This window comes from Sciurus vulgaris (assembly GCF_902686455.1).
Source record: "Sciurus vulgaris genome assembly, chromosome: 17".
NCBI lineage: Eukaryota > Metazoa > Chordata > Mammalia > Rodentia > Sciuridae > Sciurus > Sciurus vulgaris.
Window position 1 is genome coordinate 60,954,691 of NC_136478.1, and position 59,596 is coordinate 61,014,286.

General features: G+C 38.3%; 2 protein-coding genes and 1 pseudogene across 3 annotated transcripts; 1 reads left to right on the top strand and 2 right to left on the bottom strand.

The window, feature by feature from the left end:
* Window positions 1–5,618: 5,618 nt before the first annotated feature.
* Window positions 5,619–13,302, bottom strand: LOC306648518 (orphan sodium- and chloride-dependent neurotransmitter transporter NTT5-like). Its single transcript, XM_079118705.1, has 11 exons — window positions 12,678–13,302; window positions 12,093–12,250; window positions 11,744–11,897; window positions 11,404–11,630; window positions 11,088–11,198; window positions 10,662–10,903; window positions 9,120–9,387; window positions 8,572–8,773; window positions 8,291–8,450; window positions 6,952–7,114; window positions 5,619–6,834 (listed from the first exon to the last, which is right to left on the bottom strand). Exons 1-11 carry the CDS (start codon window positions 13,027–13,029, stop codon window positions 6,508–6,510), a joined length of 2,364 nt encoding a protein of 787 aa, XP_078974831.1. The 5' UTR covers window positions 13,030–13,302; the 3' UTR covers window positions 5,619–6,507.
* An 8,603-nt stretch (window positions 13,303–21,905) lies between these two features.
* On the bottom strand, window positions 21,906–59,357 carry SLC6A16 (solute carrier family 6 member 16). The gene is made up of 14 exons (XM_079118710.1): window positions 59,145–59,357; window positions 58,837–59,053; window positions 58,524–58,596; window positions 40,571–40,644; window positions 39,246–39,745; window positions 38,428–38,868; window positions 38,043–38,218; window positions 37,692–37,802; window positions 37,287–37,529; window positions 26,052–26,186; window positions 25,510–25,711; window positions 25,211–25,370; window positions 23,003–23,165; window positions 21,906–22,796 (listed from the first exon to the last, which is right to left on the bottom strand). Exons 4-14 carry the CDS (start codon window positions 40,591–40,593, stop codon window positions 22,554–22,556), a joined length of 2,397 nt encoding a protein of 798 aa, XP_078974836.1. The 5' UTR covers window positions 40,594–40,644; window positions 58,524–58,596; window positions 58,837–59,053; window positions 59,145–59,357; the 3' UTR covers window positions 21,906–22,553.
* LOC306648162 (eukaryotic translation initiation factor 5A-2-like) lies at window positions 39,912–43,863 on the top strand (annotated as a pseudogene). Its single transcript has one exon. The product of its transcript is annotated as a eukaryotic translation initiation factor 5A-2-like (transcript).
* Window positions 59,358–59,596: the final 239 nt, after the last annotated feature.

The window sequence follows — 59,596 nt, forward strand, 5'->3', positions numbered from 1 at the left end:
CCCTTTCCTTTCCACCCAATCATCCCTGACTCCTTGGAGCATCATCTCTTCACGCTTATCATTCGAGAAGGATCTTTGAGGTCACCAGTTACTAGGTAGATTAGGCCCTACTTCGAGCTGAGGTCACCAGTTACCAGGCAGACTTAGGCTGGCTGGCGGACTTTAAAGGGTGACTCTATGGTTTGACTTTCCCTCCACTCACAGCTGTGATAAATCCACCTGCTTCTGTGAGTCACACAGCTGTTGGGCTGTGGGCAGATGAGTGTGAGTGAGGTCTTGAGACTTCAGGAAGTCTTTGCAGAAGTTCTAGGAAAGACTGTTCTTTTCACCAGTACAATGACTCGGGGTGGGAGAGAAGGGGAACAGAGGCTTCCTGTGCGCTGGACGGTAGGCTCACTAGAGAGCTCTTTACCACTTAGGCTTCCTGTACAGTCAGATCTGAGCCTTATTTAGTTGCTAAAGAAAAAGTAAAGACGCGTAAGAAGTCCCTGTGGGAGGGCTGGAAAAATAGTACTGCTGAGAAGACAGACAATAAAAATAACAAAGAAAAACCAAAGGGCACTTCAAGGAGATTAAATCACAACACAAAAAGACCCTTTAAAAATAGAAAACACGTAGCCAAGAGGAAAGCCAGCCTCAGCAACTCAGCAAGACACTGTCCCAAAATAGAAAATAAAAAGGGCTGGGGATGTGGCTCAGTGGTTAGGTGCCCCTGGGTTCAATCCCTGGCACCCAAAATATAAACAAATAAATAAATAACACAAATTTAAAAATAAAAACAGAAAAGATGATATTTAAGCTTCAAAAGTCAACAGATAAAGAGAGGATAGTTACTTTTGAGATATATAGTAGTGGTCTGGAAGAATGAGTGGAAGAAATGTACTAAATCACAGAGAAATAAATTTGAGAAAAAAATAGAACAGTGAAAATACTTGAAAGACACCTTGAAAAGCATGTATAATAGGATTCCAAAGGAAGAAAAGAGAATGGATGGAGAGGAGACAATAAACTAGAAGACGATGATGTCTCCCAATAAAAGAAAAACTTTTTTTGTGTGTGTGTGGTGCTGGGGATTGAACCCAGGGCCTTGTGCTTGCAAGGTAAGCACTCTACCAACTGAGCTATATCCCCAGCCCAAGAAAAACATTTTTTAAGTTGAAAGGCTTTACTGAGTTCAATGCAGTTCTAATGAGGAAAGATTTTAAGATATGTGGGCCTATCCTAAAATCTGAACTCCAAGGATTTAGAGAAAACTGTAGAGCTATCTAGACAAAAGTACAAATAACAGTGGCTGGAGTCGTAGCTCAGTGGTAGAGCGCTTGCCTAGCACATGTGAGGCACTGAGTTCAGTCCTCAGCACTACATAAAAATAAAGGTATTGCGTCCATCTTATAACTAAAACATACTTTTTAAAATTTAAATAACCTACTAGGGAAAAAGGAGCTGGCTGAAATTGGGCTTCTTATCTCCAGCAATGGAAGGCAGAAAAAAATAAAAGAAACTGAGACCTTGAATTCTTTACCTGGTTAGTTATCATTCTAGTTATCATTAATTGCCAGGGCAAAAAAAAAAAAAAAAAAAAAAAAAAAAAAAAGCACTTGATGATACGCAAGGATATCAAGGATATAGACCCAGCTAACCCCTCTGAGGAAAATTCTTTAGAAAGGACTTCAGCTAAAAAAAATAAGCACAAGGGGATATAGCTTGGTTGGTAGAGTGCTTGCCTCACATGCACAAGGGCCTGGGTTCAATCCCCAGCACCACCAAAAGGACTCAGAAGGAGAATGAGAAGAAATGTGGTAAACAATGACCACTGACTCCTGTTGTGTACATAAATACATAAATGTGAAAAGGTATACAAATGTGTGTGTATTGATATATTAGATAATGATAAACTCTCTGGGAATGTTGGACTTGGAATGTCCCTTAAAGCCCCATGCATTGGGTCCCCCATGCATTGGGTCCCCAATGAAGCAATGTTGAGAGGTGGGACTTCCTGGAAGTGATTGGATCATGAGTGCTATAATCAATTCATTTATGGATCCTTAGCTGAATGGAGAAAGATGGAACCTAGTTGAAGGGATTAGGTCACTGGGTGCATGCCTTTGAAGGGTATATTTTGTTCCTGGACACGTCCTGCTTTTTCTCTCTGCTATTGGCTACTACGAGGTAAGTGGCTCTGCTCCACCATACCCTGCCCACCACGATGCTCTACCTCATCTGAGGACCATAGCAATCAAGCTGGCCAACCAAGGACTGAAACCATGTGCCAAAATAAATCATTCCTTTTTTAAGACATTTCTCTTAGGTATTTTGTTACAGTAACAGAAAGTTGGCTAACACAAATGTATCAAATATTCCAAACAGAAGGATTTTTTTGTACTTAATAGGGATCTTTAACTCCCAGGAATCTTTAATAAAAGTTTCAAAGTTTTAGTTCCTATCTCAGCAAAAATCTAGAAATCATATATTTCTAATAGGGTAGAAAAAAAATAAGGACATAGAGAAACCGTAATGGAAGCAACAAATACAATTTAATAGACAAATAATAATGTTAGAAATAAATCATTTTAACAGGGAGAAAGTATCTTAATTACTTGGATAATCTTAGATAAAATTGGCACTGAATGGGAAATTGCAAATTTCTAAGTAGCATAAAAGGAAGAATATATCACATTATCAGAACCTTTGAAATATAGCAAAAATTATATATGTTAGTTTTCTAAAACTGTGACAAAATGCCTGAGATAATGAACTTAAAAGGAGGAAAGGTCTGTTTTTGCTCACGATTTCAGAGGTTTCAGTCCATGTTTCCTTGGCCTTGTTGCTTTGGGTCTGTGACAGCACAACAAATGTAGGGACATTTGATGGAGAAGGCTAGAACATCTCATGGTGGGGAAGCAAAGACATAAAAAGGAAGAGATCAGAGTCTCACAATGCTCTTCAAGGGTACTCCCCAGTGACCTAATCTTTCTCTAGGCTCCACGTCTTAAAGGCTTTCATCTTCCAACAGGGCAAGTTGAGGACCAAGTTTTTAACACATGAACCTTTGGGAGACATTACAGGTCCAAATTATAGGATTACACTTAAGAAAATGTAGATCTTAAAGTGACTTTATTATCAAAGATTAAAGATGAGTAAACCAAAGAACCTGATACTTCCCTTAAGAAATCAGAATGGCAAAGTAGAAATAATAAAAGATGACATTAAAAGACAAAAAGGTAAATAAATTCAAATGCTGCTTGAGAGCATAATTAAGGAAACATGAGAAAAATAAAAGGAACACAACATGAAGGAGGAGAAAAGAGATATAGTCATCAAATTTATTTTTTATTTTTATTTTTTGGTACCAGGGATTGTACCAAAAGATTGAACCACTGAGTCACACCTCCAGCCCTTTTTTATTTTTAACTTTGAAACAGGGTATCACTAGGTTACTTACAGCCTCTCTAAGTTGCTGAGACTGGCTTCAAACCTGCTATCCTCCTGCCTCAGCCTCCCAAGCTGCTAGAATTACATTTGTGCACCACCACACCTGGCATAGTCATCAAATTTAGAGAGAATTTTAAGGAAATCCTATGTGAAATTCTAAGTCAAAAATAGCAAATGTAGATTAGTAAAAGTGAGCCAAGAATTTTGGGGAAAATTAATGTAAAAGATTATCTATCATTGAAAGGGGAACCTGGAACCAGATAAGTTTAGAGAAGAATTCTCTTTAACCTTTAAAAAAGCAGATGGCTTTAATGTCAGTTAAAGTATGTTACCTAAAGTGTGGTCCATGAATCATCAGCATCACCTGGGAGTGTGATACAAATGTAACCTAATGAACCCTAATCCAGAACCACTGAAACAGAAGTATGAGGGTATGGGGAGGGTCTAAGGACCTTCTTTATATTTCAATCTATAATTATTAAGAAATATTATTATTTTTTGCAGTATTGGGGATTGGACCCAGAGCCTCATGCATGCTGGTCAAAAGCCCTACATCCCTAACCCATGAATCCCTTCATGGGTAATAAGCTTTCTGTGATTGTTAGCATACTGAAGTTTGAGAAGTACTGGCATAACTAAAAAAAAAAAAATGGAGAGCTCTTCAATTTACTTTATGAAGCTAACATGACTTTAATGCTACCATCTAAAAAAAGTATAGAGAAAAATTCACCTACAATGATTGGATATACAAACTAAATAAATATTAGCAAATAGAACCCAATATATCAAAAGAATAATACAGTACAACTAATTAGGATTGATTCTACAAGGATGTTTCAATATCAAAACATGTATAAACAAATATACTGAACACCAAAAAGACAAAATTCAGCAGCTCTATCAATATACTAAAACCATTGAACTAATCCAAAGTATGTTAGACTTTCTCATACTATCCTTCATGTCTCTTAATCTTTTTCATATTTTTGATCCTACTTTTTCTGTGCCACATTGTTAGATTTGTCTTTCAATTCACTAATTTTCTCTACATAATTTTCTAATCAGTTGCTTAATCTATTGTTGAGATTTTTCATTTCAATGATTACAATTTCTCATTTGTTTTCTACACATAACTTTATCAATCATTTCTCAGGCTTTTGGCTAAGATCAAGTGTAATTGTAAAATACCCTAATCATTTTTGAGAATCTATTGCTTCTCACTCTTAATTTTTTTGTCTTTAAATATATTAAGCATACTTATTTTTATACTATCTGGTAATCTTGACATGTTACAAGTTGAAGGACCTGATATGTGTAGTTTTTTCCTGGTCCTGGGCATTGAATCCAGAGCCTGGACCATGCTAACCACATTCTCTACCATTGTGCTTCATCCACAGCCTATTTTGTTTTTATTTTATTATTATTATATTATTTTTTGTGTTGCACTGAAACTTGAATGTAGGGGTTCTCTTACACTTATCTACATCTCCATCCCTTTTCATTTTTAAATTTTGAGACAGGGTCTCACTAAGTCGCTGAGCCTCTTGCTTTAGCCTCCAGAGTTGCTGCAAGGATTACAGTTGTACATGACTGTACCTTTAAGGGTCTGATTTTGCTACCTGTTCTGATAATCCTCCAGGAGAGTGCCTTGTTTTCTGTGTGCCTTGTAATATTTTTCTGTGACCTTCATTAAAAGCTTATTATTTCTGGAAATTAGATGAGGCCTGACAGAGGTTGTGTTTCTCCCAAAGATTATTTATATTTTCTTATGACAGAGACTGGGGGAAGGGTGTCATTCACCAGGTATGTTTTATATAACTCTCAAGGTGAGTTTTTCATACTATGCAAATTGTATGAATTTGAATACAAAATCCCTGTGAAAGAAGGTTTGGGGTTACCAATTTTTAAAAAAGAATACTTCCCTCCTCTCAGAGACAGGACCAAAACATATATATTTTATTGCTATTTCATGCTTCCACAAAGAGTATGGTCCTTCAGCTTTCTCTCTCTCTCCTGTGTGTGTGTGTGTGTGTGTGTGTGTGTGTGTGTGTGTGTGTGTGTGTGTATCCCTGTCTTGTTTGGCCCCAAAGCTTTGTCTTTGCCTCATTTTTAAAACCAAGTCTCTCTTACAAGATAGTGGCAATTGCCCCAAAGCACTTGCTTCCCAATCTGAATTCAAGCTTGGGTCTTGAAGATTTCCCTTTATTTCTTCTTAGCTCATCTATGCATTTAAGAATATTACTGAAATATATTTCATATTATATTAAGGGATCTTCTTATTAAAGGGTCTTATTTGTCCTATCTTGTCCTCGCTGGGTCTTCTTCAGTCTATCCAGTTTGTTCCCCTTATTCCCTGCCAAAGACCCTTCCTCCAGGGTCTTATACCACCTTAGTAAAAACAGATGATGTTAAGATTTTAGTTCACTTGGTAAAAGTAACAAACTACTTCAAGTATTTAAGTGATATGTGAGGAGGTCACCAATTATCAGGTCATTAATCACTCTCCTATAATCAAAGAATCTGTTGTTTTCTGAGAAAATTCTCTCGACCTGGTTTAATCTATTTACAGAAAGCAAGAGGCAGCAAGGACCAGGGATTCCAGTATTTAAATTCAACAGAGCTAATAGCAAACACAACTCAAAGTTGGATACTTTTTTACTAACAAAAGTAAGGTTCCACTGGACTGGCTATTTACCAGCACTATTTTTTCCCTAGTTTCATATGGATCCATGCAGACCAATTACCAGAGAAATGTAGCTCAGGAGAAGCAGGGTCACTATTCACCAAATCCTGAAAATTAAAGAATGTGATTATTATGGTTCAGGTGAGGACAAGTATGGGAGGAGGAGGGAATAATGTTATATTAGTCCTCAGCAGACAAAAAAAGAAAGTTTCCAGTCTAATAAAAGATTGTTAGATCCAGTTATGTTAACAGTTGCCAAGTTTACTTCTTCTAGTGTCAAGTTGCTCACCAGAATTCTACTTTGAAAAAGAAGTGATATTATGCCAATTGAACCAACTCTTTATTTCCAAGAGGAATTACTCTTACACATGGTAGAAAGATTTTCCCCCCGGTTATTTATTCCTCATTTTCTTTGGGTTTTGCCTCTTCTGAAGCAGTGAAAGGGAATTCTGTGAGGCTTCTGAAGATTCATGCTTGAAGACAGGTTCCTCCCTATTGTGAATCCTGGTGCCTGCAACAGCTACCTGAATGAAGGTGTGCATGCTGTAGGCAGGGATGGGCAAGACGGTCACAAAGATGAAACCTATGAGCAGGACGTTAGCCCATGATGGGTAGGATCGGATCACTTCTTTTGACTGTGGAGAAAGGGGAGGAAAGTTTAAATTCTCTGAAATGAAAGATGGCAAAGACAGGGGTAGGAGATGAGCCAGGTCAAGAGACTAGACAACCGAATCCCAAGGGAATCAGGGAATGATATGACTTGGTCCTACAGGCAATAGTGTACGGAGAGGTCTGGTCCCCATTCTTCAGGAGTTCTGGTGGGGAGGGAGGCTCACAGTACTTGAGTCCCATGCCAGGTAGGTCGTAGTCCTCATAGAAAGATTAATCACAGTAGACAAAAACAGGATTAGCAGCACAACTGGAGACACAATGCACCACAGCCAACGATACATGGGGGAGATGTGGCGGCCCAACATGATCATCAGGTCTGCAAGGAACCTAGAGGAAGGGCAAGAATTTTAGAAGACCCACATTGGGCCTACCAATCTTGAAGGGAGAGATCAACTCAAATCTAGCCTAGGAAAGAGCCTTTCTGTTCACCTCCACAACCCTTCTTTGACTACTCTTCTCACTTCAATTCATCCTCTTTCAGTCTGCCCCAGCTCCAGGATTTTTAAGCAACTGATGTTCTACTGGCTGAACTAGCTGGATACTCCTTGCCCAAGCATTTAAAACAATTCTCTCCCCCATCAACTTCAGGATAAAGGCTAAGTTCTTAAATGAAGTTTCTTCCAGTGCATACATCCAGCTTTCTTTGGTATATCTTCCTTATCTCAACACAAACGCAAGTTGGGTTCATTCTCTTTTTCTCCCTTGACAAATGCCTCATCTTTCCAGATACTGCTTAAGTATCCCCTCCTCTAAGATGCATTACCCAACTCTTCATCCTTCTTCAGATAATCATCTGCAGTTCCAGATTGCCCTCTGTTACATCTCTCATAGATTAATCACACTGCACAGGATCTGCTTACATATGTCTTTGTCTTTGGACTCTGCACTGTGGGCTCAGAGAAGAAGCTAAATATAATTCATCCAATTAATTGCCAGTATTTACTATAAGGCTTGTCTGGCACACAGCAGACCCTGAGAAATATGTGAGAATGAGTGAATGTATGAAAGAACAAACTGATGCCAAGAACCACCACCTCCTGGAAACATTGCTGTCCTTGGTTACATGGTATTTCTCATATGTTAGTGCATACAAATCACCTGGGGATCTGGTTAAAGTGCAGATACAGATTTGAAGGCTTGGGGTGGAGCCCAAGAGTCTGCATTTCTAATAAGCTTCCAAATGATACCAATGCTGCTACCCGACAGACCACATTTTGAGAAGCAAGGGATTACGCATTTCAGATATCCATATTACCTTGGTTAAAAGTAAGGTTCAGAAGCCCATTGTGCTTGGTATGAGCTGCTCACCACTTCCCTATTTCACAATTCTTCATCGAGGACCCAGTCCATGCTGTTCTTCTTCCCACCCTCCTGGGGCTTCCCCTAAGCCCTGAGATCAGAGAACTGGTGGTGAGAGAGGAGGGATGAAGGAAAGGACCAAAGTTCCCTAGGACCCTGGCTGTATGGGTGCATGACATGAGACTTCTGGGCTTGGGATATCACCTCCTGGCCCCATAGATCCAGGCCATAGCCACGTTCTCCAAGATGATAATTAAGAAGATGGGCAGAGAAATCCAGTAATCATCCAGAAGATTCACGAAGTAGCTGCCTGAAGGCCTTGCAAAAATGAGGCTGCCCAGGAACATTGGCACACAGACACCCACTGGAGGAAAACATTAGGTTTGGGTCAAGGTCAAAATTTAAGCTGGGCTGCTGCATAAGAATACCAGTTGGGTTAAGCTAGATAATGGCTATGGGGGGGGTGAGGTCATAGGTCAGAGTACCTGTAAGCAAGTTTGTATGTCTCCTGAAGGAAGAGAAAACATCCTGGAGAGGGGTAATGATGCCCTGCATGATTCCTATCAAGGAGCTCATTCCCAGTGTCACCAGCAACAAGAAAATGATGATGGCCCAGAAGTTGGGTCCAGAAAACACAGAGATGATGTCGGTAAATATCACAAAGGCCACACCTGGACCCTCCATAATCTATGAATGAAGGGAGGAATGGTGAAGACTCAGAGCTCAGAATGAACCCCAGTTCCATTCCCATACTACACTCTGGCCTTGAAGCAGGGGGTATTCCTCCAACAAGAATCGGGCCTGGTAACTCTCGGAGTACAGTAAGTGGGTTCATGTTAACTGTAGTGCTGGGTGCTAGAGAGGATACCATTGTCTTATCACAAAAGGGTACCATAAACCTTGGTCTCAATTGTCCAGGATGCTGCTGAGAATTGCCTTTCTGAATTCTACAGACACACTAAGGAAAGATGAATTTTCTGATATACTGGAACCTTTGGGGAATTTGAGGGCCCCACCTCCAACCCTTACCTACCTCTCTCAATTGTTCAGTTTTGTTGCAGGTAGACAAATATTGTATAATTTCTTTTTTTAGTTGTGTAGGTAAGCTGTTCATCCACTTTGTGTAGGCAGAGCTTGGATTATGATACAGACTATCTGGGGGCAGGACCAGGGCAGGAAGCACTCCAGTAGTTACTAGATGGATCACTATGTCAACATTCCTGGAGACAGGAGAACTGTATAAAATTATTTGGTCCTTTAAGATAACCGTCCCTCCCTTATCCTCTAGGTGAGAAGGTAGTCTCTAACCTAGAGTTTTTATTTGGTTAAGGTGGAGCCTGAACTGACATTGAGTTTTCAGGATCCTAGTATACACTGCCTGATGCTTACTTTCATGATTGCAAAACTGTCTGTGTGAAACTAGAGAATTTCTGACCTAAATGGTCCCCTGGGGGGGTCTTTCCTACAGTACTAAGGCTTTAGGACTCTTACCTCCTGCTAGGTAACACTAAAATATCTCTGCTTCTTGATCTGCAGGACTCTCCAAACACTGACTTTCTTCACAATTCTCTTCAACTCCTATTCTTCAGCTATTATACCTTCAACTGTTACAACTTCCTTAATTTGCAATACTCTCTCTCATCTCAGCATCTTTGGTACATGATGTTCTTTCTGCTTAGAATTTTCTTCCTGAACCCAGTACCCATTCTCCACATGGCTAATTCACTGAGCTCACTGAACTCAAATTACTGCCATGAAAAAATTATTCGAGATCTATTTTTGTAAGGGTAACTATACAAACTGCTGCAAAGTATCATGGTATTACCTAATTTTTGAAGGGTATTTATATTTGTATATAGGTCTACGAATGGGAAATATTGAAAAAATACTAGCAGCAGTTATTGTCAGAAGACAAACACAGCTCAGGTTTGAGTGTCTCATTAGGGAAGTCTGAGACAGCCCCAGGCAGTTAGTGCCTCTCTCCTGTCTCTGCATCACCAGACTACCACTACCAGTTCCTAACTAGTTGTGATAATCTGTTTAGTATCTTGATTTCTCAATACTGTGATTTTACTGAGGGCAGGGGTGGTGGTCTGACTCACCACTGGCTGTTTCTAGAACTCAATACAGGGGTTCTTAGATAGGAGATGTTTTATAAATACTTGATGAATACTTTTGAAACAAAGGTCACAAGAGAAGAAAATGGGGACTGACTAGGCTATGGAGACTCTAGTGTTGTATCAGAGAAAGTGTGGTTATGGGTCTAATGGTTGAGCTGAAGATATCCCCTAATTTTTCCATGGCAGTCTTGCTAAGAATGAGATGAACACACCTTTGAAAACCTCTGAATCTGGGCTCTCCTAGTTTCAAAAAGAAGTTCTAAAAGAGAGTTGGAGAGATTCAGGTGTTTCTAAGGATTAGGACACTCCACTGTGAAGGCCTATATTGACTAGTCAACATCCCTAAGGGATGGGGGGTCTAGACCAGAGTTCTGTGGGTTTTCTCCAAGATTTTCTTTGTGATGATCTTTCTAAGATTTTCTTTGTGATGACCTTCATATGAAAATTGGGCTCACTTCTGGTAGCAGTTTTCAGTGGTCATCGTAGCCAAGTGGCCCATCATGGAAAATACAACCAACGTGGCAATCACTGAGGCAGCCAAGTTGAGAAGAGCCACAGCAAAGGCATCACTGACACAATCGTTGGACCGAGGGATGTACGAGCTGATTGCAGTAAAGCTGCCAAAGCCGGGGCCAATGGACAAAAATAGCTGGTTACCTGTCCGGCGCCAAGCTTCCATAGAGTACAGGGTTGTTACCTGAGGGGAAGAAGTACCATGCAAATAGGGATGTAAAAGAGGGAGAAGTAAACCATGATGGAGATGAAAAAAAAGATAGAGGGGATGAAAGAGGGAGCTAGGAGGGCCTCTATCAGACTAATAACCACACTGTCTCTGATACCACCCATGTGGATTAGAAAATAAAGGATGGAGGACACCTCACCTTGGCAGCCAACAGAGTCTTGAGACCAAAAAATGCACCGTCTAGCAGCAGACTCCAAATAAGAAGACAGAAAAGCATGATGTAGGGAAGAACTACTGAGGCATACAGCGTCTGAGTAGAAAGTATGATTCAGAAATTGAGTTCAGCAAAGGCAGAAGTTGGGGATAGTAAAATCAAAGGCTAATCAGAATCAGAGGTCCTATTAAAAGGAATGAGATTTTGGAGACCTAAACTACAGATATCATAGTTAGGAGAATTTTAGGGACTAGCAGATGGAAGAGAGTCCAACAGATAAGTAACTTAGAGGGTTGCTCACCTTCCCAGTTGACCTGAGCCCTTTGATCATGGAAATGCAAGTAATTGACCATGTCACAAAAAGACACGCACTGAGATGCAAGACTGGTATCCCACTGATCTCCATTTCATCTGCAGTATTCAATATTTTCCGATACCAGAAGTATGTTGTAGGTCTTGTCCTTTTGCATTCAGGATCTGAGGTGAATTGGCCATGGAGAAACTGCAAGACCAGGGTACCTCCCCCTTCTTCACATCACCCCCTTCCTCCAATCCCATTTCATCATCTTCCAGCTCATCCCTCTTCTCTCAGTGATCCTTCTTCCTTCATCCTTCCCCAGTCTTTTTCTCAGCCCTCCCACTTACCCTTTTCTTCCCTCTCTTCTCACCAAGATCACTGGAGTTCCTTAGTGAGGGGCACAATGTCCAAGGCAATGGGGACTGGAAAGACTGAACCAAATAGAAGAGATTCCAGCTAATGAGCATACTGAAGTACAATCCCACGATGATACACACCTAGAGACCATGAAGATTTCTGGAGACAGGGGAAGAAAGGTAGGCCAGAGGAAGAGACAGAATTTGACTTGACAGTTAAGGAACAAAAGGGACTTGACTCACGGAAGTGAAATCATGTCATGGGACCCATTCCAGGATGAAGGTTAATATGGGAGTAGGGTCTGAAAATTGTCCCGGACAGCCAGGGCTCCTCACCGTGAAGCTGGAATATCCCACACCACCAATCCATGGGCTGATGACCTTCCAAACACCAATGCCGCCCTGACGCATCCTCTGGCCAAGTGCCATCTCCAGGAAGACGATAGGAATCCCTACTAAGAACAGCATGAGGATGTAGGTAATGATGAAACTTCCTGCAAGAAGGATTCAGAAGGGGCTCTGAGAACCATCTGGCCTTTCAGTGCTTGGCCTTCTTCAGGGGTCCAGGGAGATATGCTCATCAACCTCTCTCAGGGCCACAGGCATCAGCACCCACTTGTTTTCATGTCTCTCAAAGTCCTAAGTATCTAGTTCCTTGTCTCCCAATTTCTAGAAGACCCAGATACCTAGTTCCTACCCCTACCCCTGACCCAGGTCTCTAGCCCCACCATCCTCATAAACATAAGTATTCAGTTACCCTCCTCTACCCTCCCAAGGTCCTGAGTTCAGGTACCTTATTCCTGCTCCAAACAGGACCCCAAATCCTCCATCTCTACATATCTTGAGACTCCAGAGGAGCCAGGACAGGCCTCTGGCTCCTCACCCCCTCATGGGTCCATGTGTCCTGGTACCCAGGCTTACCACCTCCATTGTGAAAACACAAATAAGGAAAGCGCCAGACGGAACTCAGCCCCAAAGAGAAGCCCACCTGGGCCAGGAGGTACTCAATTTTATTGGCCCAGGATGGTCGGTCAGTGGGGACTTCATCCATGGACTGATTATTGATTGTGGACTCCAAAGTCCCTTCACTGTCTTCATCAGACCAAATGTATGAGGACAGAACATCAAACTCTTTTCTCTCCCCACCAGACTCATCAGGAGGCAGAATCTCAGACTGCAAGGAGAGGGATTTCCAGGTGTTCTCATGCGAGGAATACGAAGATTCAGGTAACTGGGGTTTCACATCCTGGTTCTCCATAATTTCACCATTCATATCATCCAGGGTAGATTCCAATTTGTAATTCTGTAGGGATCAGTTATATTGACTGCAGGCTAAAGGAGTGAGTGATACTGACTGCAGATTTTAGGTATACAAGCTGAAAAAAAGACAAGGCTAATCATAAAAGAACCCCTGAGACCTTCCCAACCCAACCATATATGGATAAGAAAATGGAATCTCCACCCTGGAAAAAAGTACTAAGAATATGCCTACCTCTAGAAAATAAGAATTTAATATTTTTTCAGTGCTGGGGATAGAACCTGAGGACTTGCATATGCCAGGCAAGTGCTCTATCACTGACCACATTACCAGCCCTCTAGAAAATTAGAATTTAAAAATAATACCATCAAAGATAATACCAAACAACATAAAATGCCTAGGAATTATTCTTAAGAAAAATGAGTAAGACCTTTATACACAAACTTTAAAAAGTTAAAACTTTAAAAATTAATACCTATAAACCAAATTAAACTATAAACATATATTAAGAGGTAATAAGGAAGTCCTAGATAAATGAAGGGATTAAAAATGTTTGTGATTTAGAAGCCTCAATAATCAGTTTGCCCTAAATTGATCTATAGATTCAGTGTAATTCCTATTGAAATCATAACAGGATTTTTGTGGAAATTGATAAGCTAGTTCTAATATTTACATGGAAATCAAAAGGCCTAGAATGGTTAACGTACATTTTGTAGAGAAGAACAAAACATAAGGACGAATTATAGAGTTACAGTAATGAAGAGAGCACCAAATTGGCACAAGGATCAAGTAGATCAATGGGGCAATATGCTGTACTGTCCAATATGTAGTTACTAACCACATGTGACTATAAATTTAAATTAATTACAATTAAAGAACATCAAAAACTAAGTTCCTCAGTCACATTAGCCACATACCAGGTACTCAGTGGTCACAAGATACCACACTGGAAAGACAGCTATAGAGAACATTTCCATCATCACAGACAGCTCTACTGAATACCTCTGGGGGAATTTAGAAACATACTCACATATATATATGAATACCTGATTTACAACAAAGATGGCACTGCAGAGTTGTGGAGAAAGGACATTCTTTTCAATAAATGACTGTCAGGGTAATTAGATATCTATATAGAAATAAAAGAACATGGCCTCCCCAAAATTCACATATTAAAAGCTACTCAGAGTAGATTGTAAGCCTAAAGGTGAAAGACAAAGCAATAAAAAATTTTTAAATGTATTAACACTTATTAATTATACATATTAATAGGGTTTGGTGTTATATTGCCATATATGCATGTAGTGTGTACTTATCAAACCCAACTACCCTTTTCCCACCCTTCCCTCACAATAAAATTTTTATATGAAAAAAAACCTAAGAAAATATCTGCATGACTTGGGGTAGGCAAAGATTTCTTAAATAGGATACAAAAATTTTCAATGGTAAAGGAAAAGTTTGACATATTGGCCTAAATTAAAAATAGAAATCTGTGTCTGTCAATAAAAAGTTACCATTAATTAACAGACAAGTCACAGAGTAGTGGAAAATATGTGTAACATATATATGGACAGAACAATGGCCATTCCCCACTAAGTCCACACCCTAATCTCCAGAAGCTGTGAGTATGTGGCTCTGCAATGTGGTTGAATTATGGTCTTAAAATGAGAAGACTTTCCTGGATTATCTGGATGGGCTCAATGTAGTTTCAGGGCCCTCATAGGAGAAATAAGGACATAGAAAAGTTAAGAGTCAGAAAAGGAGATAAGATGGCAGAAGAGGTTGGAATGACATGCTTTGAACATGCAGGAAAGGCCATGATTTAAGGAAAGAGATGGCCTAAATAAGCCAAAGGGCTAGGAACTGGATTTTTCCTTAGATGCTACATATGGAGGTCAAACCAACCAACACCTTAATTTTAGCCCAGTGAAACTGATTTCAGACTTTTGACCTCCAGAACTGTTAAATAATTAATTAATGTTGCTTTAAGCCATTTAGTGTATGGTCATTTGTTTCAGCAGCAATAGGAACTAATAAAATATATAACCAAAAAAGGGGCTGTTTCCAAAACTACATTTTAAAACAGAAACAACTACAAATAAAATGAAAAAGGACACAAACTAAAAAGTAGAAGAGTGGGAACAGAAAACTTGAACAGGTACATTTCTAAACACACACAAATGGTCAATAAACATCTGAAAAGAAGCTCAACTTCATGAAATGATTGTTATTTCTGCATTAAGTACATGCAGAAATATCTTCATGTTTGTGAGAAAAATACTTAATACTCTAAAGACGAAATTTTTTTCCCAGGTTGATTTATATAGTCAATACAATTTCACTTAAAATCTCAACAGGATTATTAATGAAAGTTGACAGAATTTTATAATTTACATAAAAGAATAAACTGCCAAGAATAATGCACTAGACTTCTGTTGCTGGGCAAGATGAAATAAGTGAAATACATGTAGAGTAGTTCTCCCACTGAATACTGTTCATCTCTGAATAGAAGACCAAAATCAATGATCTGAGGTCTCTGAAAAGTAAACAATGGTAGTCAGAATGAAGATTTAAGTCAAAACCTGACTAGTGACTTGTAATGGGATGAGTTTCACATCTTTTTCCTCCTTTGTCTTCCAAAACAAGAATAAGCCAACTCATGGGACTGTGAAACAAGCACCTAAAGCAGAATCTCCAGGAGAAACTCCCTTTTAAGAGCCACGAAAGCAGGAGAAGAAGCTTGTATGCACCAAGAGTGTGCAAGGAATCCTGATTCTTTCTTCTCATTTCTGAGGCTCTTCTTTGAACTACACATACATGGAACAAATGCAAAGAAGCACATCAAAGATTTTGAAAACCAAACTATGATATAAAATGGCCCAAGTCACAGACTAAAACCAGGGCAGCATGTGCCAACCCGAACAGCACAGCATAGGCTTTAAAAATTGAATTAATATCATAACCAACACCCATGGAAAACAACAAAATTCGCCACTTGAATCTGATCAGCTTGAATGACTATTAAACAGCCAGGCACCATGGTGCATACCTATAATCCCAGCATCTTGGGAGGCTAAGGCAAGAGGATCTCAAGTTTAAAGCCAGTCTCAGCAATTTAGCAAGTCCCTAAGCAACTTAGTGGAGACCCTGTCTCTAAATTAAAAAAAAAAAAAAAAAAAAAAACTTTATGTGTGTGTGTGTGTGTATGTGTGTGTGCTGGGGATGTGGCTCAGTGGTTAAGCACTCTTGGGTTCAATCCTCAGGAACCAAACAACAAAAACAAAAACAAAAAATAAACAAAAAGTCAACATTCTCCAGAGGATATTAACGGATTCCAAATCTCACAATATAATGTTCAAAATTCTCAGATTACAATCTAAAGTTACACCTCACTTTAAATAAACACACACACACACACACACACACACACACACAAATATGACCAATTCCCAATGTAAAGCTAATCAATAGATGTCAACCCTGAGATGACTCAGATGATGAAATTATTAGACAAAGGCTTTAAAGTAACTATCATGACCATCTTCCAAGAATCAAAAGTGAAAATTCTTGAATTTATTGGAACAATAAAAATTTTCTGCAGAGAAAGAAGAGCTATTAAAAAATAACTTAATGCACATTTTAGAGTTAAGAAATACAATATTATAAATAAAAAATGCATTAGATAAAACTTGAATAGATCATTAGAAATGATCCAATCTGAACAGCAGAGAAAAAAAGATTAAAAATTAAAGCAGAACTTAAGGGACCTACGGGATGGTATCAAAAGCTCATGAATGAACAAGGAGAGACTGGTGAAGAAAAATAATTAAATACCCCAAACTCCACAAATTTGGTAAAAGATAAAAATTTATAGATTTAAGAAGCTCATCAAGTGCTAAGCTGGATAACTTTAAAAAAAAATGCTCAGACCTATCATACTGCTGAATAGCAGAAGAAAAGGTAGCTTAAATAATTAGTGCATATTGAACTGTACACTTAAAACAGATGAATTTTGTGGCATGTGAATTATATCTCACAAAGTTATTTAAATGACTAAAGTATTGCTGGGCATGGTGGTGTACCCCTGTAATCCGAGGAACTTAAAAGGCTGAGGCAGGATGATCCCAAGTTCAAGGCCAGCCTCTGCAACTCCACGAGACTCTTGTCTCACATTAATTTATACATTTATACATTTTGTGCTCTGGATCTGAAATCAGGTATTTAAAAAATTTAGAGACAGGGTCTCACTAAAAAATAAACAGATAAGTAAAAAGGGTACTCTCCCAACACACACACATAAAGGCTAAAGTATAGAAAGATATATCCCATGCAAATGTCAAAAGAAATCTAGATGGTTTCATTAATTTCATACAAGGCATATTTCCAAATAAGAAAAATTTCCAGGGATAAAGAGGGATGTAAAATGGATTATTAATTCACCAGGAAGACATAATAATTCTGAATGAGTTAAACCCTAGCAACTTAAAACAGATAGTGGGTAATATTTGGGTTATAATTTCTGTTTATAAAATCTAAATAAATATGGAGATTTAGAGAAAAATTATATAGTCTCAGCACACTAAAACTATATCGGTTCTTTTATCTTGGGATGATTCCCTTGGGATTATCAATTTAACTTTCCTAGCAAATCTATGAAATTGTTTCCCCATGTCTATGTGTAGACACAAACTAAGGCTAAGAAGAGAGTGATTAGCAGAGTGTCACAGGACAACCTAAAATAAGGAAATCAATACACTAGTCAAACACATATTAGTTTTTCTCTAAGTGCTTTGTTCTCCCACTAGGCCACAAAAGCCCCTCAAGACAGAGATTACAAGTCAGTAAGTGGGTAGATCGGAAATTAATCATAGTAGCCCAGGGACCCCTGATCAGTAAGAGTACCTGTGGGTACTTCCCCTTTAGATCTCCACAAATCCAACCACAAACAGTCCTAAAGCTGAAATCTTTGCCTCAATTTTCCTGCCGAGGTTCTAGGTCCACCAAATTAAAACTCTTGCCCTCACTTTAAGTGAAAACGCAGATGAACATGCAGGTTTGGAGATAAAGATAGAATGATAAGTTCAGTTTTGGATGATGAAAGTGAAGGCTATGGGCACTAACTTCTAGCTGAAATATGAGAAGTCCAAACCACCAGAGAAAAATATACATAAAAGTAAGATTGAAGAGACTAAATAAAACCTCGTAGTTCAGAACTTGAAACTAAAAAGTATAAATTTATGATACATTGTATTTTAGGGGAAAAAGTATTATCTAGCTTTATTGAAAAGGCTTAGAAACAGTGATCAACATAGTAGCAATGAATACCTCAGGCACACAACTGTGTTCTCCCAGTTACCACTTCCCACTAAAAGGAACCAGGTGTCCTTGGAAAAATAATTTCAGATCTGGCGTACAAAATGTATAAATTAATCCTGGAACATACAGTTATGTCAGAAAATAGAGAAATTATTAAAGACTACTGGAAACTTGTCAAAAGGACTCAGGAATCAATGCGAAGAGACTCCCATAGGCAAGAGATGAGATGACTTGAGCATCAACAGAACACCTGCAATGGACCAAAACACACCAAATATGTTTAAATCTCTGAGCTCATAAAGATCCTAAAAAAAGGGAAATCTTACTAATCATATTTGGATGGTATCAGGCAACAAACCTAGTTTTTTAAACTGGTAACTAAAGGAAAAGAATCAACATTTCATGCCTTTCCTGTGCAGGCTGCATGCCAGGGTAACAAATGTTTAATGAGAAGTTTCTCTTCTCTAAGTATTCCAACCAGTAATATAAAACAAGGAATGAAAAACTTAAGAGTACCACCACTATATCATCTCTAGTAAACACATTGGGCTAGACAATGATCAGTGGCTGCCAATATCAGAGACAGAGACAGTCAGACATTTTTTGCCTTCTGTTAAAATACATAAAACCAGGGGGCACAGTGGCACACACCTATAATTCCAGCAGCTCGGGAGGCTGAGGCAGGAGGATCACAAGTTCAAAGCCAGCCTCAGCAAAAGCAAGGTGCTAAACAAATCAGTGAGACCTTGTCTCTAAATTAAATACAAAATAGGGCAGGGGATGTGGCTCAGTGGTTGAATGCCCCTGAGTTCAATCCACGGTACAAAAAAAAAGTACATAAAACCAATCAGGAAATATTCTTGTCAGAACACTAGACATAAGACTAATCAACTTCTGGATTTAACTACTAATTTATAAAAAATACAACAAGGGACAGAAGAATATGCTAAATGCCTCACACAGAGAAGATAAGCAAAACCTAGATGGTTGGAAATTCTAAAGAACAAATAATCCAGTTTTAGCAACCAATATATTACAAGGGGGAAAAAAAGAGGGGGGTACCTATAGATAAAAAGGGTCTTAAAAGATATAGAACCACATGAACTTTATTTGGATGCTGATTCAAACAGACTTTTTAAAAATGAGATACTTCTTCAAACAGTTAAAAAAAAAAAAGAGCTGCCACATGATCCAGCAATTCCACTCCTAAGTATATACCCCAAAGAAATAATATGTCCACACAAAAACTCTTACATGAACATACATAGCAATGTTATTCATTATAGCTGAAAAGAGAAATAACACAAAATATCCATTAATTTATAAAAGGATAAGTAATATGGCATACCCATATAGTGGAATTCAGCAATAAAAGGAAATGAAGCACTGATACATGCTACAATACAAATAAACTGAAAATACTGTGCTAAGGGAAAGAAGCCAGTCACAAAGGACTAAATATTATATATATTAATTTACATGAAATATCCTGATAAGTTAGGTAAATCTATGTAGAGATAGAAATTAGTGATTGCCTAAAGTTGGGGCAGGGAAAAGAAGCTGAAGAAGTATGGGAGGGTAATAGCTAAAAGATGTAGTTTATTTTGGGGGTAATGAAAATGTATTAACATTGGCTGTAGTTCTGAATGCACAACTCTCAATGAATACACTGAAAGCTATAGGACTGTATACTTTAATGGGTAGTGTGATGTGTGAATTATCTTAATAAGGCTGTTAAAAAAATAGTTTAACCAGAAAAAAATTATGAGACAGGAAAACCCAAATACTGCTGAGGTAATATTTGACAACATTAAATAATTGCTGTTATTTTGGGTGTGATAATAGTTTTGTGGATTTTTAAAAATGTTCTTAATTTTTAGATACATACTGAAATATCTATAGACAAAATGATTAATTTGGAATTTGCTTCAAAATAATGGGGAGACATACAGTGGATAGAGGAAAGATGAAAACAGATTGGTAATGAGTTGTTTATTATTGAAGCTGGGTGATGAGAACGTAGAAATTTGTTGTTATTCTTTTTCATGTAATGGAAATTTTCAAAATAAAAAGGGAAGACAGAATATACCAATTCTTGTCAGGCTCTATCCCTGACTCACTGTGTGTGACCCCCCTCTTTCTGCTAGGGCCCCTAATGAAAATTAAGGATGATAATACCAGTGTGTGAATAAAGTGAAGACGTGTAATAACACCCAACCAAAGGCTTTGGCTCCATCTTGCTTAACAAGGCTAGAGATTCCATGTGATCCCAAAGAAAATCCTCTAATCAACTCAGGGTACAAGAAACCAACTGTAGACAATGTGGATCCCCAGAGCTATACAGAGAGGTACCTGTGGTGGAAATCTGCCTTCCTATCACTCAATCAGTATGCCCTATAGCAATGTGGGATATTCCCAGACAGCCTGTGGTTAGGTGCCAAAAGACAATGAACACATGCTTTGAGGAAAGAAAAATTCAGTGGAAGAGACACTTACATCGAGGTCTTCATTCTACACTGATTGTTTTATCCGGTAAACCCCTACTTTTTAATACCGCTCCTAAAGGTTCCATCCCCAAAGCTGGAAATGGATATGGGTGGGGCAGAAAAGGGGAGGAGTGCCTAGTTTCCCAAAAGGAAGGACGCTGAAGGCCCAGAGTATGTGACTAGGAGGTCACCACTGCCTTCTCTGTCCCATCCCCACCTTACCCGACTCAATAGCACGAGTCTCCAAGCACACAGGACGTTTGGATTCAAGGGGGAGGGGATGAAATGGGGGAGGGGATGAAATGGGGGCGGGGCTACAAGCTATAGGAACCTACGGATGGGGACGCAGAAGTTCACATACCCTCCAGCCCTCCCATCTTCAACTTGACATTGAAACTTAAGAGATCTAGAGACTTCTAATACCCTCTCCTTGTACATACTGGGCCCACACTAGAGTCCCACCGGACAATGGTTGGAGCTGTCTTCGTTTCCTTCAGAAACTTACCTGTGGATCCTGAGCAACCCAAAATCATGGGATCTTTAAGCATTTGAGGGAAATCTACTTCCTGGATCTCTGGGAATCCCAGTTACCTCTACCCATAGCTCCCATCCCCAGTCTCTGGTTCAGTCTCCTTTTGGAAGTACTTTAGCTACAGAGTCCCTCGCACAAGTTCCAGTAGACCCACCCAGTTATCATCTGCTAGGCAAATTCATCTGACTTATCCCCATGGTAAAACCATCAGTGATGACTCTTATTAAGTAACTATGAGATCCTTGGTGGGCTCAGCAATACAACTTAGTCGTTCCCCAAAGCGTGCACTGACTTACAGATGCACCTAGATACAACAGTGTTGGAACCCCTGGTACAAACTTTTTAAAAATAAGTTTTAGGGTAGGCACAGTGGGACACACCTATAATCCCAGCAGCTTGGGAGGCTTAGGCAGAAGGATCACAAGTTCAAGACCAGCCTCAGCAACTTAGCAAGGCCCTAAACAATTTAGTGAAACATGTCTCAAAATAAAAAATCGACTGGGGATGTGGCTCAGTGTTTAAGCACCCTGAGTTCAATCCCTGGTGCTAATAAACAAATAAATGAGTTTCAGAACTGTGATAGGATTGCCATTCTCAGTAGCAAGAGTATTAATACCTTTCCCATCTTTGTTGAAGCCATTACTTCCCAGGTTTTCCTTGACTAAAGACAAGACACTGGATAAGGCAAGTTTTGTAATCTAGCAGCTGGATTTGCCAGGGAAAGGGGAGGGCAGGAATGTGGGGCTAAACATTTAGCTCTAGAAAGAATGGAGGCGTTATGAAGGGAAGACCGAACACCTGAAACATCTATAGAAAAACAAAATCTCACACTCAGCACTTGGGAGTTCCAATGGACTTATTTATTGACCAACAGTACTACTCTTCCATCTTCATTCCCGAGACCAGCAAACCAGAAGCAGCAGGTTTAGCAGGCAAAGCCAATAGTGTATATGAATTATGCATGGGTGTGTGTGTGTGTGTCGAAGAAGGGGCTGGGAAAAACACAATGACAGTGGTAACCAGAGAAGATGGGACCCAGAAGAGGAGCTACAAAGCCAGGCCACATTTGCCTCTCAAATAATGCCCCTCCCCCATGGACATTGACAGTAGCAAAATGTCATGAAGAGTTGCCTGTAATTATCTATTTTGAAAGACATGTGATGCCAGGCTAAATGAACACAGGAAGTGAGAAGATGAGTTGATCATCACTTTGTTTCACCATCTTGTAGAATTTCCTCCTTTTGTACCTTTTCACTGGGCATTGGTTTGTCACTTAGGGGTGGAGATTTGGAGAATACCACAAGCCTGTCCTTACTCTTGTACTTGAAGGGAATCCCACTGGTGAGACAGTATACAAAGTATGTAGGGACTGGGAGGATGACAATGAGAAAAAGGATGATGACCAAGAATAGTCCCCATGATGGGTATTGTCGAAGCACTTCTTTTGACTGTGGAGAGATAGGAAAGGGGTTTAGGATATCAAAGTTCCCAGAAGTGAAAAGAAATGTGGCGGGGAAAGGTGGAAAGGGAACCAAGGCAGAAGACTAATGAGTCCTCAGGGAGTAGAATGTGATGACCAGGTCCTTCAGTCAAGAGGGGACTAAAAATCTGGCCCCACTCCCTGGGGCTCCTGGGTCTGGGGAGGGAGGCTCACACCAACTGAGTCCCAGGCCATGTAGGTCATAGACTTCATACTGAGGTCAACCAGGGTGGTCACAAACAGGATTAGCAGCACAACTGGAGAAACATAGCACCACAGCCTACCGCAGATGGAGGGAATGGGGAAGCCCAACAGGACAGCCATGTCTGCAAGGAACCTGTGGAAGAACAAAAAAGAAAAAAAGGGTGGTGGCCCAGTCAGGCCTTCCTCCACCATGGGGGCAAGGCCAGCCCAACTTTAGCGTATTTCAAATATTCTATCCCACTTCTAATCCCCTGCTTATTTCAAATCTCATCCTCTTTTGTCCTCTAAGAAGTATCTGTCCTCCATCCCAAACCAAGAACTTTTCAAACACCCCTCTACTGTTCAAGCAACTTCCATGTCCTACCAGGATAAAAGCCACATCCCTTTCATTTACCCCACAAATATGTGCCAGAAAATCTTCTAGATGCTGGATACCCAGAAATGAACAACACAAACAAAAAAAAAAAAAAAAAAAAAAAAAAAAAAAAAAAATTAATGAAACAATTGGCCCTTAAGAGAACTTACCCTAGTTTCTTCTAGTAACAAAGCTAGCCTCCTTTAGTATATACTCTCAATCTCAATAAATATACAGGTAAGGCCCTTTGGCCTAGAATGCCAATCTTCCTTTCTCTGCCTATTCATCTATTCAGACTCTGCTCAAGCATCCTCCCTTCTAGAACACCTTTCCTAAGTCTCCAGTTTTCCTTAAGACTTAAAACCACCTACACTCTTTAAAGAGTGCTTCCAGTTACCTCCACTGTGGACTTAACAACTCCTACTGGAATTGTCTGTTTATATCCCCTTTGGTCTCTGTGCTCTTTGAGAAGAGGAGCTCAACCTCATTCATTTATATCCTGGTACAATGCTTTTCTGTCTCAAGGAATATTTGTTGAATGAGTTAATAAGTGAGTGAACTAACTCCAAGAATTACTATCATCGGCAAATGTCATTCCCAAACCTTGCACTTCAAGGTTCCACGTGTCAGCCTCAGGAGTCCCTTGTACTTTGTTTCGACTGTTCTTCTCTTCCATCCCATAGTTATGTCTTCTAGGCCCCAGTCCCTGATTATCTTGTCCCCTTTCCCTGTAGCTTTACCTTCCAAAATCAGACCACTTCTCTCAAACTATACCTTTAGCACCCTAACCCAGCCATTGTTAGTTCTTACTTGGACTATTACATAGCTCCCAGTTCTTTTCCTTGTTTTCACTTGATTATTCAGTCTATCCTCCTCCACACATTATAGATATCATTTTATTTACTTTTAGTTTTTAAGTTTTGGTACCAGGGATTAAACCCAGAGGCAATTAACCACTGAGTCACATTCTCAGTTCTTTTTATTTATTTATTTTGAGACAGGATCTTCCTAAGTTGCTTAGGACCTCACTAAGTTGCTGAGGTTGGTCTTGAACTTTGCAATCTTCCTGCCTCAGCCTCCCAAGTTGCTGGGATTATAGGTGTATACCACCACACCCAGTCATAGATCTCTTTTTAAAAAATAAATCTAATAATGTTAGTGCCCTACTCAACGCCTTCCAATGCTTCATATTTTATTCTGCATAAAATGGCAAGTCCTGTCATAGCTTACAAGGTCCTCATGATCTTGCTCCTGTTACCTCGCTGGTCTCATCTCTTAACATTCTATTCTAGCCTCTCTGACCTCCTTTTCCACAAAAACTTGAAGCATGATGCTTCCTCAGGCCTTGGTATTTATTGTTTCCCTGCCTGGAATACTCTTTCTCAAAACCTTGTCATGGTTCCTACCCTCATTTCACTCAGGAGTCTACTCACATGTCATCTTACATTGCAGGAAAGGGAAAGGTGTTCCCTGCAGTCCTATCTGAATTTGTGCTCACATGCATTCCTACTCTGGATCATCTTACCTTATCCTTTGATTATCCTTTGATTATCTAGATAATACTAGATAGCACTAGAATGTAAGTTCTGTGAGGACAGGGAAGTTTGTTTTATTCAATGTGTATCCCTGGTAACTAAAACAGTGTCTGATGCACATGAAGGACTCAAAAGATATGTTAAATGAAAAAATGAACAATTTCTCAGAAGACCCTGAAATTAAGGATCCCTATGTCACTCTAGTTGGGTGAGAGCAAAGGCAACCAGAAGGGGGTCCACCTTCCCTACAGACCCACACTATATAGGAGTCTAGGGCTAGGACATCACCTGGTGGCCTCATAAGCCCAGGCTACAGTAATGTTTTCACATATGACGATGAAGAAGATGGGGAGAACTGTCCAGTATTCACTCAGCAGTCTCATGAAGTAGATGCCTGGAGGTCGAGTGAAGAAGAGGCCACACAGGTACAGGAGCATAGAGATACCCACTGGAGGAAACATGGGGTCTAAATCAAGATCAAAGGTCTTGCTAGATGACAAGGGCTAAAAGGTGGTCATAGACCAGGACTGGATAAGTCTCAATGGAGTCAGGGTCATGGGTGGGAATAGGAACATAGGTCAGAGTACCTGTGAGCAGTGTTGTATGTTTTCTGAGGGAAGAAAAGGTGTCCTGGAGTGGGATAATGATGCCCTGCATGAATCCTACCATGACACCCAGCTCCCGAAACAGCAAGAACAGGAAGAAGAGGAGAGACCAAAAGGCAGACCAGGGAAGAAATGATGTGTATTCAGCAAAGGCCACAAACGCAAAGTTCTGGTTCTCATTAATCTGCAAGGAGAAAAAGGGCAGAAGTTAGTGTCCTTGAACTTAACAGTGACCATAAAAATAGAGAAAGATATGTTCTGCCTTTTCTGGAAAACTGCCTGAAATCCCTGAATCACTGAGAAAATCAGATCTCCAAGCTAACCCTCTAACATGGAAAACCAATCCACCTAGCATTACCGATAGACAAGTGTTTGTGAGCCATAGTTCTTTGCATTAACAGGGCTGCAGGTTATCTTGGTGCTTCTGGGTTTTTTTTTTTTTTCTGGTGTTAATAAAAGCTGAAATTCTGCTGTGCAGAAGGCTTTGAAGAACATATGCCATGCCTTCAAATATCTCTACTGACCTGCAAAAACTGATCCTTGATGTTGCACTCAGGTACATAGCTGAGGACCATGTTCTTGACATCCTGGGGAAGGCTGTTGAGCCAGGTGTTATAGATGGAGGCTGGGTTATCCCGCAGATCAGCAGGGGGAGAAGCCTCAGGAGGCAATTTCCCCAGTTTTATCAGCTTTATGAGTGTTTCCACATTCCTAAGGATAGGGGATTGAATCAAATAGAATCCTTTGGCCCCTTAGGAGATGGAACTTCCCTTTTCCCTTGTCCTCCAGATGAGAAAGGTATTCACTAGCCTAGCATTACTGATCTAGGCAAGGTAGAGTCTGGGGTGAAACCAAAAGGCACCCAACTTCACAGCCATGAATTAGTTTGTGTGAGTCTGAAGAATTTTGACCAGAGTACATCCCAGGCTGTGAGGCAGTAGGCTCTCAAGTTCAAGTCTAACCTCAGTGACTTAGTGAGATTCTGTCTCAAAATAAAAAAAAATAAAGGGCTGGGAATGTGACTCAGTGGTAAAGTGCCCCTGGTTTGAACCTTCAGTATACCCCAAAAGGAAGGATGCAAAATATTTTTAATCTTCTTAAAATAATAAAAGAAAATGTTGACAGCCAGATGTGTTGGCACGTGCCTGTAAATCCCAGCAGCTCAGAAGGATAGATAGGAGGATCTCAAATTCAAAGTAATCCTCAGCAACTTAGAAAGGCCCTAAGAACTTAAAGAGACCCAGTATCAAAATAAAAAATAAAAGAAGGGCTGGGGGTGTGGCTCAGTGGTAAGTGCCCCTAGGTTCAATCCCAGGTACCAAAAAAAAATTTTTTTTGACAGGATAATAAGAAATTGTCAGATAAAAACTGAAGTACAGAAAAGAGCAGAAGGACTTCCAAAGACATTTTCAGACATTTTATCCTGAAGGCATATGCTAAATACATGAAACTGTACCTGCATTTTCCACTTTCATGACCTTTTAGATATAAAAGGGGGGCATAGAAACCAGATATCAAATGCCAGAGCCTGCCCAAATCAGAAAATCCCTCTTAAATCCAAAGGGTTACACCTTCAGTATAAAAATGACCTAGGAGCTTGCAGCCAGTCCTTCCACACAACAGGGAATGCAAGGAAAGTTGTTTCAGAAATGAGCAAAACAAGGGGAAATTTTTAGTTTCTGAATTGTTAAATTTGAAGCCCAATGTTTGCCTTGATTATCACCAAAGCTAAACCCAAGAACTGAGTTTCAAGCAGTCCCTTTCCAATGCCCCTACACACATCAAGTAGAAGGAAAAATCTTTCTGGAAGAATATGACTCGATCCTAGGCCTTTAAAAATTTCTACAGTGGTCCTCCAAGATAAACAAATAAGAAGAACACAGTCCAAGACAACCAGATACAGAAAAACAAAACACTTTGAGCAATAACCACCAGGAACAAGGCAGTAAAGATAAGATCTATGATAACTTCCAAATGTTAGAATTATCAAGGATTATATTAAAACTATATTAACAAATAGAAAATCTTTTTAGAAAATAAGAAACTATAAATTTATCATGAAGATTTTTAAAAACTAAACAGAACCTCTTGAAATAAAATAACTGTAATGCAAAATTCAGTGGTTATCATTACTTTCAGTCACAATGGAGTAACAGGGACCTGATTTACCCTACCATTGTAAACAACTCAACAGTTAAACAAAAATAACTATTTATAGATCTCAGATAACAGACACATAGCAGGACTTTGATTCCTGAAATAAAAAAGCAATTGACTGACATGTGTCATACAATTACCCTAGTTTTCTGCCTGATGGCACATTCTAGTCAGATTCTAGTCAGATGGCAGAACAGGAAGCAAGATTGCAAGGAAAAAGCTGCAACTGTGGCTCAGTGGTAGAGCGCTTGCCTAGCATGTGTGAGGTACTGGGTTTGATTCTCAGCACCACATATAAATAAATGAATAAAATAAAGGTCTATCTACATCTAAAAAAGCAATTTTTAAAAAGATTGCAAGAAAAGCACGGTGGTCTCAGTGAGAAGACAATGATGGTGTACAGGGAGGCCAAACCAGCTGGAAGGTGCAGGCAAGAATTCTGGAGGAGATATAGCTATGAGGAAATATTTCAGAAATTTTCAAAGACGTCTTCTTGAGTCTTTGCTGAATATTAAGATGTATGTGTATAGGGTGAACATCCCCAAGGGCATGTAAAGAGTAAATGGAGAACATCCAAGTTCTAAGTGAGTTATTCTGTAGAAATCCCAGAAGGGCCAAGTCTTAGCAGTAGAACTGAGCTACCTGGGGGGGAAAAAAGTCATCTCTAGATCCACTTTAATGAAACTTAAAAACCAGCCTCAAAAGGATCATTCAGGCATGGTGATATGCACCCGTAGTTCCAACTACTATAGAGGCTGAGGTGGGAGGAGTGCTTCAGTCCAGAAGTTTGAGGTCAGCCTGGATAACACAGGGTAACTCTATCTCAAAAAAAAAAAAAAAAAAAAAATCAAAATGTATCTTAAGTAATGTTACCTGCTAGAACAAAGTTCAACACTCATTAAAGGAAGGTGATAAAAATCAGACACTCATAAATGTAAAATTCACAAAGTTCATTCTTCAGGCAAAAGTTAATAAACAAATTAAGAAGGAAGAAAATGTAATTCATTATCAAGAGAAAAAAATCAGTGAATAACAGACTAATAAATGAGAGATGATGGCATCAGCAGTCAAGGATATTAAAACTATGTTAAGGCATTTAAAGAAGAACATCAAACTAATAAGTAAAGAAACTGAAGATATGAGAACCTATATAAGTTCTATAAACTAAAATACAATATCTGAAATGCAAAATTCTCCAGATGAGATTAACAGATTAGATACCAAAGAAGAAAAGGATCAATGAACTCGAAGAAATAGTAACAGCAACTTAGCAAGGCCCTAATCAATTTAGTGAGACCTTGTCTCAAAATACAAAAAAGAGCTGGGATGTGTCTCTGGGTTAAGTGCCTCTGGGTTCAATCCATGGTACCAAAAAAAAGAAAAAAATAATAGTAGAAATGGTCCAAAAGGCAATATGGAGATCAAAAAATAATGAAAAAAAGAGGACAGATACCTGTGTAAAAATCACAAGCATTCTAAAATAAGTTTAGCTGGATTCCCAGAAAAGGATAGGATAAAAATATTTGGAAAAAAAAATACTGATTTGAAATTTCCTAAATTGATGAAGACTGTAAATCCCCAGTTTACAAGAAGCTCAATAAATCCCAAGCAGGATAAACAGAAAGAAAAATGAAACAAGACATATGATAGTAAAATTTCTGAAAAACAGTACAAAAAAAAGAGTCTTAATAGCAGCCTGAGAATGTTTACCTTAGAGTACAACAAAGAAGGGAATGTCTAAAGGAAAGCATTCGGAAACAAAGCACTAAGACAAGAAATTATATCTATCATTACAGTGATGAAATGGAAAAACTGTCAAACCAAAATTCTACACTGAAATAGTCTTTCATAACTGAATACTTCAAATATTCATAAGATTGTATTTTTTAAGCTCAGCATAATGGTACACACCTGTAAACCCAGCAGCTCCAGAGGTTAAGAAGAGGATCAAAAGTTCAAGACCAGCCTGAGCAACTTGGCAAGACCCTGTCTCAAAAAGAAGAAAAAAAAAAAAGTTGAGGATGTGGCTCAGTGATTAAACACCTCTGGGTTAAATTTCCAGTCCCCCCCCCCCCCAACAAAAGAAAAAAACAGAAAAAAAGAATATATTTTTATAACTGAAAACAAAGTAAAGACTTTCAGATACTTTTCAGATACACTCAAGTTGAGAGTTCACTGTCAGTAGACCTTCACTACAGAAAGTCTTAAAGTTCTTAGAAAGGAAGATACAGATGGAAACTTGAATCTACACAAAGAAATGAATACTGCCATAAATGGTAAATATTTGGGTAAATATGAGACATTTTTCTCATTTAAAATTTTTATTTAAAATACATTATTTAAAGCAAAAATAATGCATTATATTTATAATGTTCTGAGAAGAAAAATGTACAGCAACGATAATAGAAAGTACGAGAGGGAGTGAATGTATATTGTCATAATCATCTTAAATTCTATATGAAATTACCTTAAATAAGTCTCTGATGTGTTAAAGAAGTGTACTGCAAACTCTATAGCAACCACTAAACACATAAAACAAAGAGGTGTAGTAAATAAACCAAGAACAAATATTAAAAGGAATCTGAAAGTTAAAATAAGGACTGGGAACATAGGTCAGTGGTAGAACAATTGCCTAGTCTAGCATGCATGAGGCGCTAGACTCAAGTGCTGCAAAAAAGAAAGAAAAAAGAAACAAAAATCCTCAATCTATTTAGGAAACGAAGAATAACGTAACAAAGGAGAGATGGGACAAAAGAAAAGTAGCAGCAAGAGGGGAAGCATATAACCAATCTTACTGATAATTAAAATAAATAAAAATTACCTAAGCATTCAATTATCATACTGATTTTTAAAAGTAAGAAACAGGGCTGGGGAGATAGCTCAGTTGATAGAGTGCTTGTCTCACAAGCACAAGGCCCTGGGTTCAAGCCCCAGCACCGCAAAAAAAAAAAAGTAAGAAACAACTATGCTGGCTGTAAGAACACATTCTAACTATGGATGGATGGATTAAAAGCAAATGGAATGGAAGGCTGGGGATGTAGTTCAGTGGTAAAGCACTTGCCTGGCATGTATGAGGCCCTAGGTTCCATCCCCAGGATAAACAGAAAGAAAAATGAAACAAGACATATGATAGTAAAATTTCTGAAAAACAGTACAGAAGAAAGAGTCTTAATAGCAGCCTGAGAATGTTACCAGCACTGCCAAAAAAATAAAAAATAAAAAAAAGTAAATGGAATGGAAAATATATGCCACACAAACACAAATCACAAGTAATCACAAATAAGTGGTTATATTCAGACAAAGTAGACTTCAAACAATAAACACCAAGGATGAAGAGAGAGATATTCCATAAGCAAAAACAGGACAAAACAGGTCAATCATCTGTCATAAAGATATAACAATTCCAATGTGTATATAACAGTAACGGAGATTCAAATCAGTAAAGCAAAAATGGACAGAACAGAGAAAGAAAAAAAAGAGACAAATCCACATTGATAGTTGGGTGTCGACACTCTTCTTTCAGTAACTGAAAGGACAAGTAGACAAAATATTCCATACATGGACTTAAACAACAAACATCAAAAATATTGATCTAACTGGCATTTATAGGACACTCCATCCAACAATTGCAGGATGTATGTTCTTCTAAAGTACTCATGGAATATTCCCCAAGATAGACAATACACTGAGTCATAAAGTAAAATAAAGGAATTGTAACTATTTTCTGTAATAACATCAATATGATGATGATGATGATGAAGAACAACAACAACTGGAGTTGAACTCGGGTGCTTTACCACTTAGCTACATTCCCTAGTCTTTTATCTTATAATATTTTATCTTATCTTACTTTGAGACAGGGTCTCACCAGGTTGCTTAGGGCCTCACTAAGTTGGTGAGGCTGGCCTTAAACTTGTTATTCTGTCTTAGCCCCAAGTGGCTGGGATTACAGGTATGCACCATCATACCCAGTAATAATGGCACTGAATTTTAAATCATTTATAACAACAAAAGAGTTAAAACCCAAATACTGGGAAAAATTTTAAAATACTTCTAAATAACCAAAGGGCAAAGAAGAAATTAGAAGAAAAAAGTACTTATTTTGCTTATTTTTGTGTGTGTGGTTCCATGGACTGAACTCAGGGGCACTTGACCACTAAGCCACATTCCCAGCCCTATTTTGTATTTTATTTAGAAACAGGGTCTCACTGAGTTGCTTAGGACCTCACTAAGTTGCTGAGGCTGGCTTTGAACTTGCAATCCTCCTGCCTCAGCCTCCAGAGCCACTGGGTGTGTGCCACTGCATCCAGCTAATACTTATTTTGTATCAAAATTTATGGGATGTACTTAAGGTGATAAGAATATTATGGTGATAGATATCTAAACAAGAAAATCATGGTTGGATATACAATCGTTTCAATAATTATGTAATAAAAATGTAACCAAATCTCAGCACAGATTCATAAAAATTCACAGAAAACTAGGAACAGAATGGAAGTTCTTCAACCTGATAAAAGATACCTAGGGGGAATTTCAACAATACACGTACAGGTACTTCCCTCTGAGAATAGCAAAATGCAAACATATCCTACTCCTACTCTTATCTAACAGACTTGGAGATTATAGCCAATCCTATAAAGCAAAATTTAATTTAAATAATTTTTAAAAGATTAGAAAGAAGTTTTTTTTTCTTTTGCCAAGCATGATCATGTATGTATGAAAACTTCAAGTTACAAGAATCAATAAATGAGTCTAGCAAGATCCGTACACACAAATCTATTGTACTTCAATATACTAAAATTAGCAGAAAGAAACAAGTTTAAACCACTGTGGCACATGCCTGAAATCCCAGCAAATGGGGAGGTTGAAGCAGAACTACAAATTTGAGGCCAGCCTCTGCAACTTAACAAGGCCCTGTCTCGAAATAAAAAATAAAAAGGACTGGGGATATAGCTCAGTGATAAAGTGCCCCTGGGTTCAATCCCCAGAACTCTCTCCCCAAAAGGAACAAACTTCTAAAACATTCAGTAATATAGATAAAAAAGAAATGAAACACTGTGCTAAGTAAAAGTCAGATATAAGAATGCATAGAAGTCGTCCGGGACCCCAGTTTCATAAGGTTGAGTTTCTGGAAAACTAGGCTAAACACACTAAGAAGGTTGGAATCTCAGTAAATAAGGGGCCTGCTCTGGTGCCTCCCTCGGGAAGATGGTGAAGAAAACTGAAATCAGCCAGCATGCCAAGTACACTTGCTCCTTCTGTGGCAAAACCAAGATAAAGAGACGGGCTGTGGGGATCTGGCACTGTGGTTCCTGCATGAAAACACTGGCTGGTGGTGCCTGGACCTACACCACCACTTCTGCCATCACAGTCAAGCCTGCAGTCAGAAGGCTGAGGGAACTGGCACTTTCTACCATTTGAGACATCCCTGGCCTATAATAAATGAGTTAATTTATATGACGACAACAACAAAAAAAAGAATGCATACAGCAGAGCGTGGTGGCACATGCCTGTAATCCTAGCAGCTCAGGAGGCTGAGGCAGGAGGATCACGAGTTCAAAATCTTTTGGAATACTTTGTTCAGCCTCAGCAAAAGCAAGGTGCTAAGCAACTCAGTGAGAACCTGTCTCTAAATAAAATACAAAACAGGGGTGGGGATGAGGCTCACTGGTCAAGTGCCCCTGAGTTCAATCCCCAGTACTGGGGGGGAAAAAAAAGAATGCATAGAATATGGGACTGGGGCTGTTGCTCAGTGGTAGAGCAGGGTACTGGGTTTGATCTTCAGAACAACATAAAAATAAATAAGATATTCTGTCCATCTACAACTAAAAAATATTTTAAAAGAGGATGCATAGAATAGAATATGATTCCATTTACTGTATTAATGACATATCTAATCTATAGTATTAGAAAACATTAGTGATTGACTAGGGTTAGAGGTAAGGGAAACAGAAAATAGTGCCAGTTTATGAGACCTGGTGTGTATGGTGAACAGGTCTAATAAATAACATGAGAGAACTAATGAGACAGAAGCAATAATGTAAACAAATAATGGCTAAGAATTTCTGAAGCAAATGAAAAACAGTAATCTACAAATACAAGAAGCCAAAAGGAACTCAAGAAAATAAAAAGAATTCTCCCTTATATACATTATAATGAAATTATAGAAAGTCAAATGAACAATCTTAAAAGGTAAAAATACAGGTTACCTTCCTTCCAACTGACAGCTAAATCCTCAACAACCACAATTAAAGCTCTCAGAGAGTGGTCTCTCTTCAATATGTTGGGGTAAAAATGCCCTGTCACACTAGCAATCTATAGGTAGATACAACAGATTTCAAAACAGTGAAACAAAGATATTTTATTTTCAAAAGAGAAAAACAGGAAATTCTCATGAGCAGACCCTCACTGAAAAATCTGAAAGGATATTCTTCAAGTAGAAGGAAGTCATAAATGGAGGGCCTGGGTTACAAGAGAGACTAAAAAGAAAATAGTAAAATAGGAGGTAGGAAATCTAATCAAACTCTGCATAATAAAACAATGTAAGTTCCAGAAAAAAATATGAAATTAAAATACATGATAAAAAAGTTCACATGTAAGTTGAGAATGACTATAAATGTATATAAAGAGTTTTAGGGGCCTGGGGTTATGGCTCAATGGTAGAGCACTTGCCTAGCTTGTGTGAGGCACTGGGTAGGATTCTCAGCACCACATATAAAATAAATGGATACAATAAAGGTCTATCAACATCTAAAAGAATATTCTAAGAAAAAGATTTTTATGTCCCTTGTTTTAGAAAAGGGTACAGTACTGATTTCCTTTAGACATTGATAAATCAATAATGCCTACTGTAAATTCTAGGGTTGTTGTTTAATCGATGAGAGAACAGAAAAAAAGAGACTGAAGTCTATTGAAGCCTTGGGTTCAATACCCAGCACCAAAATGATATAAAATAAAATAATGAGAGTGCCTACTTTCTCATCAGAATGGGTTGTCAAGCTTTTAAACTTTTGTGCCTTGATAAATGAAAAACAGTATTTTAAGTTGTTGAGTGAATTTGAATTTTACTAAGCAGTAATACTCAGCTTTCCCTTCCCCCAACTTCTGGCAACCTCTAATCTACTTTTTCTGTCTACTATATTCATCTATTCTAAATATTTCATGGACATACAATATTTATCTTTTTTTGGTCTGGCTTATTTCACTTAGAATGTTTTCAAGATTCATTCAAGTTACAACATATCAGAATGTAATTCCTTTTTATGGGTGAGTAACCCATTGTGTATATGTACTGCATTTTGTTTATCCATTCATTTTTTGATGAAAATTTGGGTTGTTTTCACCTTTGGCTATTATAAACAATGCTGCTATAAACATTCACATATCTCTTTGATATGTGATAAAGAATTTCTTTCAACAAGTATCTGTTCAAGTTACTTTTTAATTCTTAGGAATGGAATTGCTGGGTCAACAAAGTATTTAACTTTTTGAGGACTGCTAAACTGCACAGTAGTTTTACCATTTCATACCACAACCAGCAATATACAAGGATTCCAATTTCTCCATTTTCACCAAAACTTTTCTTTTTTAAAAAAAACTATAGCCAACCTAGTAGATGTGAAGTGGTATCTCACTGTGGCTCTGATTTGCATTTCTCTAATAACTAATGATATTGAACATGTTTTCATGTGTTTACAGTTCATTTGTGTATATTCTTTGAAGAACAGTCTTTTTGAATACTTTGTTCATTTTAAAGATCGGATTGTCTTTATATATATCCCAGATCTTGTCAAATGTATGATTTGCAAATATTTTCTCCCATACTTTAGGTTGTCTTTTTACTCTCTTCATAGTGTTGTTTGATGAATCCAATTTATCTATTTTTCTTTTGTTTGCCTGTGCTTTTAGTGTTTGTTTGCTTTTGGAGTGCTGGGGATTGAGCCCAAGGCCACCTCTATCACAGAGCTACATTTCCCTGCCCTTTTTAAGTTTTATTTTGAGACAGGGTTTTGCTACTTGCCCAGACTGACCCCAAACTTGTAGTCCTGCCCATCTTGAAAAAGAAGAAAACTTGAAGGCTCACACATCCTAATTTCAAAATTTATTACAAAATAACCGTAATAAAAACAGTATGGTACTGGTTTGAGGACATCACATAAACCAATGAAACAGAATAAAGAGCCAGAAATAAACCCTCATGTCTGTGGCCAGTTAATTTTCAAGGAGGATGCCAAGACCACTGAATTGGGAAAAAAAAAGTTTCAACAAAAGGTGCTAAGATAACTAGCTTTCTACCCACAAAAGAATGAATTTTAACCCTTAAATTGCACCCCATGCAAAAAAGGAATTCAAAATTCATCAAAAGGCTAAATTTAAGAGCTGAAACTATTTTTCAACTCAGAAGGGCACATAGGGGCAAATATTCAGGACCATTGATTTGGCAATGGTTTCAAAAACATGACACAAAACTAGGCACAATGACACACACCTATAATCTCATCTCGTCTCTGGAAGGCCTTATCTGACTGCTGAGACAGAAATTAATGGCTCTGTCCTCTGTAGTGATTTTCTACCACTATTACTACCAGTTATCACAGTGTGACTGTCTTAGCATCTACTTCCTTTCTCTTTCTCCTTCTCCCTCCAAAACTGAAACCTAAATGAAAACAAGAAATGTTGGCTGATTCAAGTCTCTGTGGTATACAGAATGCTTTTATAGTAGGGAAAAATGTCAGTGGGTATACAATTATTATTAAGAAGAATAAGTTCTGATGTTCTATTGCACAGTAAGGTGATTACAATTACCAATGTTGTATTATTTCAAAGTAACTAGAAGAAGGGATTTTGAATGGTCTCACCACAAGAAATGACAAATGTTTGAGTATGGTAAATACCCTAATTTTATCATTACATTATATATATGTACATTAAAACATCACTATGTTCCATAAATATGTACAATTAGTATATGTCAATTTAAAACAAGGGCTAGGAATGTAGCTCAGTGATAGAGCACCTGCCCAGCATATGAGGCCCTATGTTCAATTCCCAATACTTTTAAAATAAATAAATAAATTAGAATACATAAATCCCTGGTGGATGTTTTTAGAATTAAAGCCTAAGAATAATATTAGAATATTAGAAGTTATCAGGCAATAAAGGTTCTGGTACTGAGAATCCTTTTAAATTTAATATGCTAGATGAACAGAAATTGCTCAATTTAGGAGTCCACAGTTAAGAATTCAGGAAATGGAGGGCCCTGGAAGGTTCTCTGTATAGGTGTGGTCTTAAACATAATTTTGTGTATGTGGGAACAGAGTAATTTGAATATTTATCATTTTTATTAATCTCTGTTAGCATATCCACTCTGAGGTAGATAGGTAGCAACCTCTAAGTCTCACTATTTCTAGAGCTAGAAAAGGGTTCTGAAAATATGACAGACAATTCCACTGTGTGTTTCCACTATGGGGGAAAGTAACAATTTGCAATTACATCTCAGGTGGAGATGTGTAAGTATGGGTCTTTGTAGCATTTTTAGGATTAAGGTCTCTGAGTTCTGAAGTTCCCTGGGGCTGGGACCCGCAATTAAGGAGCTGGTCTTACTTCTCACTGCAGCGGTATGTGATGCTTGTAGCCCAGAAGCCCAGCACTGAGAGGATGAAAGCTGTAATAAGCAATAAGGTGACCACGTTGACCACAGCCATGATGAAGGTGTCAATGAGACAGTTGTTGGACTGGGGCATGTGCGAGGCTAAGGAGACAATGGGGCCAAAGCCTAGGCCCAGCTGAAACAAAACTTGGCTCCCTGCTAGGGACCACACATGTATGTTGTACAAAGCTGACACCTAAAAGGGAAAAGACAAGTATAAGGAGGATTTAAAGGAGAGAACAACTATGGGGAAAGGTGGGGGAGGCACAGAATGAGATGACAGGAAAAGAAAGCCTTAAAAACAGGCCGCCACGATATCTTTTGAGGCCTGATGAGGACTGAGGAAGAGATAACTCACCTTGGAAACCAGCAAATGTTGAAGGCCATATATTGCCCCTTCCAGCAGTAGACTCCGGATGAGGAAACAGAAGAGGATGAAATAGGGAAGTAGTACCAAGATATACATTACCTGAATTGAGAGTAGGAAGTATCAGTAATCATGTGCCAGTAGGAGTCAAACAACAGTCAGCAGGGATCAAAAGTTTTGAGTCAGGAATTAGTAGGAGTTTTTAAAAAAGCTTTCAGCAGGAGTCAGGGGCTAGTGGGAGTAAGAGTCCAGAAGGAGTGAAAAATTAGATCAACATGTAACGAAGTGAGGAGTGGGTTAGAGCCTCTGAGAATATCAAGGAATACAAAAATGGCAGCTCACCTTCCCAATGGACTTGAGCCCATTGGTGATAAAAGCACCAATGAGACACCAGGACACAAATAAGGGAAGGCTCAGATTTAAGACTGGTGGCCCACCGTCCTCAATCTTGTCTGAGGCCTTCAAGGTCTGCCGGTACCAGAAGTAGATGGAGGGTGTCGACCGTGCACAGTCCGGATCTGGAGGGACCTGGCTTTGGGCATGCCTGCTCGACAGGGTAACCCCTCCCCTCTTCTTTATTCCCACTCACTACCCTCCTCCTCAACCCTCCCAATTATTTTTCCTTCTGTCTTCCTCTTCCTTGTCCCTCCTTCCTTGCTCCTTTCTCCTCTTCCAAATTCCCTTCCACTTGTTTTCCCCTTCTCTTCCTCTTTCACTTCCTTCTCACCAAAGTCACTGGCATTCTTCAATAAGGGACAGTTCTCCCATGGAACAGGGAACTGGAAGGAGTGGCTCAAGTAGAAGAGGATCCAAGAACTGAACACATTTGTGTACATGCTGGTGATGAAGCACACCTGGGGACCAGGGAGGAGGTGGCTGGGGAGGAAGAGTAGGGATGGGAAAAAGGAGGGGATCTGACAGAGCACTGAGGGACTGAAGGGACTTGACCCATGGGAGCTGGGATGAGAGTGGGGTATTAAGGTAGGCCTGGGGAACCTGGTGCTCCTCACCATGAAGCTGGTGTACCCCACTCCACCAGCCCAGGGGCCAATGATCTTCCACAAATCCATGCTACCCTGCTGCAGCATCTGACCAACAGTCATCTCCAGGAAAAGGAGAGGAATCCCAGCAAAGACCAGAATGAGGATATAGATCATGAAGAAGCTGCCTGTGAAAAGGATTTAGGAGGGGTTCTGAGAACCATCTGGGCTTTCAGTACCCAGACTTATTTGCAGGTCCAGGAAGACACAATCACCACCAGCAATCTGTCAACATCAGGGCTCATCTTTTTCCACATACCTCATAGTCCCACATCTAGTCCTCTGAGTCTTAATTTCTGGAGATCCAGATGCCTAATTTCAATTCCACCCATTACCAGGTCTCCAGCCCTATCATCATCCTGCACCTCTACCCTTCTCATGCCCCTAAGTATTCAGGCACCTCATACCAGAGTACCAAATCTCCAACATCTACGTATCTCAGATATATTAAAATTTGAAGCCTGGACAGGTCCTCTGTCTTCCTAGTCCCTTGTAATCCACTTACAGCCTCCTTTGTGAATCCAGAGGTAGACAAAGTTCCAGAGCTGAGATGGCCTCAAAGAGTAGCCTACCAGGGTCAGGATATAATGAAATTTTTGGGGCCAGAGTGGACGCGTAAGGAAGATATCTTCCTTCTTTGTCACTTTCACATTTTCCTTCAGATGTTTCTGTTTCAAGACTGAGGTGGTTGTCACATCTGGTACAATATTTTGCTTGGGTTGGCTGGCCCTGGTCTGAGCCTCAAAAGCATGGATCTCCCAGGCCTCAGCCTTTGCAGTTCGGGTTGCTAAATCCTGACCCTCTGAAACAGAGGCTGAAGCAGACCAGCTGACTGGGTACTTGCTCTCCAAAATTTGGATTTCTGGGTTACCATCAGTAAGTTTTGTCAATGTAGATGAGGTATTTTCCAGAAAGGATAATGAAGGGTGGACCTCTTCTCTGTCAGGAAGACTGTGTGGAGTATCTCTGGCTTCTTCAAGAGAGGGTTCACCTTCCTGAGTAGACCTTAAGAACATCAAAAACTATAGATTTTAGGTTTTATAGTTAAAAATTTATTGAGTTCCAAGATAATTCTCAACACTTTCTTAAACCAAACCTCTTTTCTATCACTACTACCACTGACATTCAAAGTATACACACACACACACACACACACACACACACACACACACACACACACACTCATAGCCCTTTTACATAACCTTTCTTTTTTTGGTACTAGGCACTGAACCCACAGGTGCTTAATCACTGAGCTACACACCCAGCCCTTCTTTAATATTTTGTTTACAGAGAAGATCTCACAGAATTGCTTAGGGACTCACTAAATTTCTCAGGCTGGCCTTGAACCCGCAATCCTCCTGCCTCAACCTCCCAAGCCACTGGGATTACAGCAAGTTTTACTTCTTAGAAATGTTTTAATGCAAGGAACAGGGGTAGAGCTAGCCAAAATTAACAGGCAGGAATCACACTCAAAGGATTTCTGAGACAGATATATTCCCTACAGAAGGAGGTACCATTTGAGGTAGACTTTTTAAATCAAAGAAACTATTTTAATCCTAATCAGTTTCATATCTTAGGAAAGTTGTCTTACCTCTATGAACTTTCTCATCTGTAAAATACTCAGGTGCCCGCACAAGTAGCTCCTCACCAGAGATGCCTTCCCTGCCTATCTATTTCAAATAGCAGCTACCTACCCACCACTCTTTCCATCCTAAAAAATGAACTATGTTCATTTTTCTTCATAGCCTTTCTTTACCTCCTAATGTTATTATCTACTGAATGTATCCAGTGTCCATCTCTGCCTACTGCCAGCAAGAAGATAATATCTACCTCAAAACTGGGGCCACTCTCATCTCTGCTTGCTGTGCTCCCGCCACTCTGACCTTTGGTTGGCTTCAAAAGTTCTGTAAGAGAATGGGCAAGAAGTGAGTTGGAAAATAAAAGAAAAAAAATGGCTGTGGAAGAGAGGGAGGGAAGTGGAGTTTTATTTTAAAGGGAAGAAGATGCTACACAAAATCAGGGATTAAAGATGAGCCTCAAGGCAGCAATGGCACATCTGGGTCACATGGATAATGAGCTGTAAGACATACTATTTCCAGAGTTCTTGGTAGCTCAGGAAAATGTTTATAATTCAATGATATGTCTTTAATTTATTTCTACTATATATATAAGTATGCAATGGAAGAAAAGACTGACAAGAAAATACATGGACATATAGATGAAGGGACTATTGGTATATTTGTATCCTTCTATTTTTAGATAGTTGTAAACTGTCTACAAAAAAAGCGTATTACTTTAATACTCAAGAAAGGTACAGGGCTGGGGTTGTAGCTCAGTGGTAGAGCACTTGCCTAGCACATGTGAGGCACTAGGTTCGATCCTAAGCACCACATAAATAAATAAAATAAAGGTATTGTGTCTGTCTATAATTAAAAATAATTTAAAAAAAAAAAAGAAAAGTACATAGCAGCTGCAGGGAACTGGCACAGGTACACAGACAATAGGTGCTCTGTGCCCAATGAAAGTTTCCTCGGAAAAACTATCATTTCCCCAGCCCATCATGGTGGACAAAACTGATTTCACTAAACAGATTCTGGAGCTTCTAGCACTTATCCTATGCAGTGCTTGGCTCTGCACAAACACGGCTTCATGGTGCTCCACGGACGACTATGCAAAATAGTGGAGATGTCAACATCCAAAACTGGAAAGCATGGTCATACCAAGGTATAGCTTGTTGAACTGATATTTTCACTGGCAAAAAAATGAAGATATTTGAACTTCCACTCATAACATGGATGTTCCAAATGTTAAGAGAAATAATTATCAACTGATATGCATTCAGGATGGTTACCTTTCCCTGATGACAGAACTGAAGTTTGTGAGGATCTTAAACTGTCAGAAGGTGAACTAGGCAAAGAAACAGAAGGAAAGTACAATGCAGGTGAAGATGTACAGATGTCTGTCTTGTGTGCAGTAAGTGAAGAATATGCTATAGCAATAAAGTCCTGCAAATAAATGGGGACATCAGGCATGAGCAAACAATTTAGGTCTGGATCAACTGCAGATCTAAAGTTTGATTCTAAGTTGTCACCAAAGCTATGACCTTCATAAGCAACCTCATTTTTTTAAACTGTTTTGAAATTGTGCTGGTTCATTTTGCAGGTAGTCAGTAAAAAAAAAAAAATCAAGGTTATAGTTCTTTTTCAAAATTTGTGTCTTTCCTATAACACTCTTGTGGTTTTCAGTATGTGAGTCCAAGAAACATAAAGCTTCAGCAAAGGTGATTTGTCTGAGTAAATCATTCCTTAGTAAATAAAATGATTAGTAAATCAGGGTTTTAAAAGAGAAAATGTAGCATTTGGTGGTACTGAAGTACCACATTTAAGTTGAATTGCTCATTAATTTTAGACAATGTCATAGAATACATAGATCATGGATTGAAACCGTCAGTTTAAGCTTGTGTGTGGCAAACACAAATCTTTAAACAAAAACCCGTGTCATCAAAGTGTCAGTTACCTTGGTGGTTTTGTGGGATGATATTCATTACCTTGGTCATACCATTCTTTGCCACATTGTTGGTAGACTTAAACTTCACATGGTGGTTTTAGTACTTGCTTGTCATTGACAGAGGGACACGGAACTGTTGGGTGAAACTGGGCAAGGCACACTGTAAAGACTAAAAGGACAGTGGCAAAGGAGGTTGGTAAACTCTAGGTTCTGACTTCAGACCTTAAGTAGAAAGTAGCTTTTTAATTGTATTTTTGCTTTTAACTTTTGTCTCCTTAGCCCCCTGGCACTGAAAGGACAGTATACTATGCAGTGCTTTTTTTGGCAACCATGCTGAATAGTGTTGGTATTTATCAGTAATTGCTCCTTTTCAACCATTTTAAGTTTTTTTTTTGACCTTAAAATATTAGTTAGACTAAAACTGGGAATTCTTAAGTCGATTTAGAATTCTTGGCTTTATATCAATTTGTTAAATTTATGCATATTTTTTCTAAAGTGAAATGAAAGTCAATCATGGAAGAAATGTTAATTTAAAATTATTATTTAACTTAAGTGTATGTATTTTTTCTGTTTTCTGTCTTAATTCAGTACAATGTGAAATGTAACTAGGAAAGAATTCTGTAAGCCAAATTATATATATACACACACATATATGTATATGTGTATATACACTCATATATATATTCATTCTAATATTTTAGACATCAATATAGTTTGGGAGGACCTTTAACTCCATAGCAATGATTATATTGAAGTGCAACTTAAAATCACTTATCTCAGTAATGCCTTGATTTTCTAAAACAAGTTCTGAGATCTCTCCCATCATGCATTGACCTCAAAGGCCATTGTTCATATCATCTAGAGAAAAATATACATGATGATGTAACTGACCTAAGCAGTGACTAGAAAATGTGTTAGGAACATAAGATCTCCAAATTTTAGTTGCTTAATTTGTACACACTTTAAAATCTCGTCTTGGCCTCAGCAAATCCATTTGGACAAGAAGCAAGATACTTTACAGAGACATGCAGGGAAGAGGATTCTAAAGCACAAGCAATATTAATGTTACAGTAATTGATTTTAGTATGATATTAGCTTTTGCCCATCCAAAGCACAATTAGGAATTTGGTTAAATTCTTCCCAATATTCTATTTAAGTATCTACTACATACTGCTCTAGTTTCTGTAGTACTGGTTGACATTATCCACAGGAACCAGAAAGTTATTAATCTGTGTTGTTTGCTGGTAATTCATCTGGCCCCAGTTACCATACAAGAGTTCTGATTTAGTATTAGTTCTGGATTAGCATGCCTTTGTTCTTCCTAATTTGTCAAACTTCACTTAAGTATGTTTTCGATTGCAATAAAGGATTTAAAAATGATAATAATGCATCTCTATCTCCATACCTTGAATGGCAAAAGCTATTTATGCATAAATATTGCATTTTAAATACTATATGAAGTGTAAATACTCTAACAATTATAATATAGATTTTAAAGATATGGGACTGTTTATTTTCACATAGGTCAACGGATGCTTCTCTAGAACAAAATATTTCATTTAGTAAAGTTTTATAAATGGTATTAAAAGGAAGCAGGGAACAAAAATATTTTAACACAGAACGAAAGGGACTTTCTTTTTGACATCAGAGAAATGTTAAAAGTTGATTCCTACTATTTGTTATATTTTTTGTAGCAAATGTTAAATATCACAAGTTATCATGTGTAGAATGTAGACTGTCATATTGATAGATTATACAGTGATACACCATTTTTGTTTATACACACTTGGCGAGTTTATAGACAGTATTAACAGGTTGAATATTTGTTTCTTTCTAAGACAACATGTTTTATTTTTACTGAGCAGACTTTGTTACACTTTATTTTCTACAAAGTTGTATACTCTGACAGATTCAAATCACCACTGCTTTGACTCAGCACTTGCATCATAACATAACTGTGATGCTCTTTCACTGTCCCCTCCAAGGGTATCAGTCGACTGAAGAAATTGTTGCTAACCAAGCTCTTGACTCAGTTTCCCTTAATGGTACAAATTTCTACACCATGCCTTATATTAATTACCAAAACTTCTGCAGTCAGACCATGATATCTTTAACATAAGATGCTGCAATAAAATGTTTAGGCTATAAAACATGGGTATACAATTTTTCATTGCAGCACAATATGAGTGTGTACATGTGCACACAGAGTTTTGTGTGTTTGTTCTTTTTCCAAAGTCCTTCCCACTATTAAAAAGTACTACAGTCTGGTAGTACCTCGAATGTTGGTAACTTTTAAATTTTAATTTATGACTTTTTCAGAATTTGTTGTTGGACTTTAAGGTTTCTCAAATTAGATTGTTTCTAGTTGAGCTGTAATCTAAATGCATTATTCTCAGGGCTGTTTTTGCTAAGAGCTGATGTTTCATTACTTTAAAGGTAACTGCCTGAAAGTATATTGCAAATTATTCCCAAAATTGTAACACTTTACTACATACATGTAAAAAACTTTAATATTAACAATATTTAAACTACATGCTAGGTTATTTAAGAAAAATGAAAATATTAGTAGCAGTTATACTAAAATCTTGCCATATTTTCCATTTTAGAACAGAATTGGGTGGTCTTATCTTGGAGCCCTATTCTTAGTGATATATTTGATAGCATTCCATTGGCATGTACCACAAAGACGATTTTAGAGCCAAACATTCATGTAGTGGTTCTCAAACATATTTAGGGATAACACACTGAAAATTCATAATGCTTTTTTGGGTACCTTAAAATGTTTACATACTGAATTCTATAATATTAACTAGGAACACATTTCCTATGAGAAAATGTGGCTCTCAAGCAGTATAAGAGCAAAAATACAAGCATATTTCCATTAACAAGTATGCCATACTAATAGTTCTGATAATTTCAAATTTTCCAATATTATCTAGGCATATTTCATAGGTTTCAAGCTTATTTTTCCCTGCTAGCATTCAGACAATAAGGCAACAAAGATTTAAGAAAAATTCAGTGAAAAATCCTAAAATTGAGAAAATTCAATCTATAACTTCATCTCTTAAAAATTTTTCTTCTGAATTGGGTATTTGGCATCATTATTTGATTTTAGCAGGGAAAATCTGGAGTTAGTTTACAGAAAACAGATGTTCTGTTAGAATATGGCTTAAAGTCACTTTGTAATTTAATTTCTTCCATTAAATAAACAGAACACCAACTTAACCACCAAGTAAGGCAAGTGCCAGAAAAATGCTATATACATCTAATAAAGATTTTTTCTTTATGTGAAAGATGTATTTTATAATAATGCATACCAAGCTTTCACCTGCTAGAAAAATACTTTTGCCAAACTTTGTCATTCACCACTAGTCCCTTCTCTTTACAACAGATATAAACCTATTTTACCATAAAAAGATTATCTGATTTATTTGAAGTTCCTAAATTTCTTGTTATTGGCAGAATTAGTTTTATCTTAGTTCAAGTATGCACTTTTTTAAAACCACTGACACTGAATTCTATTCAGCAATGTCTGAGCAGCTTGTCAATTTAGTTGTGATCTTTCTTGAGAAAAATTCTTTATTGTGATTAATATCTACTATAAGCATTCTTTTGCTTATTATAAAGCATAATGAAAATTGCTAGTTCTATACTAATATAATGAAAATGACTAGTTGTACAATCAATTTATGTACTTTCATCTTCCCCAAAATGACATAGTTGAAACTACATTGTCTAATTTGTTGGCACTTTATTAGTAATACATTTTATTTGTCTCAGATATAGAAGAACTCTTGCTTTTACTTGCAGAGACTCATGTTTTCCCTAAAACTTTAAAACTGTAAAATATGTAGTATGAATATTATAATTGTGCATTTTACATTTCAAAAATGGGTAAAATCCAATTGTAAAGTCTTTAGCTATACTAAAATATACTTTTAAAATGTAGATGGTAAACATCAGTTATAACATTTTGTTACCTCAAGATATATTTGTAACTTTATCAGTTATATTAAATAAAATAAAGTTAATTTTTAAAAAAGGAAAAATATATATCAATAAGTAAAAATAAGCCAGATGTAGTGGCACATGCCTGTAATCTTAGCAGCTCAGGAGGCTGAGGCAGGAGGATCACAAATTCAAAGTTAGCCTCAGCAAAAGCAAGGTGCTAAGCACCTCAGTGAGACCCTGTCTTAAATAAAATATAAAACAGGTCTGGGAATGTGGCTCAGTGGTCAAGTGCCCTGAGTTTAATCCCTAATACAAAAAAAAAAAGCAGCAAAAATTAAAAACTGATACTAGACACAGGAATCAGGTTGAAGTAACTCTTATCTGTCAAATAAGAATGCATAAATTTATAGTGACATAGTAAGGAAAAGAAAAATCTCTTCCTTACATTAGAGTGCAAACTAATAAATGTTTAAGGAATAATGAAATGAGAAAAGTGGTGTACTGACTTATATACATTAAGTATGTACAGTCTTTCACATGTCAATCATACATGTAAAATACTCTTCTTAAAAAGAATAGTTGTTTTGGAAAATTAAGAGTGTAATAAGTGATTTCAACATGAACCACCAATGACTGCTAATGAGAACCACCAATGACTACTAATGAGATGGGAAAGTTTAATGGATAATTATGCAACATTATTATATCTACCTATAAGATCCTCTCCCCAAAAAAACAACAAAAACAGTACCTTTACAAGACACTAACTTAACCAAGTGATAAAAGTCAACTGATGCCATGTGCCACTTGACATGATGCACAAAAAAACCAACACCATTTCTATTTTGCCAAAAATGTGTAACCAGAGGCTGGGATTGTAGCTCAGTGGTAGAGCACTTGTCTAGCATGTGTGAGGCACTAGGTTTGTCTCTTAGCACCACATATAAATAAATGAATAAAATTAAGGTTATCAACATCTAAAAAATTTTTTTAAAAAGTGTTGGGAGCAGCAAATGAATTATCATCCTTGAACTGCCCAGAGACAGAGAAAATACCTCTCTTGGGAATTTCTTGGTGCAGAGGCACCTATCAAACATTGTCCAGTTGCTATAGTGATGCCCTGTTCAAAGGGAGATCCTGTGCCAGTCACAGAATTTACGGTTCTTAACCTTGGGTTCAAACGCCAGCTGCTGGAGGGTAGAGAGTTATGGGCACATGCTGATAATTATAATTAGGCTGCACAGAAGTTTGTCCTTCACTTTAAATGCTTTGAAGAAACTTTCTCACAATAAATTCTTTTAATGATATAACCTATAGAATAAACGTGCTGAGTTGACTCATGGCCATTGAACTCCATCCAAGTGTGGTGCCCACTGATACCAGCTTTTTCTCCATTTATGTGTCTGTTTTTTCCAATCCCCCATCACCCATCATCTGGTTTCCTGAATTAACAGTCATGCAGGTTATGATAAAAAAGGGCTTTGGGAGTATAGCTCAGAGGTAGAGTGCCCCTGGGTTCAATATCCAGTTACAAAAAAAAAAAAAAAAGAGAGAATTTTAAAATATTAGAAGCATGGAGATATATATATCCGCATCATTTCTGAAAAATAGGCTCCATTCTCACGCCAAAAATAAACAAACTTATACAGCATAAATAATAAACAGAATCTAATCACAGTCGCTAACAAGTCAATTCACATTACTCCTTCCTGATAAAGTGATTAAATGATTCAGGAAGTCAAAATTTTCCAGCAACTCATGGAAGCAATTAAAACAATTCCTCTCCAAAAATTTTCCACAATGAACCAGGGGCTTCCAAAAGCTGTGCAAGAGGTTGCAAATACAAGTGAGCCACTCCAAAGAGAAGGTTAATAATGGACTGATGGGCCTCTCCCTGAGACAAACTGTGCCTCCTTAGTCATAAGGAGGAGGTTAGAAACAGTCAAATCACAAATACACGGGACACAGACCTAAAGAGAAAATTTTGGTACAGAAAATCCAGCCTTTATCACTGGTATCTCTAGTTAAAAGAAAAAACCGGGGGTGGGGGAATACTACGAATTAAGTCTACTCATGGTTCCAGCTCCCTTTCTTCCCTGTCAGTCAGCCTAAATACTGAACAGGAATGTATATCTAGTTTGTGAAATTTCAAACTTAAGATCTGCACAGAGGATTCCACATCAAGAATCAGATGACCAATAGGAGGCACAAAAGGAAAGTTGATGCCACATAATTTTGAGGCAGGAAGCATGCTAGGACCAAACCATCCTCATTAAGGATAAACAAAAAGATAACAAAAAAACCACATACACAATCTGGATCTTGGCACACATGTAATGTTCCCAAGAAACAAACAGAAACTCAAGATCAATTAAGAGATGAAGCAAATAATAATTGAGATACAAATGTCCTGGTGATGAGCAAGGAAAAATCATCATAACAATAATTTATGAACTATCTACTCTACTTTCCAAAATAAATATAATATTTGAAAACCGTACTCAAAACAGCTACAAGCCGGGCTCAGTGGCACATGTCTGTAATCCCAGCCACTCAGGAGGCCAAAGCAGGAGAATTTCGAGTTTAAAGCCAGTCTCAGCCCATTCAGCAAGGCCCTAGGCAACTCAGCAAAATCCTGTTACTAAATAAAATATAAAAAAGGGCAGGGGATGTGGCTCAGTGGTTAAGTGCCTGTGAGTTCAATCCCCGGTACACAAAAACAAACAACAACAAAAAACAGCTAGTTTGCACCACAATCAAGTGGATGCGATATCACACATCCACTGGATATCACACATCCACAGTTGCTCAAGTTGTATATCAATGCCAGCAGGCCAGCTCAGTTCATAACCAGTCCTTCTGCTTCATAGGGAAGCTGGAATTTATCCCACTGGGAAAATGTTTATTGTTTCAGATAGAGAAAGAAAAATGAAACCATTGAGTGATGGAGCTCATTGATGAAGAAATCTCTGGAATCATGCAAGTAGTTGGAAGAGCATGGCCAATGTAACCATCATTAGCACTTCTTATGTCCAGTCTAAAGAACATCACCCCTTTGATCTTGGATTTAACAATAAAGCTGTGAAAATTACCCATGAGTTTCCTCAGTTTTTTCCTTTGGGGGTTGTGCAATGCAATCTTAATGGATTTTTGTATGATTATGAATGAACTACATTGCGAACTATTAAAGAAGGCCTCAAATGTGATTAGTGACAATTTGCTTCTTTTAAAATTTCTTTTTTTTTTTATTGTAAACAAATGGGATACATGTTGTTTCTCTGTACATGGCATAAAGGCATACCATTTGTGTAATCATAAATTTACATAGAACAATGTTGTTTGATTCATTGTGTTATTTTTTCCCTTCCCCCCTTAAAATTTCATTAGCATAAATTTAGATATATCTTCAGATTTTTGATGGAACAAATATTTTGATTATACTCACCTAAGTCCTCTTACAAAGAATTTCTCCAGTATATAAGCAGATTAGATGAAAAAACAAGAGTAGTATGAATTTAATTTTCTGCTTTACTAGTAAAAGTTAAAATGGCATATGCTATTGGCCATTATTTTTCAGTCATGTATTCAAGCACAAACTTAGAATTTCATAGCTATAAGAATTTAGATCATAATGAAACTCTAAGTCGATTGTATTAACGATTTAATCACTACCTCATGAATTACTGACAAAGATTCTTTCCTTAACCATACTTGACTCAGGCTCCCCTGAGTCCTTTTTCAACTGAGCCTCAATGTGTGGACTTCTGTATTCATCTCTGCGTTGTCCAATTTAAGCAAGAATCCTGTTAAGTCCATTTAGTCAGAATTCTCCCAACCTCCATATCTGATCACCCTTGATACCTAATTAGGTTCTTCATCTTCCGCTATTTCTCAGATGATGTTTAATCACCCTGCCTGCCTTCCACAAGAATTCTGCTGCATTGGTTCAGCCAGAATTCCCCCTTATGTTTGAAGTTCCATTTCAGTTACTTCTATCTGCTGATCCCACCCTGCTCCTTGGTTATAAATAAATACCCACTTCTGCATGATGTATTCAGAATTCAGCCTGGTTCTATGCTGAGGTTGCTTTCCCCTATTCCAATAATCCTGTTTTTACCACTTTAACTACTGGCCAGCTTTGTGTTTTTTTAACCAGTAATTTCATGACATTTCTGTAAAAAAAAATGATTTTGGCAAATTAAGAGAGTAAATAGAACTACATTTTCTTTAATTTGTGAAACATCTCTTTTTTGTGATTTAAAAACTGAGCATTTACTATTGCAAAACAAGGGATACAGGGAGTTTAAAGGATAATATCCCTTCAAATGGATAAAAATGGATATTAAAACAGCTAGTGGCTGATAACTTTTCTTCCTTCTGCTTATCCTCGGTGTGGAAATTCTGTTTACTACCAAATAATGTTAGGGGAAGGCATGGAGAGATGTGGTAAGTGTAAAATAGAGGGTAATGCAGAGTAACTGTAATGACTTGTACAGTCAGTTAAGTTTTAATGGGCCTGATCCATTCTCTTCAATGAGGAAATAAACTAAGTCCAAATTCACTTAGATTTTAAATTATACTAAGAATAATTTTATTAAAATTATCATAATCAGAGCAGGGGTTGTGGCTCAGTGGTAGAGCACTTGCCTTGCATGTGTGAGGCCCTGGGTTCGATCCCCAGCACCACATATAAATAAATAAATAAAGGTCCATTGACAATTAAAAAAATTTTTTTTAAATTATCATAATCTTAAATTTCAATGTTCATCATTCCAAAATACTCTGCAAAATACTTAAGGAAAATTGCCATAACCAGTTATGATAAAGCATTTTCTTGTAGAAAATAAAGTTATAATTGACATTTAGGAACAACATCATCCAGTCTCAATAACAGTGTTGTCTTTTTTTTTTTTTAAACTGGGTATTGAATTTGGGGTGCTTAACCACTGAGTTACATCTCCAGCCCTTTTTGTTTTTTATCTGGAGACAGGACCTTGCTAAATTTGCTGAGGCTAGCTACAAACTTATGATCCTCCTGCCTCAGCCTCCAAAGTCACTGGGATTACAAGAGTGCACCACCACACCAGGCTCAACAGTGTTGTCTTGAATGCCAGAGAGTTGGTCCTCAACTGTGTTAACCTCTGAAAACTCAATATTATATTAAGTACTAAAGGTGCCCCACTTAAAACCCTACCTTAAGCTATATTTACTAAACTGGACTAAATGTATAATGTGTCTTTCTATTGAAAGAATTCTTTATGCTAATGAGCTGTGGTACCCTATCACTAGTCTAACCTCACCTATAAATATCTCATTTCTCAACCTTACTTCTCAGGATCTACACCTACCTAATTTCCCACCAACATTTCAATTCAAACAAATGTAGTTTAAATGAGTATAGCTCCTCTGTCATGTGCTCACGGATTTTCTGTAATAATTGAGAGATACTTGGCATATCACACAACTTACCTATTTCAAGTGGATAATTCCATGGCTTTTAATAGAGTTGTACAATCATTACCTCAATTTTAGAACATTTCCATGACCCCCAAAAGAAACTGTATAATTTACCTATCATGCCCCAATCCTTCCACTACCATCACCACTACCACCATGCACCCCAGCCTTGAGCAACCACTAATTACTTTGTTTCAGTAGGTTTGTCTATTCTGGACAATTCAGATGAATTTAATCATAATAAGAGACTTTTCAGAACTGCCCTTTTTCACTTGGCATAATGTTTTCGAGCCTCATCCATTTTTAGAGCCAAATAATATTCCACTGTATGGCTCTAACATGTTCTCTATTCATTTATAGCTAGTGGACATCTTGGTCGTTTCCACCATGTGGTTATAATGAATGTTATTAAGAATATTCATGTATAAGATTTTTTAAAGCACCTTTTTAACTTTTTTTAAGTAATTTTTTTTATGTGATACTGAGGATTGAACCCAGTGCCTCAAATGTGCTAGGTAAGCTCTCTACCACTGAGCCACAACCCAAGCCCCCATGTATAAGTTTTTGTGTGTACATACACTTTCATTTCTGTTGGGAATACACTTAAGAGTGGAACTGTGGCACTGAATGGTAAATATGTTTGAATTTTTTCCACAGTGGCTGCACCATTTTACCTTTCTAGCAGTAGTAATATATGAAAATTCTAATTTTTACACAAGCTTACCCATACTTTGACTTCTTGATTACAGTCTTCCTAATGAATGTAAAGTGGTATCTCATGGTGGTTTTGATTTTCCCTATCTTTTTAAACTACAAACCCGTGCATATTTCTAGTCCTTTTCAATGTCATTGCCACTTAAACCTCTGCAATGACCTATAGAACTGGTCTTCACACATCGCCCTTCTTCCCATCACCCAGTTAGTACAGTAGTAATCATCAAATCATGAAGTTTAAAAAGCTGAGAAATGTGGAAATGGGATAAATTCCTGGGACACTTACAAGTGATCAAGGTTAACATAACCAGTGGACATATGTGCCCTCCAACATGGTATGGTAAGAAGGGTACTTCACCTCTGTAGTATTACTTCCGAAATGCTTAACTCAAGTCTAATCATGAGAAAATATCTGACAAACTCAAAATAAAAGTGCTATGGTTTGGATATGGTTTAAGAGTGTCCCCAAAAGATGCAGGTATTGGCAGCTTGGCCCTCAGTGTAGTGAGGTAGGTGGAGGAATCTTTAAGAGGTAGAGACTAATTCAAGGTAGTTAGGTCATTTGGGGCATCACCCTTTAAGACATTAAGGTGGTTCTCATGAGATCCTGTTTAATTCTCAGATGAGTTATAAAGGACCAAGACTAGCCCCTCCTCAGTTTCTCTCTGTCTTCTTGTCCCAGCATGTGCTCTTTCCCTCTCACAAAGATTCCCATAATGATGCCATCCACCATGGGCCCTCACCAAGGGTCCAAATGAATAAGGCAGTCCAATTTGCACTTTCAGTGCTCAAAACTGAGTCAAATAAACTTCTTTTCTTCATAGGTACCCAGCTCAGCAACTTTCAGTTGTAGCAACTGAAAATGAACTAATACAGAGGGATACCCTAAAGCTATATATATATATATGATCAGCAGCCCAAGCTATCAAATTAATGGAAAACAAGGAAAGACCAAGAAACTCACAGATAGGAGGAGACCAGGAAGATACGACGACTAAATGTGTTATAGGATCCTAGATTGACTTCTGGAACAGAAAAAGGAAATTAATGGAAAAATGGTGAAATATTGTGAAATATGAATAAATTTTGGAGTTTGGGAAATAATAATGTAGATTATGTTGGTTTCTTGGATTTGACAAATGTTTCATGGTAATGTAAGTTAACATTAAGGGAAGGAAACTGGGTGAAGGGTTATACAAGCACTCTCTGTTATCTTTGCAACTTTTTACACAAAGCTAAAATCACTCAAAAAAAAAAAAAAAAAGTTAAAGACACTGCAAGAAATCTACACACCAAAATTCCTTGATGCAAAAATCCTCAACAAAATACCAGCAAACCAAAATCTATAGCACACTAAAATGACTATACGAATGGTTAAGTGGGATTTATTCCTGGAATGTAAGAATGATCCAACATATGAAAATCAGTCAATATAACATGCCACATTCACAGAAAAAAGGAAAAAACGCATAATTATCTCAACTGATACAGAAAAGTATTTGACAAAATTCAACACCCTTTAATGATTTAAAAAACATCCAAATTATGAATAAAAGGAAAATACCTCAACACAATAAAGTCAGATAAGAATAACCCTCAACAAACATCATAATAAATTATAAGAGAGTAAATGCTTTTCTTCTAAGATCAGAAACAAGTCAAGGATGCTGACTTTCACTACTTCTACTCAACACAGTAATGGAAGTTCTGGTCAAAGAATTTATCCAAGCAAAAGAAATAAAAGGAAAGGTAGGCGAGGTGGTACATACCTATGATCCTAGTGACTCAGGAGGATCATAGGTTCTGAAGCCAGACTCAGCAACTTAGCCAGGTCCTAAGCAACTTAGGGAGATCCCATTTCAAAATATAAATTAAACTGGCTGGGGATGTGGTTCAGTGGTTAAATGCCCCCTGGTTCAATCCCTGGTACCAGAGACTTCATCCTTTTTATTTTTTATTTTGAGACAGCAACTCAATAAGTTGCCCAGACTGCCCTCAAACTTGTGATCTTCCTGCCTCAGCCTCCCAAGTAACTGGGATTATATGTGTGTGCCACTGCCTCCAGCTGCAGAAAAAAAATTTAATGTGCATTCAAGGATGCAACAGACACAACAGAGTAGAGGCTCAGGGTATAGTAGAATGGTAGAGTGTGTACTTAGAAAGCACTAAGCCCTGGGTTCAAACCCCAGCATCAAAAAAAAAAAAAAAAAAAAAAAGGAAAAGTTAAAAGGCAATGGAAAGGAGAGAAAATGTTTGCTGATAACATATAGAGAACTCCCAAAACACCACAACAAATAAAACAATTCAACTCAAAAATGGACAAAGGACTCACATAGACATTCCTCCAAAGAAGATACACAAATGGCCAATAAGCATATGAAAAGATGCTCAGCATCACTAATCATTAAGGAAATGTAAATCAAAACTACAGTGAGGGTTGGGGATGTGGCTCAGTGGTAGACTGCTTGCCTAGCATGCATAAGGCCCTGAGTTAAATCGCCAGCACTGCAAAAAATAAAAATCAAAAGCAAACTACAGGGATGGGGCTGTGACTCAGTGGTAGAGTGCTTGTCTCGCATGCATGGGCACTGGGTTCAATCCTCAACACCACAAAAATAAATAAGGATATTGTATCCATTTACCAAAAAAAAAAAAAGGGAGCAAACTACAAGTCAGGCGCAATGGCACACACCTGTAATCCCAGAGGCTTGGGGGCTGAGGCAGGAGGATTGAGCTCAAAGCCAGCAAGGCCCTAATTAACTCAGTGAGACCTGTCTCTAAATAAAATACAAAATAGGGCTGGGGATGTGGCTCAGTGGTTGAGTGTCCCAGAGTTCAATCCCTGGTACCCATCCCCCAAAAACAGCAAACTACAGTGAGATACCACCTCACACCCACACCCATTAGGATACTAATGTAAAAAAAAAAAAAAGAAACACAAATAAGAAGTGCAGCAAGGATGTAGAGAAATTAGAAGCCTTGTACACTGTTGGTAGAAATGTAAAATGGTGCAGCTGCTAAGAAAAACAATATGGTTGTTTCTGCAAATATTAAAAATAGAATTACCATATGCCCCAGCAAATGAGTATAAACACAAGATAATTGAAAGCAGGGTTTTAAAAAGATATTTATTTACACAGTAGCTATTATTCACAACAGTTAAAACATGGAAGCAACCTATGTGTTCATGGATGGATGAATGGATAAGCAAATTGTGATAAATATACATATATATAATAGAATATTATTCAGCTTTAAAAGGAAGGAAAATTGTGACCTATGCCATAACAGGGATGAACCATGAGGAAATTATGTTAAGTGAAATAAATCAGACAAATACTATATGATTACAGTTACATGAGTTAGAGTAGTCAAAATCATACAGGCAGAAAATATGGTGACTGTCAGGAGTAGGAAGGAGAGGGGAATAAGGAGTTATCATTTAATAAGTATAGAGTTTCAGTTTTATAATACAAAGAATTGTGAGAATACATGATGGTGATGGTTAAATAATATTATCAATATATTTAACACCACTGAACTGCACACTTAAAAACAGTTAAGACAGTAAATTTTATGTGGTGTGCATTTTTACCAGAATTAAAATATATCTATAAAAAACACCTACAAATCAGTAAGTAAAGACACCTCAGTACAATGGGCAAGAGATTTGAAAGGCACTTCACAAAGAGCCAATAAATATTTTAACAAGTGCTCAATCTCCCTGATCTGTGGAAGGTAATTAAAATCACAATGAATACCACTGCATGCCAACCAGACTAAAATGGAAATAATAATAATACTATGTGCTGAAATACAGAGCAATCAAAGTATTATCCTCAGTGGTAATATAAACTATTATAACCACTTTAGAAGAAAACAGTAGCAAAAATAAATATACACATACCCTATCTTGCAACAATTTCCAGAACTAGGAGTATTAGATAAACTAATACAACAGAAGATAGTCATAACAACAATCACAGCAACAACACACTATGCTTACTTTGTCACTGTTCTACATGTTTTACAATTTTATTTATTTGTTTAGTTTTATTTTGGTACTGGGAATTTAACCCAGGGGCACTTAACCACTGTGCTACATCCCCAGCCCTTTTTACTTTTTATTTTGAGACAGTTTCATTAAGTTGCTTAGGGCCTCACTAAATTTCTGAGGTTGGCTTTGAACTTGCAATCCTCCTGCCTCAGCCTCCCAAGTCGCTGGGACTAGAGGTATGCAACACTGCACCCAGCTAAATGCTTTATAATTTTAAATACAACCCTATGAGGTAACTACTACTGGTATCTTCATTTTACAAAGGTGGAAAATTGAAACAAAAAAATTACACAACTTTCCCAAGATTATATTGCTAATGAATGAGAGAGTCAGGATTTCAGAGGTCTGGTTTCATAGACACAGCTCTTAACCAACTAAACTATTCTACTTCTCACAAGAATGTTCTCAGAAGCATTATTCATAATTGTCATAAAGCTGAAAAACATAAATGCCCAACCACAGTGAATAAATTATAGAATATTCCAACTAGATACAGGTGAAGAAAATAAAGGGACTATACAGTTACACTCAAATTAAGCAAAGTTAAAATATATAATTCAGGGATGCATGTATACATGGTAAAAATATCAAGGAAAAGAAATAATTACCACAAAAGTCAGACTTTCTTGAACTAAAGATCTTGCAGAATAATTGTAATGTTCTATTTTTTGACTAGGTTGGCAGTTACACTCTGCTATGGCTTGGATATGGTTTGTTGCCAAGGGTTCATGTGTTGAACGCTAGTCCCCAAAGTGATGGTATTAAGAGACTGGGCCTAGTGCAAAGTAATTAGGTCAGGGGCTGGCAGTGTAGCTCAGTAGCAAGTGTCTACCTAGCATGTCAAAGGCCTCGAGTTCAAATCCCAGTACTACAAAGAAAATAAAAAGTAATTAGATCTCTAGGGTCAGCGACCTCAAAAAGGGTTAATTCTCACAGAATGAGGGAGTTTTCTCAAGAGTAAGTTGTTATATGAGAAAAGCTTGATCCCTGAATCTCTGGTTTCCTGCCTAGCCAGATGATGTCTCCCTCTCACACATTCTTCCACCATATGCTAATCAACATGTTGTGACACAGCTAAGGCACCTTCATTAAGGCTGAGCAGATGCAGGTGCCACGATGTTGGACCGCCAATATTGTGAGCAGAAATAAACCTCTTAATACACACTGGGCTTCAGATAGTTTGTTATAGTAACAGAAAATAGGCTAATATACACAGATAATAAAGATTTTTAATTATTCATTAGAAACTCTGTTCCATGTACTTTTCTGGATACATAACCCATTTCACTTTTTTTTCTTGTCTTTTCTTTCTTGGAGTTGGGGATTAAACCCAGGGCTTCGTGCACGTGAGGCAAGTGCTTTACCACTGAGCTATATCCCAGCTCCATAATTTTAAATTTTAAAAATAAAAGTATAAAAGTAGATAAAATAGCCAAAGAATCAGTGGAAATGTTCAGAATGGTGTCACAAAGACTAAAAATAGAGAAAGTAACCAAGAGTCTCATATTTTCAACATAAAATCAAGCAAGATAAACTCTGAAAATTATCCACCATTACTTCTTTAGTTTGGGTTTGGCTTTTCTTTTTCTTTTGAAAAAGGAGGTGAACAGTAAAACAGAAACATGCCTAGTCCACGTCTATAATGCCAGCGGCTCGGGAGGCAGGAGGATGGTGAGTTCAAAGCCAGCCTCAGCAAAAGTGAGGAGATAAGCAACTCAGTGAGACCCTGTCTCTAAATTAAAAACAAAATAGGGCTGAGGATGTGGCTCAGTGGTCGAGTGTCCCTGAGTTCAATCTCTGGCTTAAAAAAAAAAAAAAAAAAAAAAAAAAAAAGAGGAAGGAAGGAAGGAGGGAGGGAGGGAAGGAGAGAGGGAGGGGGGGAGGAAGGGGGGAAGGAAGGAAGGAAGGAAGGAAGGAAGGAAGGAAGGAAGGAAGGAAGGAAGGAAGGAAGGAAGGGGAAAGAAAAAGAAACCTCCATTCAATTTATATAAAAGTTAACGAAGCTGGGGAAACTGGAAATATCTGATAGTTGTCAGCTTACCTGAGAGGCACAATCTTCACTGCTACTAGTTTGCCAGCAGCTGAAATGGAACATACCTCAAAATACAAAGCAGCCCTTCTCTGATTCCCAGAATGCATTCGCGTTGTAAACACGGACCTCTGTGTTCCACTGAAAAAGGCAAGGTGTACAAGTGCAAAAGATTCGCCAGAGTCATCATGCTACAACACATTCAAGAGCAGCCTGGCAAATTGGCCAATTTCACCCTTGAGAGACAGAACTGAGTTTCGACCAACTGATCGCTTGCGATACCCTTGGAGAGTTGGCACCCCTGCTCCCTCCTGGCCACCCTGCTCGCCCCCAGAAGCTCCTCTCGCCTTTCCCGCACAATCGCCCATTCCCTCGCTTTACCTCCTTCCCCAGAACTACAGCCTCCGAAAGGAGAAGAGGGAGCTAGGGTCCAGGTTCCTCCAAGAGCAGGAAACGAGTCTCGGTCCCCAACAGGCTGGTGGTGGGGCTGGACTGGGGTTTTCACCGTCTTGATGGCCCGTCCTGCGGGGCTGGGGCCGGGGCCAGGCTCAAACTCGCACCAGGAGAGTCAAGGTGGCTGTAGGCAGTTTCCTGAGTCCTACGGGGGAAGCAGGACCCCTTCAACTCTTCGGCCCCCTCCCGGCCGCCTGCGCCCCTCGAGGGAAGGCAGCGAGCCCAGCCCCACGCACCCCATTGTTGGGAACGTTCCAGGGCTCCCCAAGTCAAGTCACCCTTCCCCGGGCCTCGGGATCCCTACAGGGCTCTTCAATCTGGTCAGAGAGATCAAAATGACGGTAAAGAAACATCAAGTGCAACGTCTAGCAACCTCCTCCGGCCCCTTCCGGCCTCGTCAGATTCGCTCACGCGACACTCCTCAGGTTCACTCGCGGCCTTTCCCGCCGTTTCCCTGCGCATGAGTGGCTGGTTCCCTCACGCGCTCCCCACTGACGTAAGAACGCTCTCGGCGCTCGGCTCCCTCCCCACACAGAACGCGCATGCGCCGCTGGTCCCCTGCGGTCTACTGCGGACATTTTTTCCAATAGTTTTTTCTCCCTCCACCCTCAGAGGAAGACCTGTTTGCATGTTGTGTTTTCTCCTTCCACCCTCCCAAGTGATGTGACAGGCTGGATGTTCTCATTCT

Bases quoted from the DNA above. Each gene is read 5' to 3' on its own strand.
- SLC6A16 (XM_079118710.1), bottom strand. From the start codon at position 40,593: ATGAGAGTGGCCCCAGTTTTGAG. The intron at 38,869-39,245 runs GTAAGTGGATTA...TCCTTTTCACAG, and splicing joins CTGGATTCACAAAGGAGGCT to GCAGCTTCTTCATGATCTAT. The intron at 37,530-37,691 runs GTGAGTTATCTC...TTTCCCTTTTAG, and splicing joins AACATTTGCTGGTTTCCAAG to GTGTCAGCTTTGTACAACAT.
- LOC306648518 (XM_079118705.1), bottom strand. From the start codon at position 13,029: ATGAATGGTGAAATTATGGAGAACCAGGATGTGAAACCCCAGTTACCT. The intron at 11,199-11,403 runs GTGAGCAACCCT...CTTTCTACTCAG, and splicing joins GGCTCAGGTCAACTGGGAAG to ACGCTGTATGCCTCAGTAGT. The intron at 10,904-11,087 runs GTGAGGTGTCCT...TCTTCCCCTCAG, and splicing joins AGACTCTGTTGGCTGCCAAG to GTAACAACCCTGTACTCTAT.